The sequence below is a fragment of the Lygodium microphyllum genome, chromosome 29 (genome assembly GCF_053477565.2).
Source record: "Lygodium microphyllum isolate KBCC chromosome 29, Lygodium_microphyllum_v1.1.10, whole genome shotgun sequence".
Taxonomy (NCBI): domain Eukaryota; kingdom Viridiplantae; phylum Streptophyta; class Polypodiopsida; order Schizaeales; family Lygodiaceae; genus Lygodium; species Lygodium microphyllum.
In genome coordinates, this window is record NC_141163.1 from 20,518,397 (window position 1) to 20,587,097 (window position 68,701).

Genomic DNA, 68,701 nt, shown 5'->3' on the forward strand with positions numbered 1-68,701 from the left:
TCCTATCGAAATGATTCACAAAATTTAAGAAAGGTGATAGGGTAGTGATCTTACTAGGATCCAAGTGACAAGGGCAAGCAAGTCAGCCGATAGAAGAACCTGCCAAAGTGAAGGAGGTCAATCTAGCTAAGGAAGGGGAAATTCCCCGACCTGCATGTCAATTATAAGAAGTTTAACCCTGCTGCTACAGAGAGAGACAATTATCTGTTGTCATACACTGAGCATATTCTCAAGAGAGTAGCTAGTAAAGAGGCCTACAATTTCTCGGATGGCTTCTCAGGGTACAATTAGGTGCAAGTACATCCTGATGATAGTCATAAGACCACATTCACTACCGAGGGGGGTGTCTTCGCCTACATAGTCATGCCCTTTGGGCTAACAAATACACTAGCCACGTTTCAACGGCTCATGTATGCTATATTCAAGGACATGCTAAGGCAAGAGTTAGAATTGTTCGTTGATGACCTATGGGTGCACTCAAGTTGTAAGGAACGCCTAGACAAACTCCAAGCGGTCTTTGAATGGTGCAGATTATATTGTCTCTCATTTAACCCCTTGAAGTGCCAATTTTGGGTGAAGCATGGGTGTATCCTAGAGCACCTAGTGTCTAGGAATGACATTGCTACCAACTTCTCAAAAGGTAGGGTTATTGTCGACCTACCACCACCAACCAATTACAAGGGAGTTTAGTGCTTCCTAGGCCATACGGGATACTACCGGCAATTCATGTTGAACTATGCATTAATTGCTAGACCTCTATACAAATTTCTAATAATATTTGAATGGACTGAGGAATGCCAATGCACATAACCATTGCACCAATCCTAAGAGCCCGAAACTAGACCATAACATTCCACGTTCACATTGATGCCTCAAAGTTTGCCGTGGGAGCTATGCTATGCCAGCTTGGTGAACACAATCTAGACTATACAGTGAGCTTTGCTAGCAGACAACTCACAGATGTGGAGTTGAACTACTCCATGACAAAGAGAGAGGGGCTAGCCATGGTGTTTATTGTAAACAAATTTTAGCACTATCTTCTAGCTACACCTTTTACCTTTTTTGTTGACCATCATGCCTTGTTTTATCTCGTTAACAAACTCGGTGCTACTGGATGCATTGCTTGGACGGTTACTTAGACTATTAGAATTTGACTTCTCTATGGTTGTATGCAAAGGAAAGAAATACTACATGGCTAATCACATGTCTCGCATACCCACACAAGAGAAGTTGTTGGACAAGGCATCATGGATGATTTTCTAAATACGCATATGTTTAACCTATCTAGCAAGAGGGATTTGTTTAGAGCCAATTTGACGCCATATTGGACAGATAACATAGTCCAAGTGCTCGAACACAAACTACCTGAATGAGCTATCAAGAAGGCTTGACTTAGGCAACTCATCCTCAAGTTACAACCCTATTAGTTGATAGCATGCTAGCTCTATATGCTAGGACAAGATACATTTCTGCGTAGATGTGTATGCGAACATGAGATACACGACGTGCTTGTTGCAGAAGGACACAGTACAATTGTTGGAGGACACTTCAACGGAGACATGATAGCCCACAAGGTGCTACAATCTCAACTACGATGACCTAATCTTTTCCGAGATGCCGCACAATTTGTAAGCACTACAATGAGTGCCAACGGACTGAGGTACCTATCCACAAGGACCAAATGGAGCTAATCCCAAACATAGTAAGACAACCTTTCAAGAAGTGGGGAATGTAAAATATTACACGGCGTAGCGAACAGAATCTGAGAAAGAGATAGAGAGTACACAATAGAAAAGAGGAGAATCAGTAAATTCTTTAACTCCAAACAACTGATACAAAGATGGCTCTGTCCACCCGTGCACTTCCACTGTGTGAAGCTTAGATGGCGATCTAGACAGAAGATAGGTGAAGAGCTTAAGGTTAGCTGGAACAACAACTCTGACTCGGTGAAAGATGAGTGATAGATGGCTGCGAAGGGGTTTAGCTTTTATAGCCCGCGAAGGTCATTAGATCGGCCTGCTGACCGGACCTACCATATGAGCCTCCACTAGTCGGCCAGGGAATATTCCCTTTAGGCCGGGGGCGCTGCCCCCGAACCCTCGCCAGGGGGCCGCTGGCCCCCCTGGGACCCCCCAGCCAAGGGCCGCTTCCGCAGCCCCCGGACCCCACAATAGGGGCTCCTTTTAACTCCCTTACCCCGCAACTCAATGCAGTGCACCTCGAGTTGCTACCATCTTAACCACTCCGTCTAACCCAAAGATTAGACCCACAACCGTCACCTTTTTGCCATCGGGTCACATAGACCTCATCCGATATACAAGTCAGGATCAACCAATGTTCGGGCTCACATTTGGCTTCTCCTCATAATGGGGGCCTTACAACTTTGAGCACCATGGATCATTGGTAGCACCTAATGAGGGTGGGGCATTGATCATATCTAACACCCCCCCTCAATGTCCACCCATAGGTGAACTATCTCCTCGGTCCAATGCCGAGTCTCTGAAGATGAACTTGAAGCAGATCCTTTGTAAGTGCTTTGGTGAAGATATCTGCTCCATTCTCCTCTGTTGGACAATAGACCAGTTCCACTATCCCATCCTCCATCAAATCACGCACATAGTGATACTAGATCTCTATATGTTTGGTGTGTGCATGAAACACTGGATTTTTGGCAATGGCGATGCAACTCTGATTGTCACATCTCAGCACAGTTGGTTCTTCATCCTGCACTCCCATATGCCATAGAATCCTTCTCAACCATACTGCTTCACATGCAGCAAAACAAGCTGCCTTGTACTCTGCTTCGGTAGAAGACAATGCCACTATTGGTTGCTTCTTACTAATCCAAGAGAAAATTCCTAAACCCAAAGAGAAACAATAACCAAAAACTGACTTCCTGGAATCAATGTCTCCTGCCCAATCTGAGTCACAGTTCCCCACAAGAGAAGTTCCGAAACTGTATGTGATACCATAGTCAAGAGTTTCCTTCAAGTATCTAAGCACCTGCATCCCAGCCTTCCAATGACTCTCATGAGGTTTGTTTGAGAACCTGCTCAAAACACCAACAGCAAAACTTATATTTGGTCTGGTGTTACACAAGTAGATCAGACTGTCGACCAACCCCCTATACCTCCCAATGTCTGCTAGTGCTGATGTATCCTCAACGGATAACTTTGCATTCACCTCCATAGGTGTAACTATCTCCTTGCACTCGCTCATGCCAAATGCCTTCAAGATCTCCCATGAATACTTCTTCTGAGAGATGAAGATCTTTCCTGGCTCTTTCCAAACCTCAATCCCCAAACAATAGTGCAGCAAGCCCAAGTCTGTCATTTCAAACTCAGAACTCAAAGCCTTTCGAGTTTGGTTGATCATATCTTCATAGTCACCTGTAATAAGAAGGTCGTCCACATATAGGACAATCACTACAGACTTTTTACCATCCCTGTAAACATACAAGTTAGCATTTGAGGCACATCTTTTGAAGTTTAGGTTTAAAAAGAACTTATCTATCCGCTGGTACCATGCTCTGGGGGCTTGTTTCAGCCCATATAATGCCTTCTTCAGCTTACACACTTTGTTCTCAGAATGGGGGGCCTCAAACCCTGGTGGCTGAGCCACGTACACCTCCTCCTTGAGGTCACCATTTAAGAACGCTGACTTAACATCCATTTGGTACACTGGCCACTTCTTATGGGCAGCCACTGCAAGTATTGTGCGAATAGTGGTCATTCTGGCAGTTGGGGCAAATGACTCTTGAAAATCAAACCCTTCAACTTGTGAAAATCCTTGAGCAACCAGTCTAGCTTTGTACTTTTCTAAGGTACCATCAGCCTTGTACTTTACCTTCCAGATCCACTTGGTGCCAATAACCTTCCGCTTTGCTGGTCGATCCACTAGCTCCCAAGTGTCATTCTTCATTATGCTGTCATACTCCGCCTGCATAGCAGCCTTCCATGATCGATCTGCCAGTGCTTCTTCTAAGTCAGTTGGCTCCTTTACTTCTCTCATAATCTCAACCATCAAGGCCATATTGACTATGTGAGCAGAAGCCCTCCTTTGCTCCTCTATTCTCTTAGACCTCCTTGGTCCATCTGCCTTCTCCTCAACAGATGCAGGCATAGGATTATTGTGGTCATAGAGCTGCTTCACCCAGCGCGGCAATGGCTTTTCCGGTGGGGTGATGTCAAGTTGGTGAACTTTTTCCTCATCATCTGAAGATGATGCTTCCTCCTCCTTAAGGATAGGGATAGCTCTTGGGACAGGTTCATAGTGGACTACTTCTTCGCTTGATGATAAAGTGGAAGAACTTGCCTTCTCCTCCTCCACTGTATGCGGCTCCTCCTTGAACACCACATCACGGCTCGCGATGATCTTCTTTGCCTCTTGGTCATATAATTTGTAAGCCTTCTGCTCATCACTATAACCTAAGAAGATACATTTTCTGCTTTTTGGTTGTAACTTGTTTCTCTTCTCATCTGGAACATGTGCATAACATTCACATCCAAAAATTCTGAAATGTGAGACAGATGGTTTCTTACTGGTGTAAGCCTCATGAGGTGCTTTTCCCTTGAGAGCCTTTGTATAGCTCCGATTTAGAATGTAGACTGCAGTATTAACAGCTTCAGCCCAAAAATGGTTAGGCAATCCCTTGCCCTTTAGCATGCATCTTGCCATCTCCACAATGGTGCGATTCCTGCGTTCCACAACACCGTTCTGCTGAGGTGCGTGAGGCGTCGTCAATTGACACGTGATCCCTTTGCCCTTGCAAAAGCCTTCAAACTCCTTTGAGTTGAACTCACCACCACCATCTGTTCTAAATTTCTTCACACTTTTCCCTGTTTCATTCTCAACAAGTATTAGCCATTCTTTAAACTTACCAAAAGCTTGAGCCTTATCACGAAGGAAGTACACCCACATCTTCCAACTGTAGTCGTCGACAATCAATATAAAATAAGAAGATCCCCCCAAGGCCTGTGTAGGCATCTTACCACACAAGTCAGCATGCACCAACTCTAGAGGAGCCTATGCTCTATTCTTGCTTTCTTGTGGAAATGCCTTTCTCTATTGCTTGCCCATCATACAAGCTTCACATGGTTCCTTCAATTCAGTTATTGTAGGTAGGTGAGCAACCATACCTTGCTTTTGCATCTCCTTCAATACTGCAAATCCGATGTGTCCAAACCTTTCATGCCAAAGCTTACTTGTGCCCACTCCAGCGGTGGCTGTAAGAGCACTTAGCTCATACAGGTTGTTCCTTCTTTCTCATTTGCCAACAATTGTGCCAGCACTATCAAGAATTTATGCACCTGTCTTCTTGAACCTCACTTCATGACCAAGATCAGTTATGGCAGCAAACTGATAAGAGATTTCTCCTGATTTCGGGAACATACAACATATTTGAAAGCTTTTTTACTTTACCATTTGTAGCAACAAAAGAAATAGTACCTATGCCCGCAGCAGGGCATTTAGCATCATTTCCAACCGTCACAGTGATGGATTCTTGTAGAGGCTGCATAGAACTGTATAGACCTTTCTTGTTGGTCATGTGACGGGAGGCCCCACTATCCAACACCCATGAGTCAGTGGTAGATTCTTCTTGCACAGAGGAGCACACTTCCTCAATGGTCGCCATGAATAATTCCAACTCTACTTCAACCATATTGGCTGTCTCTTTCCCTTTACTTTTAAGGATACCATTCTTTTCATCTGCTTTCTTGACACGACAATCTGCAATTGCATGTCCTTTCTTCTTGCAGTAGAAGCACTCTCCTTGAAACTTCTTCTTGCCACCCTTCTTCTTTTTGTCACCGTCATTTTTGGTGGAGGAAACACCTTTGCCTTTTGCATTGGCAGAGAATGCAGCATCTCCATTGTTGCTTCCTTCTCGGGCTTTCAGCCTCAACTCCTCCTCCATTAATAATGCACAAAACTCCTCAAAAGTCAAAGCTTGAGGTCTCACCTGAATATTAAGGGTAGTTACTAGTCCATCAAACTTTTGTGGACAAATCCGAAGACACCTCCGAGCTAGCTCTTCGCTAGTCTTTTGTATCCCAGTGCCAGCCATCTGGTCGTGCAGATTCTTAATCCGAGTGATGAATGCTTCAACCGTCTCTCCTTCAGCAAACTTCTCCGCTGCTAGTTGATTCTCCAAGTTTTGAATCCTTGTTCGGTTTCGTGTTTCATACTGACTCCTTAGTACATTCCAAGCCTCTGACGCTTTGGTTGTATGATGAATCAAAGTCAAAACACTGTCAAAACAGCTTGTAACTAAGGCACACAATGCATCTGCATTCCTTCGTTTCCAAGCTCGTAGAAGATATGCATTTGGAGGAATCATCACACTAGGATTTGATGGGTCGGGGGTAGGCTATGGTTCTGCGTCAGTCCCCAGCACAGTCTCCAGAAGCTCATAAGAATCAAGGATAGTTGTAATTTTGAACTTCCACAAGGTGTAGCTTGTACCATCTAGCTTGCCTTCGCTGAAGATTGGTGGACGAATCCTCAGTGTTTGAATAGCCGGTACAGCAGCTCCACCTCCTGCACCACTTCTTGATGCGCCCGAACCGCTTCCGGAAGTCGACATAGTTTCTCTTTACTATTGAAGCCTTTGCCTCTTGCACACTCTCCGATCTCTAGAGCCCCCTGGGCTCTGATACCATGCAAAATATTACATGGCGCAGCGAACAGAATCTGAGAAAGAGATAGAGAGTACACAACAAAAAAGAGGAGAATCAGTAAATTCTTTAACTCCAAACATGTAGATATTGGTGTCTTAAAATAAGCAAAGGTGTACTTCAGTTCAAGGTTGAGAGCCTTAATACTTTTGTTAGGATTGGAATACTAGAGCTTACATCAATAGTTGTAACAAAGATAAAAACTTGCAATGTCTTTGTGACTAAGGTTGTAAGCAACTTAACGTTTGATTCCAAATGCTAGTGACACTGACAACTACCCTTGATTGCTACAATGGCTTCATGACCAAGGTTGTTGATGCCAAGAGGCATATTCGACGGTGGATTCCGTAAGGTTTTGTGGTGCAATCCGTAAAACTATATTTATTTACCGAGGCTCGTACACAAAAAGTGGATTCTTTATGCGAAAAGTTGACGAGGGCACCCACAACGGTCACCTTTTTGCCATCCGGTCACATAGACCTCATCTGATATACAAGTCAGGACTCAACCAATGTCCGGCTCACATTTGGCTTCTCCTCATAATGGGGGCCTTACAACTTTGAGCACCATGGATCATTGGTAGCACCTAATGAGGGTGGGGCATTGATCATATCTAACAGGGAATTGACTTCATTGGGCCGATCAGCCCTACAACACAATACTCACAAGCTAGGTACATTATAGTTTCCACGGATTATCTCACAAAATGGGTGGAAGCACAAGCCACTAGAAAAAACGACACTAGAACCACTACTAAGTTCCTTTGGGAGCAGATGATCTCACGATTTGGCTGCCCCATTGAACTAGTTAGTGATCAATGCACACACTTTATTAATGAAGTGATTGCTCACCTCTTGTTGACCTTTCTGATCATCCATCAAAAATCCTCACCCTACTATCCTCAAGCGAATGGCCAAGCTCAATCTACTAATAAGAACTTAGTGAATGTCCTGACCAAAGTAGTCTCTGCCTCGCACAGTGGGATAACAAACTAATGGTAGCCTTATGGGCCTATTGAACGGACTATAAAATGGCGATGAGACAGACTGTCTTCAAGTTAACTTATGGGACTAAATCCATTCTACCTGTAGAGTTCTTTGTCCCGAGCCTGAGAATAGCCATCCAAGAGAGATGGGACAGAAAGGAGGCATGGATGGAATGCTTGATCGAGCTAGAACATTTATCAGAGACTTGACTCCTTGCCACCCATGCACTAATTTGCAAAAAGACACAACACAAGAGCTAGTTTGACAAGCACGTCAAGCAGCAAGAATTCAAGCAGGTTGACTTATTGTTGTTGTACTTAGTAAACGGCCATAAATAGAAGATGAAGCTTAGGGGATTAGGGAATTTCTAAGTCCACACTATCAACTGAACCGGTAATGTAGAGCTCGAGACCCTACATGGAGAGGGCACAAGCTTCTTCAATGATGAGGAGGATGAAGAGGCAATAGCACACTTGCTTACTTGTGCATAACGATCACTACCCAACAAACACATAACTTTAATGCATTGATCGATGAGGGAGATAATTTTAATATCTTAACTCATGATCAGTGGACTCAAATTGGCCAGCCACAACTACAACCCACTAATGCTAAACTTAGCACATTTGAGGACCAATCATATGCACTTTCAAAAAAGTGCAAAGTCATTGCCTCTATCAAGTCTGAAAGCATGCCCATAATTTTCTCTGTGTTGCCTAATACAAAAGATGCTGGTAAGGAATCGTTGTTAGGATGCTCATTTTAAAAGCAAGCACATTGTAATATCAACTACGAGTCTTAGCATATTCACCTTTCTATCAGCAATGTATGAATAGTCACAGCTTTTAGCAAGGGCAGCACAGCTCCATCAAAGCTCGCAAAGCCACCGGTAGAGAAACCCACCACCAAGCCTAAGGAGGGGGGTCGTGACTTGTCACAACCCGCCAAATCACACCATCGTGGCAGCAAACCACCAAGATCAAAGCTAAGACCCCTGAACCACAGTTCAATTGGGTGCCTAAACATCAAGGATTTATGCCTAGAAGAATACAAACATGACCTTACAAGCCTAGAAACTCATACTCGAAACCTAGGAGGCAAAGAAAAAACTATAGGCTATTATGAGGGCAATGCCTAGATATGGGTGCCTAAAGCCAAGATGGCCAGTGGCACTACTTAAATGCCACTCTCAAACTGGACCACACAAAGCCCCATGATAGATCAAGCACTAAAACCACAAAATACTCAAGCTGGAAGCCCTTAGAGCCCAACACCATTAAGCCTGCATAGCCTCAATGAGTCTATCGACCAAAACTACAACTTGATGACTCCAAACCGACTCAAGCTAGCCTTGCTAGTGCCCCTAAAGCCTCACAAACATTTGGCAACACAATGTCAAAATCGCAAACCATGTTTAGGGCACAAAAGGCTAAACCACACACTCAGGAGTAGTCTCAACCCACTGACATCAGCTACTAAATTGACAAGCCCAGTCAAACCCCAACCTCTGGTAGGCCTTAAACCCTCCTATGAACAACGATCGATTCTTACTTTAGCCTCAGACTTAGCTGAAAATATGGGGGATAACTTGATTTTTTTCCTTCAGCACTTGGACACCACATTTACCACACTTACTAAAATCTATGACTAATTAGCCCTAGGTCTTTTAGACCAGCCTTTACCAACGAAGGTTTACACACTGCCTTGTTCATGGGAAGAATCAGAATTTGTCTTTGTTAAGGCTCCCCAGGCAGCTGAGTAACTGATTGCCACCAAGATTTCTTTGCAAACAAGCAAGCAAGCAATGCCTCATTACATCTTACGACAAGGGCACGGTCCTTGCCATCGACCAAGAAATTGAGGAGTTGAAACTGCGCTGACAATGACTCCTCTTTCTTGCAAAAATGGTATGCTCTATGACTTCAATGGGAGCAAAAGCGCTACCAAATCATGATCAACGATGAGCAGAGACGTTCCATCAACTTACATAGCTATAGGGAATTGACCACCATTCGCAACCAGTGCCCCAATGCACATTATGACTCACCCCTACTTAGATTGCAGCTTGACAGAGAAGGAGCTACACATTGCTAGCATAATAGACTCCGGCGATTTTCTATTGGATGTCCTTTCCTACATCACTCATGTAGGCATCCAATTTTTTGACATGGACCACTATGCTAATATGGACTACAACCCAAACTTCTACACTTGGATCATGCAAAAGTGAAGCATCGTGAGCATGCATTGAACACCCTTAACCCTTCAAATCCTAGGAAGGATTCTTCTCATCTCCCAAGGGGGGAGGGGGTAAAGTGTGGAACATAAAAACAGACTTGCAAAAAAGAATGGATAAAAAACAACTTGGGATTAAGAAAAAGTGTCATAAAATTGGTTGGAATGCATGGACTACTTGTTGCAGGAAAAGTCTCTTTCTATACTTAAGCATTTCAATTTTCCATAAGCACACAACCACTTTCTACATGTCTTTCCGTAAGAAATTTTTTTAAAGAATACTAATGGTGAGCTGTGGCTTCATGACATGCACCTACAATGGCAGGACAGGAAAAAACCAACAAATTGCCATTCTCAAAGGAAGAGTAGGCAAAGTATAACCTCTCAAAGGAGATGAGGGCCTACAACCAATTCAAGTTCAGGCACATCCTGAATTTGGAGGATGGGTCATGGAGGAGTAGGCCATACGGTGAATCGTGAACCAATGCAAGTTGCAAAAGTATGTGGAAAAGGTTGGCTAGGCCGTCAACTATGAAAAGTATGCAGAGTTCCTCTCTGGACCTTCATCAAGAACCGCAGCACTGTAACAATGCAATAAGGAGAAGACTCTCGCCAAGTGGAAGTTGACCCCAGAGTTGGTGGAGAGGGTGTTGGGCATGACCAACAAGGTGAAAAGATGGCCAAAAAGGGATGTATATAGCATGCTTGGAATGGAAAAAATCCTGGTCCACACTAACAATGGCATCAACTTGGCAAATATCCTTGATCCAAGGTCCCATTGCAACTAAGTCTCTAGATGAAAAGAACCTGAACGGCTTTGTGCGGAAGACCATTGAAACTTCAACAAAGGCACTAGCCACAGGAGGAAGACCTACATGTGGAGAGTCCCTGGTCTCCAGGGCAAGAAAGACATCATCATCCAAGGCCTTGACCATAGGATTTGGTGGAGCCTTGATAGCCATTATCAGGGAGGCATTGGGGGAAGCCCAAGATAGAGAAGAAGTCGATGAAACACTGGACAAGTCACCACCTCACCGAAAGCAAGAGCAATCCAGTGAGAGAATGGTGAGTGACGAAGAAGAAGAGCAAGAAGCACAATCTAGCCATCGAGGGGCCAATAAGTCAAAGAAAAAGCCTCCACAGGAGAAGGCCGAAGAGGAGAGCAAGAAGAAAGAGAAAGTAAACCTACAAAGAGCCCAAAGAGAGTCCAAAGACGTTGAAGAGAAAAGAAAGAGAAATGAAAAGGAGGAGTAAAAGAGGATAAAAGAGGAATCCAAGAGGGCTAAAGAGGAGAGAAAGAGGAAAGTAAAAAAAGAAGCCAAGGAGCTCAAGAGGAGAGAAGAAGAAGACATTGCCTTGGTCATTTGCATATCGGTGGAGTAGCCCTCCAAAGAAGAGGAGCTAGCTACCATGAGTCCCCCGTGAAGAAGAACACCTAAGGACGAGCTCCCAGGTACCCAAAAGCATGTTTCCCCTAGTGGCAGAGGGCAAAGGCAAGGGCCTAATTGACCCCATCCTACCTATCCTAGTGCCCACCACCCCAATCTCTACACCCACCCAAGGCACTTCTACCACAGTGGATGCCAGCAACCTTGTGGCCTGGGTGCAGTTTCTAGTCAATAAAGAGATAACTCCAGGTGCAAGTTGAGGGACCCCAGTGACTGGAGAAAAAAGACCAGCAGCCTAGCAGATGTGGAATCCAAACAAGATCCCAAGAGACAGAAGACAGAAGCATCCACAATGGCTACTCCTACAGCACTAGCATTGTCTACCAATTATGATGATTATGTTAAAGAACTCCTTTCACATCTGGAAAGAGCAAAGGAGGAAAAGAAGGCGGTCGTTGTTGCTGAGCTAGAAGCCGAAAAGGATACATTAGTGGCCTTTCACCTCGAGAAAAACGACCAAGTGGCCTTGTGTCAAAAAGAGATAAGTGAGGAGCTCAAGGCCAAGGAAGGAGAAGAAGACAAATGGCAAGCAAGGCTCACTAAAGAGACACAAAACCTCATGAGCCTACAACAACATTATGAAGAGCTAGTATGCTATATAAAGACCCACAAGGGGAGAGGGAAAAAATCCAAGATGCTACGGAGCAACTAGTAGCAACAGAACAAGAGCGGAGCCGAAGGCACCAAAAGCACACAGAAAATTTAGAGAAAAGGGTAGCCTTAGAGCTAGAAGAGCAGAAACAATTAGAAAGATAAATTGAGGAACAAGAGTGGAGGATAATTATCCTAGCTCAAAGGCAGGGTGAAGGCTTGGAAGAGATGAACAAGAGAGCAGATGATTGGGTGGGCATAAGCAAACGAAGAGTCAAAGACCTAGCACACCGTCTAGCTCGTGCAAAAGGTGACAGGGTGTTGGCAGAGAGCAAAGCAAAGGCTGCACAAGTAAGCTTAGAAGCCCAACAACGCACCTTCCTCAATGCTATCATGGACATCACTCAACTAGAGGAGGCGGAGGCCATTGAGTCATTAAAAAGAAAGTTCGGAGTTGCCTATGGGGCTCTGAGATAAGGGCAGCATATGCCACCACATGCAGCAAGAGTCAACCTAAGCCTATAGGATCAGAGGAACCTTTTGCTAAGGGCAGGCTTGACCGTACAAGAATTGGATGTCCTAGGATTCATTGAAGGAGCTCTGTAGGAACATAGAGAAGAGAAAGGAGCAAGATCAAGTTATGAGAGGGGACAACAAGATGATGAGCTAGTCCCACCGCCTCCCTCTCCAATGCCTGAAGTGCAACAAAAGGTGGACACCACTGTTGAGAGAAAAGTAAAGCTCAAAAAGAAGAGAAGGAGAATGCTAGAATAGGCACGGAAAAGGTTGCAAGCTCAACCGGCAATGGTTTTGGTAGCGCTAATCCAACCAAAAGAAGATTGCTTCCCAACGAACTGGAATGCAGAACTCATAGTCTAGAGCAACAAGAGAATGGCTGCAAATCATTCGACTTTAATTTATGATTCCCCACCACATTGAGTAGAGTGTTATCAATCAAGGTGGTGGAAGAGGTGATCAATGTCAAAAGGAGGTTGGGGGATAGATGGACCTCTAAGAGAGAAAAGAATCCTACCATTTGGGGAACATAGGCATCTGATTAGTAAGAGAACAAGGTCCTAAAAGTGCTAGAATAGTAAAAGGCTATGAGTGCCAGTCGTGATGAAGGAGGAGGATCTCGGATGTTAACATGGATGCTTGGATGTCATTTTGCAACACCTTGCCCTTCAAGAGAAATAACCCTACCTACATGCCATATCCTAGAAGGGTCAAGATGGACTACAATCCAAACATCCACGGCAAATATGATTTTTCAAAAATATACAACATGAATGCCACCAAGCTGGAGGATGGACCTTTGACGAGAATGACTTATATGCTTCTATTGATCATTTCCTTAGCGAGTTCTCCTCTTTCCCAAACCCTACCTTCCTCACTACTTGTAATTATCTTAGACTCCTTAGGGTACTACTAAAGCAAGATCCTACCCCGCCAAAGTACCGCCTCCTGCTGCTCTTTTTTTATCTTAATACTGGCATAGATAGTTGCGCCATGTCTAGATTGATGATGCGAGCTACTCTCTTACCATACTTTTGCATGGCCCTCTTATAGGACATGAATGATAGCCCCTTCACTCAATGTAACCACCCCTTCCTATCCACCACTCCTCTTAATTCTCGAATAGGCCTAAAAGGATGCATCCAAAGTAGACAATTTCTTAGCAAATCCATTAAGCCTCCAGCTTCTCCCTTGCACGACCATGACGACAACGATTAATTCTTCATGATAATCCACAAAAAAAGGGGAGAAATGAAATGAAATGAAATGACAAATGAAAAAAGAAAGGAGAAAAAGAGAAGAAGATAATAGAGAAAGCAATTAAATCACCCTACTACATGTAGGCTGCCCATAGTCACTGCACTTAGGGGTCCTCAAGTTAGGTGTGTCTGGTGGCATCGATCAATCGGCTCCACCCTAACCCCCTAGCCCTTTTTTGATTCCCTACTTCACACTTAGGGAACATCAAGGGCAGTACATACCTAGAAAGGACACCCTCGCCTATGGTTCTCTCTCCCTAAGTTGCACCCACCGCATCTCCCTTATGCACAAACTAGGTCCTCAATTGTGGGACAACACCTAGGCTTCGACCCAACTCCTAGTTCCACTAGCACAAGCACAATGCACTGCACGCTAAGGTAGACATACCCCTACAGGTAATGCACCTTATATTCTTTTCACATAAAAACAAATGCTGCAAACCACCAACTTCAGAGACCCTAGCGTCCACTCAATTCACTCTCAGCCTCCACCATCTCAATCATTTAATCAACTTCTTCCCAAGACCAATCCCCGTAAGGCCCCATCATCAACACCTCCCACAATCACCCTTCAGATCACTGAACCCTCATCAACCTAGAGCCATAAGTGCCATGGGACTAGCACTCATCGTCTAAGAGGGGGATAATGTTAACCCCAATAAAAGATGGGAAAAAGAAAATTCAAAATTATGAAATAATGTGAAAAAAGGCAGTCATGCCAGGAATAAAAGAGGAAATGCCAAAAGTGCAAGGGTAACTGCAAAGGTCAAGTCAAAGGCAAAGGCGCATTTTATAATGCAAATGTGCCACTAAAATCTTGTAAAAGAGCACCAGGCTCTCTCTTTTGTGAATTGTAAAACATCGACGAGCATAGGTGAAGGGATAAGGTTACTAGAAGGGAATAGGCAAATATAACCTTGGCAAGATGCCTAGTCATGTAAAAAGGGGATGGGCACCCAAGGGATTGATGGCTTGTATATAAACTCGAAAAGTGAATGAGAAGCTCATTCTTTGGTGTGTGGCTAAAGTGGTCTCTTATTCTTCTTCTCTTCTTCTCTCCTTCTTGCTTGCTTGTGTGTGCTTGAGAGAGGGAGTGTGAGAGTGTGAAGGAGTGAGTGAGGGTGAGGAAATGTGGTGGACAAGCTCTCCATCATCTCCTCTCTTCCTCTTCTCTTCTCTTGTCTCACATGTGGCTATGGAGGATGGAGCTCAAAGGAGGAGGTTTGAGGTTGCTTGAGCTTGCATCTTGAATCATGGAGTTATTGGCTTGTTTGAAGGAGGAGACTACTCATTCGGGCATCAAGATAAGCTCACTACACCCCCATAGCATCGAAGGCGCATCGACTAGGTGAAAAATAGCCATTTGTGCTCACTTGAAACACTTGAAGCAATAAGTGGTCCGTGGATCTTGGTGGATGAGCATGAGCTCCCACTTCAGTGCTTCATGCAAACATAAAATATGGCATTATTTATTAGAGCTACATCACTCTAGTTATGTACACACAGTTAGGTAGAACTTATTTGTACAAATTCAATCTCTGCAAGCATTCAATGGAGCCAAACTGCCTCCATAATTGTGGAACAAACGGCATGGTACTCAGCCTCTACAAAAGAAAATGCCATAGTAAACTACTTCTTATTGCTCCATGAGATGGCTCTCAATCCAAGAAAGAAAGCATAACTTGCAGTGGATCATCTCAAATCCACATCACCTACCCAATTTGAGTCACTCCATCCAAAAATAGTGACTCCCTCTATGCACATAATCCCTTAGAATCAAATCCCCCTATAGATAGTGCAAAATGTGTAAGTAGGCTCTCGAGTAAGTCTAAGTAGAAGTCTTCATAAAAAAAGACAACAATACCACTACAAAGGAAATATTTGACCAAGTATAAATAAGCAAGATCAATGAACCAACAAGGAACTTATAATGGGTAGCATCTAGAAGGGATCTCCGAGCATCAAAAGCTCTTATATTGGGATATGAATATGCCCTATTTATTGATCTCCAAGCCAAGTGTAGGATGCCTACATCTATTATGTCAAGCATCTATTGTCTCACAAGATCTCATGAGTCCAATAAGCCTCCTACGAGACACTCCCTATGATAATCATCATCTATATATAAGATAATGAGCACACACATGTCAGTCTCAATCTTATAATAAAAGTTGGGATCATCGTCTGATTGATGGAATCCATTTTGTAAGAAGAATCAATCAATCCTTTAGTAGCAAGCCCAAGGAGCTTGCTTCAAGCCATTCAAGCCATACAGAGCCTTCTACAACTTGTAAACATGGTCCTCCTTTCCATGCACAAGAAAACTAGGAGGCTATGAGATATAAATCTCCTTCTCCATGAGGTCATTCAAAAAGGCAAACTTTATGTCAATCTAGAAGTCTAGCCAATAGTAATAAGCTGTAGGAGCCAAGATAGCTTGAACAATAGATATCTAAGCAATAGATACAAAATTCTCTGAGTAATCCAATCCTACTCTCTGGGCAAATCTCTTGGCAACAAGCCATGTGTTATGCTTGTCCACGAATCCATCTACAAGAGATACTTGGTCTTTATAGACCCACTTCATACTAATCACCTTTTGCTTCTTTGGACACCAAGTTTTCCTCAATAGAATCAAGCTCCACCTGTATAGCATGACACCAAATAACCTATGCAAGAGCCTCAACAACTATAGAAAGCTCACAATCTTGAAGAATCTATGGTATAAAAGCATAGTTCATGCAGAGTGAACTATCCCATTGGACCTACAATGTGGTTGATATATGTGGACCCGTAGGAGATAGCACGAAGCAAAAAAAAAAAGGCCTACATAAGATGTCCATACTACTACGAATTGCTGATAGGCTCATCTTGTTACAAAACAGATAGAGTAGTGTCTAGTATCTATAATGTACATTTCTTTGATAGGGACTCCCTCTTACTAGGTGAAGGTAAATCACCCTCATCCGAAGAGGAAGACCCCTTTTGATGGTGGCTAACACCCCCAAAACTTAAAGAGAGGAGAAAGGAGTAGGAACGCTCAATGTAATAGTAGAAAAAAAAGAAGTCATCAAATCAAAAAGGGAATTAAGTGGAGAGAGAGAGAAGGGGAAATTTTCACTGGCAAAGAAGTAGAGAAAATAGGCTTCCTGGAAGAAAGGGAAGGGGCTAATGATAGGGGATTCAGCTGAAGAAAAAATCCACTTGCAAAACAACCATCAATAGAATCATGAAAGATCAAAGTTTCATCAAATAAAATATCCTTGATCACCTCAACCTTTCTTTTCTTCAGGTCATAGAGGTGATGGCTCTTTATGGCCATGCTATACGAAGATAAGCTTCTTTGACTTGGAGTCAAGTTTGCTCCTTCTCTTCTTCTAGTTCATATGGACAAAGACATCATACCAAAAGAAAGTGAAAAAATAGAAGGCCTATTTTCAAAGAATGTCTCATAGAGAGATATCCAACCATACGAAGGCAAGAGACCAATTGTGGATGACAATCATAGTAGCCATCACCTCATCTCAAAGAAAATGAGGAAAATCCATATGCTTCAACATCAATCGAACCATTGTGAGCATGGTCCAATTAACACGCACAACCACACCATTCTTGAATGGTATGACATTGTTTGGATGGGAATACTCTATCTAAATGTTGTTATCCTTGCAAAAAATTTTAAAAAATGTTAAAACAAAATGTTAGAACCAAACCCGCCGCCATAGTCTACTCAAATGCATCAAACCTTAAGTAACGTTTTCATTTTCGCAAACATCTTTCAATCGCCAAAGTTGTCTTTCTTTTATATTCTAGAAAATAAGGCCACACATAATGACTGAAGTATCTATATTTAGAGCATAGAGTTAAAGATTTAAGATGTGTGTAAACCTTTAGCCTTAGTTTATTTTTATTTTTTTAGAATATACTTAGATTCAATCCACCTACAACAAACACTTTATATTTAAAAATATTTCACCTAAATGTGGAAATATTTAGTCTTAGTTTATTTAATTTTTTATGATATACATATATTCAATCCATCTACAAAACAAGCACTTTATATTTAAAACTATTTCACATAAATATGTTTTTTGTATCGAGACTACTACTAACAATCCCAGAATGTGATGTGTAACTCCCAAGTTTTAAAAACATAGAATTATTTCATACCCATATAGTCTATGTTACACCTAATCAATTTAGAATCAATTTAACCAAAGTATTAAAATATATGCTTTACCGATCAACTATATTTAACCAAGACTTCCTTAAAATTACTTAATGTTTTTAACATTAGATAACTTTGTTGAAGTTAGATGGCTCATCCATGAATCTTTAGATAACTTGGATAAAAGTCAACTTGCAATCTCAATCCACAATAGATTAGATATTAACTCTTAAACTTCTACAATGAACTTAAGTAGTAATATGGATGCTTCAACTATCAAAGTTGAACATCCAATAGATCTCTACAAAATACAACACATGCATAAGCCTTTCAAGTTTTTACATTTGTCGTGTTAAACACTAGAAACTTAAAAGTATCAATATAAAACGTGTTTGAGAATCTATCAATTATATTCTTTTATTTATATATGTATATATATAAGAAAGTACCTCAGCTCACCCATATCCTTCATCTCAACCTTCTTATTCAATAAATCCTTAACTTCAGCAATCCCACTGTCAATGTCACCTATGATAATCAAGTCATCCACATAGATTACTATGATGACCAAGCCTGCATCTAACTTTCTCACATAAAGTGAGTGGTCAACATTAGAAACATAAAAGCCAATATTGACAAGATACTCTTTGATCTTGTCAGACCATGCTCTAAGTACTTGCAATAGCCCATAGAGTGTTTTCTTTAACGTGCATGTGTGTGTGTGTGTGTGTGTGTGTGTGTGTGTGTGTGTGTGTGTGTGTGTGTGTGTGTGTGTGTGTGTGTGTGTGTGTGTGTGTGTGTGTACTCATAAAATTGCATGAGTCTAAGTGGACGGTTTTTTTCTTCAATCGACCACACAAGCCTCAGAATATGAGTCTACATAGCTTATAAAATTTAGCACTTTCATATGGGTCATGCAAACCATAGCTTGTTTACAATGAAGATAGAGAATGGTTATGTTTCTTGGTGATTTATGTAAATGATTTGAGATTGCAATGATCATATATTTGACTTGCAATCTATTGTGAAAAGTCAACTTGCAATCTCATAATGATCACATAAAAGTCAACTTGCAATCTCTCACTTGAATGGCACGATTGGGCACACCACCTGCAACTAGTCAATCAAGACCTAGTTGTAGGCTCCAAGAAATGGCTATCACATGGCACAACCCTCTCGACCAGCCCAATTGGTAAGCTTTGCACTTGGCAATCCCCTAGTGTGTCTATGACCCAGCTACATCATCATCAAGACCAACCACTTCACTTATTTAACCCTAGCTACACTTACACTAGTGCATATCGAATCTAAGGGTGCATCCACATGGCCATCCAACTGTAATCACACACTCATACTCCTAGGTCCCACTCACATGTTCACATGCTCTTAGCACACACTCATGTACATAGGAACAGACTCCCATAGATACTCAAGCATACACTTTAGTGATTATGCTCATGCACAAAATACCCATGATACACACATACAAGGACACTCACTCTTAGCCACTCACACTCATTTAAGCTTGATTCACTTGCACATTCATGTTGCATACATATTATCCCTCAACATTTTAATGTAGGAGCTTATAGCCCACACAACTAGGAATCTGTATAAGGCCGTACACTCAAGTCACATAGGCACGGTCTCTAAGACCAATCATTCCTAAAATTTTGGATGGATTGGTATTGACTAACTATTAGACCTAAACATAGCCACTCAAAGAGAACAAGAAAAATCGCAAAGTGAGATCAACAATATCAAGAAGTCCCTTTTAAATATAGGAGCGATAGGATTATCTAATGATTCCTTATTCAATTTATCACCTCAACAAAGTCTTGATCAGTCGCCCATGCTCCAAGTAAGAATGCACACAACCTGTACCCTACTACAGGGACGAGGCAAAATTCCAAGGCTATGAAATCAAACCAAAATCTTCCCCAACTCCAATATGATGAAGAGTTGGAGAATGGGTGAAGATCCTCTCAATTCCCATATACAATTGGAGTAAGCATGCAAGGTCAACAACCCCTTCATAGAAAAAAGATAATACATGCCCTTTGGCTTTGCTAGCATGAAAGGGTAAATAAGTGGATAAGAGACCTTGACACCACCCAAATTTCCTCCTTGGCAACCCTCACAAAACTCATCATGAAGTGATTTTCCAAAAACAAACAAGGAGCCAATCTTGTTTCCCAACTATTGGATACAAAACAACAAGAGGAGGAAGATTCAACATCAAGGTATGAAAGTTTTATGGACTCCGATGAGGAACTCATTAATTATTAGAGTGCAAAGGATTTTGAATCAAAGTCTACGCATTCAACTAATACAATTAACTATGAGGATGAATCCATAAGAAGACAATTAGGAAAACCATGTATAGAGGAACTTACATGGGCCAAACTTACATTAACTACAAGGAGTAATCCACAAGAAGATGACTAGGAAAACCATGTATGGAGGAAATTACATGGGCCAAAATAGAGGTTGTACTTGCCCAATTCAAAAAGATTGCAACACCTAGCATGGATATCAACTCTTTAGTGACCCCTTTGCCTTCAAGCCTTAGATTCTATTCCACTCCTAGGCATTCCAATAATAATTCCATTGAAAAATATGTGCTCACACAACACTATGGCATTCCAATAATAAGTCCATTGAAAAATATGTGCTCACACAACACTATGTCCCATGCCGATTTAGCTTAACCTTAGCTTGAGGATAATATGATGAGGATTTTTTGTGGATTATCAAGAAGGTGGATAACAAGTGAGCAATCACTTCATTGATGAAATGTGTGCCTTGGTCACTATAACAACCAACTCTATGGGACAACCAAACCGTGAGATTACTTACTCCCAAAGAAACTTGGCCATGGTCCTAGCATCATTTTTGCAAGTTGCTTGAGCTTCCGTCCACTTGGTGAGATAGTTTGTAGAAACAATAATGTACTTGGCTTGTGAGCACTATACCATAACAGGGTTGATTGGACCAATGAAGTCAATTTTCCATTTCTCAAATGGTTGGCATGCGATCAATGGGATCAACTCCATTTTATCCTTACAAATAGGGAATTTTGTCTGTTGGAACTCATCATAGTGCTTCACCAACTTAGCTCCATCGCAGAATAGCATAGGCCACCATAATTAACAGTGGTGCACCTTGCCTACCATGGTATCTCCATTGGAATATTCTCCAACAATGCTGCCATGTGCTTCTGTGAGCACATCATGCATTTCATGTTCACAGATACATCTCCTTAAAAGTTCATCACGTCCTAATTGACATAATTGATCAACAATCAACTAATAGGGTTGGATCTTCAAAATTAGTCTCTTTAACCTATCTTTTTCTATGGGTCATTCAAGCAATCAATTCTCTAGGATGTGGACTATAACATCTGCCCAAATACAATGTAACGTTTGCTCTAAACAAGTCTCATTTGACACTGGACATTCTAAAAAGATGTGCATCTAGTAGGTCATCAATGATGCCCTGTGCAACTGCTTCACCTATGGGTATGTGGGACGTACGATCTACCACATAGTGCCATTTTCCTTTGCATACTACCATAGAGAAGTCAAATTCCAAAAGAAGAAGTAACCAATCAGGCAATGTGACTTGTTGTGCACGGTTTGTTCACAAGATAAAGCAATGCTTAATGATACACAAAGAAGGTAAAGGGTATCGCTAGAAGATAATGTCTAAAATTATTTATAGCATAAACACCATTGTTAACCCTTTCCTCTCTAAAATGGAATAATTCATTTCCATGTCAATGAGTTGTCTGCTAGCAAAGCTCATTGGATAATCAAGGTTATACTCACTAGGTTAGCATAACACTACCCCCATAGGAAACTTTGATGCATCAGTTGAGTCTACAACTTACCTATATTCATCCTTATCATCCGAGAATGGAAAATCAATGGTTGTCAACACATGCACCCAGTTGTGCTCATCCTCAAGAAAAGTAATGTACTTAGTTAGAGGTCCATAATCACTTCAACAACTCAATGCACTATTTACTGTTGCACCTAGGTTTCTAACTTATTCAATAAGCATCAAGGAAGACTCACAGTATACCTGAAACACACAAATGTGATGACACCATGGATTGTTTTTGCTATTGCCCTCTTGACCTATGGCTCTCTCTCTCAATCTCTCACAACTCAAATGAGCTATTCCCCCCCCCCCCCCCCCTTTCTTTCTTTTTAATGCTCTCTCTCTTTCTTCCCTTAGTATCTATTTGCCTTCCCAAGTATTCAAAATCTTTTTTCATTTCTTTCCCTATTACCCTATTTCCTAGTTGTTACAGAGACTTATCTTTTCCCTCTTTTTTTCTTATTTCCCAAACCTTAATGCATCCTACTAATGTAAGACCACATATCACTTATCTAAATCTTCCAATACCTAAATAATCAAGCAAAGGAGATCAAACACCCTTTGACTCCCTTGCTTCCTACCTAAACCAAGCACTATTTAAGAGACAAACTCCTACTCCATTGCTTGATTTGGAGTGCACAAGCAATCATGCTTGAATCCGTTGGTCCCGGCAATGGAAGCAAAATGTCAGTGCCCTCACAAGTACACTGCCAAGATCCGCGAACCGCTTATTGCTTCAAGCATTTCAAGCCAAGAGCTATGGCTACCTTTCACATGGTCATGCACACTCTCTCACACACATGTAGTGAGCTTACCTTTGAATCCGATTGAGTTGCCTCCTCCCACAAATCTGCCGGTAGCTTCACAATCCAAAATGCACTTTCAAGCAAGCTCCAAGCTTCAAGCTCCATAGCCATGTGCACGAGAAAAGAGAAGAGAAGAAGGGAAAGATGAAGAGAGGAGAAGAAGAGCTTCTCCATGGTCCCTCATTCTCTCACACACACTCTCTCCCTCTCTCATACACAAGAATGAAGCAAGAAGTAAGAAACAAGAAGAGAGCAAGTTTGGCCACACACCAAGAATGAGCTTCTCCATTTACTTTTTGACTTTTATACATGCCCTACCTCCTCCTTGGGTAGCCATCCCCTTTTTTTCCCAGTCTTTGTCCGTTCCTCCACTCTTTTTTCTCCTCCTTTCCTATTAGCATGCCTTTTATTCTTTACAACTTGCACGGAAGAGAGCTCAGCACTCTTTTACAAAATAAATTACAATGTGTGTGGTGCTCTTTTTGCAAAATATTAAGATGCGTTTATTCTTATCTGCCTCCCTCTCTCTTACATTTAGATTTTTTTCATGTGCTTTGTGTCTTCAAATTTTCCATAGTGCACCTTTGTCCTCCGTCTTCCTCTTACCTTGGGATTGTCTTCCACTTCTGATTTTTTGGATTTTCCATCTTGGTCTCCCGTGTTAATAGGGAGAGTTAAAGTGTAAAAGTGAGAGTGCAAGTGAAGGACTTGGATATTGAATCTTCTCCCTTGTCTTTCATTCTACTCTTCTTTCCCTTCTTCTTATGTAGCTTGGAGGGTGAGAAATATAGTATTCAGTTGATGTTCCCACATCTCCTTCTTTTCTATATTTCATACTCTCATTGCAACACTTTTGTAGATTGGATTAATCATGGAGGAGTGGTATGAGTGGATAGAAGGAGCGCCACTTGAATTGTGAGGCACAATCAAACCTTCGAAGCATTCAAACTTATAATGTGTGAAGGTGAGAAGATGATCTCACTACGAACTCTTAGTAATTTGCTTTCTTTCTTGCTTGGAATAGTGAGAAGATAGTAACTTTGAGATTGGATTGTGAGCCAACCATGTGAGAGGTGATTGAGTCAAAGAGCATTAAAATTCTTGAAAAATAAGAGTTCACCCAATATCCCAAGTATTGTGTACATAGCCCCAATGCTTACCTATCAAAATAACCTAATCATCTACATAAACTTAATTGCAACACTTTGCAAAGTGGATCAATCATGGTGGAGTAGCAAGAGTGGATAGAAGGAGCATTTCTTGAATTTTGAGGTTACAATCAAACCTTCAAAAGCATTCATACTATAATGTGTGAAGGCAAGAAGGTGTTCTTACTAACTACGAACTCTTGGTTATCTACTTTGCTGCAAAAATAGTGAGAAGAGAGTGAGTAACTTTGAGATTAGATTGTAAGCCAACCATGTGAGATGTGGTTGAGTCAAAGAGCATTAAAACTCTTGAAAAAAATAAAACTTCATCCAATATCCCAAGTATTTTGTGCCTATTAGCCCAACAAAACCATTCAAAATAACCCAGTCATCTAATATAAACTTAATTGCAACACTTTGTAGATTAGATCAATCACGATGGAGTAGGGGGAGTGGATACATGGGGGATTGCTTGAATTGTGAGGCCACAATCAAACCTTTGAAGGCATTTGAACTATAATGTTCAAAGGCGAGAAGGTGAGCTTACTACGAACTCTTGGTTGTTTACTTTCCTTCTTACTTGGAATAGTTGGAAGAAAGTGAGTAGCTTTGAGATTAGACTATGAGCCAACCATATAAGATGTGGTTGAGTCAAAGAGCATTAAAACTCTTCAAAAATTAAGTTTTCATCTAATATTCCAAGCACTGTGTGCATCATCCAACACTTACCCTATCAAAATAACCAAGTCATCTAACATAAACTTAATCAATTATCCTTGTCTCACAAGTTACTCACGAGAATATTAAGGATACATGTACTAATGTGAAGTGGTTTTTTACAAACTATCAACTCAAGGGTTGATCTACAAGTCATTTAAGACATCATTTCATAAATATTTTCTCACTAAGACACTTCAAGATCTTTGTCCTCATAAATATTTTCTCACTAAGACACTTCAAGATCTATGTCCTCATAAGTCAATGGCTTCTTTTGACTGTAATAAATAGCTTTCTCAAGCACTTCGAGGGATCCCCAACATCTAGTCCTAAAAAGAGGGTTTCTCATAACAATAGCCACCCTTTCTTTCAGTATTATCTCCTTCACTTGCCAAAAGGCCCATAATGTCTCAGGCACCCTCCCAACTTTTGTGTAAAAATCCCAATGCTTATCTATCAAAATAACTAAGTCATCTAACATAAACTTCATCAATTACCCTTGTCTCACAGGTTACTCACAAGAATATTAAGGATATATGTACTAATTTGATAAGTGCTTTATAAGCTCTCAACTCAAGTGTTGATCTACAAGTCATTTAAGCCATCGTTTCATAATATTTTCTCTATAAAACACTTTAAGCTCTATGCCCTCATAATTCAATGGCTTCTTTTGGGTGTGGCAAATAAATTTCTTGGGCACTTTGGAGTATCCCCAATATCTAGTCCTGAAAAGAGGGTTTCTTGGAACAATAACCACCCTTTCTTTTAGTATTATCTCCTCCACTTGTCGATATACCCATAATGTCTCGGGCTCGAGTTTATTATCAATGTAAAGTAACCAATCCTTATATGAATCATATAGATCATACAAGCCAAGTATCTTGGACTTTTCTGCCCAATGGACTCTCCATAGCTCATATTGGGGATGGTAGGTGCATCCTATATAAATTTTCAAGTGTATCTAATTGTATGGCCAAACATCAATACCATTCACCTTGAGGATGTAAAAAAGCTCAAGGAACAAACATCTTCTCCATAGACTCAAATATAGCATCTCAATATGAATAGTTATTCGAGCTTTGGGCTACTTGGTATATTAGAGGGATGATCTCTAACCCCACACTTTTGGCTATGAAGACAAGGGGTATTCCAAGGTAGCGAGGTGGAAAAACATTGGTAGAAGGACATCAGCAATTCATGATAAAGAGTGGGGCTGGACGTTTAAAAATGATAGCAACATGTTTCAAGGTACTCTTCCTTGCCTTCGAAGTAGCTTATGCTCTTTCAAGGTATTCTTGTTATGTTTGAAGGCAACCATATTAGCCATGGATGACAATTTCTTTGATCATAGATGGAAGTTGTGTAAGAGCTAACCTTTCAACAAGGTTTTGAATACTACTTGTATGTGATTTTTTCATGTATGAGTCAATTTTCGCAATACCCTTTCTCTTGGAAAACCAAACTCAATGAATGTATAACCTATAGTATCTCTCTCTTACACATATCAAACTTTGTCTTCCTACACCATTTGAAACTATTTGGACCAAAAGTACTTGGATAAATGGTGAGCTCGTTATCTTCTCCATTTGAGTGCCTACGATGCACATAATCTAGTTATGCACTTTCGAACAATATTGTTTGAGAAGTATGTGTTGGGCTCGTCTGAGGAGCATTTGTTGGGCCTATTGCAGTGGTTAGTGTACTCATGCTTATTTTGTGGTGATGTTGGTATCTCATGGTTCATGTGCTCAAAGCTTATTGAGAGCCCATTGGGAATCTACTTTAGGCATTGTACTATGGTATAAAATGTTGTGAGGTTTTTTTCTCTTTATCCCAAGGAGTTGCTATTATGTGGCTGGGCTTATGATGTGTTAATTTCTCTTACATGACACATGGCCCTAGTGCTATGGAGCTTTGGCATTATATTTCAAAGGGTTGATATCTTTGGAGGGTTATACCATATATTGCTCTTGGTGATTAATTAAATAAGAAGATATTCAAAGTAATTTGTAGATTCACTTTTTCTATGTGATTGATTTATATTATAATAATTGTCAAAACCTCCAAAATTTTGGACTACGATGCCCCTTTGGATGGCTAGGTGTGGTAATGGGGTTAGCTTCTTGGTTTTCCTTGCACTTATTTGAGCTTTATACCAATCCACCACACTACCTTTTGCTATAGTCCAAAAAGCCAAATTGGTGTGCAAGTTATTTGACATGGGAGCACCTGGAGTGCTCATTTGGAGCATTCTAGCATTGTGCAAGAGGATGTTTGGTAGGGTACAAATTCCTAAGGGTCCTTTAGCTCATATTCACTCCACCATCAAAGTAAGCAAGGATGTCCTTTTTCACTGACACACTTTGGATCGTGCAGTGATGAGATTTTTTATTATATCTCCAAGGGAGTGGCTAGAGCCTAGCTAATAGGTACCTAGATGCCCCTCTTGTTATGTGTGTATACAATTCTCCACAAAGGCTACAAAGGCATCTAGAGCTAGTATATTTATGTGCACATGATAGTAGCCCTTCAATCAAACTTGGTAAAACAAAGTTTATGGTTTTTAAACACATCATAGTGGATCAAGAGATTAGCATGAATGTTTGCATATGTGCAAGAGGAAATGGAGTATGTAGATTCTTATACATATCTCGTTTTTTTTTTTCACAAGGCTTAGTTTCTCTATGAGGGAGACAATCGAGATGAGATTGATGCAAGAATATACAATACCAATTGGTTTGGAGACGATGTGTTGAAAAGTATAGTTTTAGGAGCTCCACACTAAGCCATGAATATTTGATGCATTGGTCACATCCACACTCCTTTATGGAGTGCAAATTTGGGACCTAGGCGTGATCACCACAATATATTAGGTCATCCACATGACAGATGGAGATGGATGGAGAGGCCCTCCATATTCATTATTTCTGGGATGATCAAATATAAGGCTTCAATCTAACTAGCCCTTGAGTCTTCACAACAGCATCCAATGAGGTTATTGCTCAAGCTAGAGCTAGGCCCCCCATGTTCTTTTCTACATGGGACAAGATTGAGGCTATGCAATAGCATTCACTTGATGGGGGCTTTCTTGGAATCATATGTATCATCAAGGCCTCCCCATGCCATGGCTAGGTACCTCTATCACCTATGATGGTCTCAGTTTGGATTTTTAACTGTTAGCATTATTTTATTTACAGTTTCTTTCCCAAGTACTTGTCATTATACAACAAGTTGTAGCTTATGGTCTTAGGTCATTTCTTGCAGTCGTTAATAAATCTCTCTCTTTGTTTTGTGAAGATAATTGAATTAGATAGTGAATATTTACATCAGACCAACAGGTCAACATTCTCTTTGTATCTCTTACTTTGTATTACATCAAATCATCAGGTCAGCATACTCTGTCTCTCTCACTCTTTGTGAAACTAATATTTACATGAGGCCTCGGGCTCTCAAAACCACCTCTTACATGAATAGTACTAACAAATCACACAAAAGGAACAGCTAGAGTAGAGCGAACAATCGCCAGCTAAGGAGCAACAATATCGGAAAGAGCCAGGTCCACTGACATCATAGAGGAGATTCGCCATAACACTATTCCACGCACACGGGCCACATGCCCATGGATGCCCGATGCCGAATCAAAAAAAAAAAAGCAAAGCTGTCCATCTAGGGAAATAAAATAGGCAAGAACAATTTGAACTCAAAGAGGGCATAGAGGACATATTTCCCATAATCCATGAATGAATTGATAAGCGATGTTGGGTCACCAAGAACCACACACGGGAAATGAAATTCCAGATTTGTGGCGCAACAGGGCAGGAGATAGAGGTGAAGCAGTGTCTCATCACACATAGTACAGAAAACACACCGCCTAGCAGAGATCTTTCTGGCATGAAGCACTTCTCCCTTTGGAAGACCCCCCAATGAGCAGCTGCCACATGAACACTTTTCCCTAATATGAGACCTTAGACTTCCAAAGCGAGATAAATCTTTCCCGCCACTTCTTTTTATTGTCCCTACAATGTCATAACCTACTCACTTTCCCCATGACCCATCTCTTGGCTTCCACCATCTAATGATATATATGATTAGCTGACTTTTTTCCAAAATCATCAAGAAGCACAAACATCCAATGACGCCAAGGATCCAAAGGCTGTAACACATGCAAAGGAAAGAACCTCTGAAGATTGTCATATATGGACGACCAAATGTCCCTATATCCATGAGGCACCCTAAAGTACTGATGAATACGCCTAAAGGAATAAAGACGGGGCTACCCATGAATTACACCATCACGGACTGTCTTCAACCCCAACCTAGCCATTCGATTGAACTTGTCTCATTGCAAATCTTTTAGTGGCCAATCCAACAACCTTGAGGAAGCCAGTATTTCTCCTCGTAGCGAATTTTTCTCTTTAAGAATATTCGAGGGACGCCAAACTACAAAACAAAGCATCTCCTGTCAAGAAGCTATCAAATGAGAAAGGAGAAAAGATTGGGAGACCTTTAAAGGCCTTGGAGAATTAAGTGCATGCCACCAAGAAACATGAATAACCATGCTACCATGAGAGATGCCAATCTTTTCTATGAAGAATTTGGCAATGTTTGACCAAGGATGACACTGAGTGCATAGACTCTGTAACAGGGATAGTCTCAAAGCGGCCATATGCAAACTGATATCTAGGAAAGCTGCACCCCCCATCCTTTTCGGAGTGATCACATGCTGCTAGGAGATCCATACCTACCCCAAACGATTGCCTTTCTTTTTCTAGAGTATAAATCTGATAGGTTGAACTAATTCCAAAATGGATTTCTTAGTCCAAAGAATCAACGGCAAAAAGAATGAGATCATATTGATCATAATACATTGAGCTACTTTTAGTCTAACATGTAGTGGCCAACTCCGGGATTTCCAATACATGAACCTGTTATGAATTCGAGAGGCCATCCAATCCAGCAAGGCTCAGGGAGTAGCCTCCACACAAATAGGATATCCCAAGTGCCTGGTTATATTACCCCTCGTGATCACAATTCCATTCCAGCCCAAGGCCTGCAGATCATTCTCCGTACAAGAGAGAAGGTTGGATTTCTAAGTATTAATGTGAAGACCCGATGCCAAAGCAAAAATATTCCAAGCCACCATTGCCCGATTAACATTAATACGATCCGCCTTAAGGAACATAAAACAATCATCTGCCAAAGATTGACCCACAAGCTGGTCACCACCAGGAAGAGTTAAGCCAAGTATCTCACCTTGAGCTACCAACTTATCCAGTAATGAGAGCATGGGGTGAGTTACCAAAGGAAACAGCAAAGGGCTAACAAGACAGCATTGCCGAAGGGACCAAGATAAGGCAATTTCCTCCGTAATCCCTCCATTAAGAGCAATACGGACCACAGCACCCTAGCTAGTAGTATCAACTAGAGAAATCATATAGGGCCCAAAACCCATTGTGGACATTAATTGCCGTAAGAAAGGCCAACTGACATGATCAAAGGCCTTCTCAATATCCAGCTGAAGCATAACAACCTACTGGCTAGAAGCTTTGGCATAGTCAATTCCGAGCTGAACATTCAAAATGTTATGCATTATATTCTGACCTGTAAAACCGTATTGACGTGGATGAATGAGGTGCGGAAAAACTTTCTACAATCTGTTGGCAATAATTTTGGAAAATTTATATAACGATCCCATGACAGAAATGAGTCTCCATTGTTTCAAAGAGGTCGCAGAGGGAACCTTAGGCAACAACTTGATGACAGCAATCTTCCAATCCGTAGGCATCATACCAGAGTTCCACACTTGCTACCACAAGCAAGTTAATGGGTCCTTAAGCAATTGCACATGGGCTGAAAACAACTCATTAGGAACCCCATCTGAGCTTTCGACTTTTCCTTCAAGGCAAGTGAGACAGCACTTCTTCCACTTCATCTTCAGAAATATCAGCCTCCATTAGATTCACCCATTCTAGTTTGACCTGATTACTAACTAGGTCACAAATATATGTTCAAGCAGAGAGAACAGCATCGGAAAGAATCTCTTGCGGACCCAACAAGGCCCCATAAAGGTCAACAGTCATCAGAATAATAAATCTCTCTCTCTCTCTCTCTCTCTCTCTCTCTCTCTCCACGCACATGCACACATTCTTCCATTTTATAACCACCTGGAGCTCTTCCCATCCTAATCAGAACCTCATCTCGTTCAATTTACACATCACCAACAGCAGCTGCTAAGGCAGTGCCCTACAAGTAAGGAAAGTGTTTGTCTACATACATAGAAGAAGGTTGAAAGCTTTTAATAGTGGTGAACATCGAAATAGTCCCCAAAAATAATCTGATCCCCTCATAACACAGACTTCACATTGATAGACGTCACATAGAAGGCAGATGCACTTAGAAACAGGCAGAGACTTAAGTATGTACAAAGCCTTTACAGATGCAAAACAAAGAAATTCAAGACTGGGATTAACTTGAAAAGAACAGTAAATCTTCTTAAAGATGATTACCCTGGAAAGAACAGTAATCTTTTTAAAGACATGATGTCATGCTGGGATTAACTTGAAAAGAACAGTAAATCTTCTCAAAGATGATTACCCTGGAAAGAACAGTAATCTTTTTAAAGACATGTCAGTTCGATGAAAGGCAAATGAAAATCATCTCTACGAGTCCCCTCATATAACTGCATCAGGAGATGCTGTATCGCCTTAACAGATTACAGAGTAAATAATGCTAGAATGGGGGTTCTATGAACATAGCACCTTTGAAAAGGTCACATTGCTCTAGTGGCATTGTCACAAGGAACTAGCTTTTCCTTGATAATTAAATCCAAAACTCTTCGAGATGACCAGCAAAACATGGATTAGAAGCCGCAACTGCTGTACTGGATTTGTCCAGGCTCTGAAATTATCATCTGTTAATATGCTAGATTGTTAACACCAGTGCACAGGTTAAATTTCCTGTGCTAGTAAACAAACACATTCCATATCTCTGTTGAGGAAAGCTGTCAGGATGGAATCCAAACTCTCAGTTGATAAGAAGTGATGCTGTAGACATATCCGAATAACTGGCTTCTGCTAGACAAAGACCGCATGCTGGAGCTGGAGGAGCTGTAGCTCGTCTGCACATTGTGGACATTATCCGCAAAAGGCTGTCAGCTGGTGCTCTAGCTGCTGCCTCTCGTATGGATGTTGCAACAAGGACTCTCACCATCTACAAAACCAAGTGCATCCTCTTCAGTTCAGCACAAAAAACACCTCATAATGCCCTTCAAACTAAATGGACCACCCTTCTTCACCCTTTCTCTAAAACACAGGAATAGAAATGTCCAATCAGTTTTGGTGTCACTCTAGTAACCCTGATATGAAAAGGATGAGAATATAACTGTTGGTATAGGACTGCAAAAAGGGTTTGAGCTAAGTAGACTTCATACCTTGCGCAAAAATCTGTTAGCAATCAGCTCCACACACATCACTTTGGTTCTCACCTTTGAGATCTTTGTGCTCCAAGCACATAAGATTGATCAGTAAACAAGGATTTACCACAACACTTTAGAAATCACTAGAGCAATTTTCTTGTAAACAGCTTACAGTGTCCAAGACAGGCAATTCAGCAGTAGCGGCTCGGGCATGATAAATTGTGCACTCGGTTGGAGGCCCTCTGTAGGGTACAGACAGAAAATTTAAGGAATGAGAAAGGGGTCAAATGCCACAAAACTGCACAAGAGCTTATATTTACCTGCTTCTTGCTATTTTGGTGTCACGAGCAAAAACACTGTATGAAAGCTTTTGCCCTTCCAGATGTGAAAGAAGGTTATTCACAGCCACAACACTGAAAGCCGAAGGCTTTTGTTGACTATTTAAATCTTTGGTATTTACTCCAATTTTTTCTCGAAGGTCAGTACTTTCACCATATAATCTTGCACAACAATGTTGATGTGCTAGAGTATCTGCAAACTCTCCATCTTGTAGTGGAAGAATGTATACATAACGTCTCCATTGAGCAGAGAAATTAGGGTGAAAGCTGCGAGGAACCTGCTACAAACAAAACAGTTACAGTTAAGTGAAGGAAAAAATGGCCATAAACATTCCAAGAAATAATTTGTCAGATTATGAAAAATAGTGCTGTCCTTCATTTCAAAGATCTCTTGGGCAACCAACCACCCTTCAATAAATACCCATGGACCTCGGATAGTTCACCCCACCATAAAGGCCAACCATTTGTACATTTCATTAGGTACCTTCTATATAGACAACAATTTGGCTTTACACTATGATCTGGATGGTGTACCTTAGCCTGCTCTTGATGTTAGTGATTCACTGCACCTCAGTTCAGCTACTTTCATTACTCGGCTAAGGAACCTCAAAGAAGGCAACTTCCCATGAAGTTTAGTTGCGATGTGTATACAAGACATACCTCATCCACACTAACTGCTCTCAATGCTCCTGGAGCTACTTTGTTGAGAAGGGTCGTTATTTCTTCTGTATCTATATCAGTTCGCCACGTGTCTGCCCCAAAGTGCAAGGTATCATCACACGCATCAAAAGAAAGGATTACAAAGTGGAGCAAGAATTATCATGTCTGGAAGAACTAGAAGCACAGCAGTTGGTTTAAGCATTATATAGTCGAAGCTAAATTATGTATAAGGACAAACTGACCGATGCAGAAATGCACAAGATAAACAAATAAAACAAAAAACATTTTAGAACAAATATCAGATTGAGAACACATACAATGAATCAATTTCCTGAGATAACAAAATATAAAATAGGCATGGATGTAACCTTACAAAAAGAGCAAACTTGACCGATTGCATGAACACCCTTGTCAGTTCGACCTGCAACAGAAACTACTGTGTCTACTGAAGAACTGTCAGTATCGGCAGAATCTACCCTCTTTCCATCTATAAGCGTTCCCAATGCTTGCTCAATTACACTATCAACAAGTTGAAAATGATTTAGATATGGAATCAAAGGCTTAAAGAGCTACAGAGTGCTTTGCCAGCAATTCAGCATACCCTTGAACTGTAATCAAACCTGGCTGCTTTTGCCAGCCAATAAAAGCGCTCCCATCATATGCCAAAACAATTTTGTAGGTTTTCCTTTCCCACTTTCCTCCTCTAAGTTCTTTCTGAGAATACTCTGACCCAAATGATGCAGGCTTCTGAATTATTTGTTCTTTGCAAACCTGCAAGCTTGTTGAAAATAAGATGGCTTCACATGAACAATCTTCACACTAAAAACAAATCAGCATGATTCAAAGGCAAGTATGATGGCTCATCACATACAACTACCTCTACAACTCTAGCAATTTCACTTACTTTTGATTCTCCCAAAAAAGTCAAATCTGAAAGGGATAATGTACCCGCTGCAAGATACGAGTAAAATTTCAAGACATCTTCCCAAGGTCTGTTCTCTAGGCTTTGAAAAGATTCCCTGTACATAGAAATACAGGAACCACTAAATACAACTTTCAAGATGAGCACTTCACATAAAGCTCACTTTGAAATTCAAATGATATACATATACGAACAACACAAAAATCTATGATTCATTTGTTAAGCAGGACAGTCATTGAGAGAGCTATAAAAGAGGCCAGAGTTTCTGTAAGGCCTACCAGTTGTTTTGTTAAACAAATATGTTTGTGCATGAGTGTCTTGAGGTCTCACCTCTTTCCTCACCTTGTCTTGGTCAAAATGTTCTAGCTTGGGCCTTAAGTGCCATTAGTTGTGCATCTAGAGGCACTTTGTACTTCCGTTGGTGCTTAAGCAAGATGCATGTCACAATGAGAGATTCTGGCAAAGCCTGTGCACGTGGCCATGCTTATGCGCCTTTATCTATAGGGAAGAGGAAGAAGTTGGAGTCGTCTTCATACTCTTATACAAACTTTGTGGGAAAGCCTCGAGGATATCCCACGTGCTATCATGGTGGGAAGACCTCACACCTCGAGAAGCAACGCTGGAGGAAATACCCTTACCTTCGTATGTAGGAGCAAAGGGTGGATCTACATAGGAGCCTCATCTACCTCTACTTCATCATCCGGTATTACCACCAAGTTCGTGTTTCTACACATTCATCACGTGGAGGAGCCTTCTTTGCCTGTCTCCCTATTTGAGCAGCCTTGGCTCATTGACAATGGTGCATCGAGTCATATGACTCCATGAGGTGATTTGTTGCATGATCTCTATCTATCCGAGAGTATCATCACAACTAGTGACATCTCTTCAATGCCCATTAGTGGTGTTGGCACCTTGCCTCTATTGTCTCACCGTCCATCAAGCTCCATTTCAAAGGCCCTCAACATTCTACACTTGCCCTTTCCTCTTCTCTCAATTTCAGGACTTACTAGACTCGGGACTTGTGTTGTCCTTACCAAGCAAGCTGTCTTTGTTGAAGATTCTTCTACAAGAGCCACTCTTGTGACAAATTAGCAGGAGAGGGGGCTATATATGCTCCATTCCCCTTCCATTGTGCACGGCCTTCAGAGGCCAATTTCTATAAATGCACCTATTCCTGACTGTGCAACATTTATCCCACACATTCCATCATATCCCCCACCATCTCCTCTGGTGGTTTCCTCAAACCTCCCATTCCTTTCAAAGGGTGACAATATTGGTGATGTGGTTGTGGATTCCCTAGCCCTTTTGTGTTTCAAAGGGAACTTTCCAAGATTGTGAGGAGTTTCTTCAGGGCTTCCAATCTACTTTGGGCCTTTTATTTATGCAGCAACCTCTTTTATTCATCATTGAGCCCCATCCCCTACAACTTGGCCCTTGGTCCCTGTTGTTTCAATGCAACTAATAGCGATCCATTTGAGGCCTCTCTATTTCCTTTGGCCTTTGGTGGCCTTCCATTTTCTTAGATTTTTTATCTAGAGAGGAGGTCTTGTTCCTCAGCTGGGATTCTTTGTCAATGAACTTCGTCGGCATTGGCACTCTTCCTACCACCCTCAGATCCACCTCTCCTTTGGCATTCTGCCACATCCAAGATTTGAGAGGGGACGTTAGCAGCCATGTGTCTTGTATGGTTATCTCCCGTCTCTGAGCCTCAAGGCGAGGACATTAAGAGCTCTAACATTGACTTTGTCTAACATTTTATGTGCTTTAGGCACTTTAGATGGAGGTCACATTGGGCACTTTAGGCTTGGGTGGCCACATTTTGGGCTCGGCGACTCTATTACCAATTGGGAACCCAATTTGCCTATATATGTAGCCGGTCTGCTCTCTCAGTCTCATTATACGTCATTGATGCTTCGTGATCAGCCAACCCTCCTTATTGTCCCATCCCCCTGAGACCGTCTGGCACCCATACTAATGCATAGAGCTATTGTTGAGCTAACAATGCATTAGCTTCACTTAAACAGTCCCAAAACATGCTTAATTAAGGAAGAAACCTTGTTTATTTAAAAGAAATTCGTTCCTAGAGAGTGTCTATAGCACAAATGTCAAAGCAAAACAAAGTAAAAGCAAAGCTAAAAGAAAGTAAACGAGTGTACAAATGAGTGAATACAGCAGAAGACAAAAGAAGGAAAGCCTAAGGACAAAGTAGTCTAGGCCCGACTCATTAGCCTAAAAAACTGAGAATGCTAAGTAGTAAGTAGTATGAGGCTAGTATAGTGTATATTGAGGGTGCTAGCCCAAGTGTATGGTCACCATCGTGCACGGCCATTAACAAGGCTTTGCCAATGAAACTCGTGTCAAGGTAGGGAAATGGTCCTAGGTGGGGAGGCAAGAGGAGACATAGGAATGGATGCATAGAGTGCAATGGGGAGGGATTAGCAAACTAGTCACTTCATCCTTCAGGAGTATTTAAGACCATGGTTGTTGAAGCTATTTGTATGCCACATGTCCACCGACGGCTATGCTACAAGGAGTAATGCGACAACAACAAGGGGCGTAACTCCAGTTGACTATCCAAGCGGAGTGGAGGCAATCATAGCCTGCCATGGTTTCTTAGCTGGGAGACCTTGGGCCTTAGTATGACACTCCTCGTCTACATGGCCTGATCTCTAGCAATGTGTAAAATCTATTCTTTTGAGGGAGTTGTTGCCAAATGGGTTTCATTTCTTTGTTTCTATCTAAGAAAGGAGTGGCACTCTTGTTTTGCATTGCCTTTGCATATTGAGAGTTCTTGCCACCTCCATTCTTTCCTTGCGAAGAACGGGAAACCAAAACCCTCTCTAAATAAGAATGTGGGGAGGACTTCTCATGGACTTGATCACGCAACACAAGAACTGGCATTCAAACTCATAGAAGATTGGCAAGCGTGGCAACGAGATGATGTGTTGGATGAAGTGAAAATACTTTTTAGAAAGCTTCTTTAGAAAGAATGTAACTTGATCATCATCTAACTTTAATGAGCCAGTAGTGGTAAACTCAAAGCACTACGGACGATGGCAAAGCCCATGACAATGACAGAGTATGCAGCCAGCAGTCCTTGGAGAAGATGGAGAAGAATGCTGCAATCTGTGAGAACACCTACAGAAGACAGAAAAGGATAATCTACCTAAACCATCCAATGGCTAGAAATAGCCATTAATGTTGAAATCTGACTGACCACGACTGACCGACTGCTACCAGATGTCTGACTACAAAAAATGCAGTCTGACTGCCAATCTAGGCAAAAAAAACAATGAGGTGGCAGCTGCTGACCAAAACCACAGCAGTTGGAGCTGATCACAATCAGACAGGGCTGATCCAGGGGATGAACTACACACAAAACTGAATGACAAATACAATCAGAGCTCCTCTATCTTTGTCAGACTCTTGACAAAGCTCACAACCAACAGATGAGAGACTAACAGAGCAAAAATGGCAATCTAACACCCCCTCTCAGGATCTTGGGAAGGTCTAAATGTCAGAGTGCAGCGATGCGGAAGCATAGGACATAGACTGAGAGAGAGTGAACACAGAGAGGAGAGAGAGAGAGAGAAAAGAAGACAGTGTAAACACAAAAAATCTGCAGTGTAGTATGCTGTATAAGAGTGCAGAAATATACACAGGGGCAAAGGAAATATCTGCGTATGTTTCCGACTTTATGACCTCGATCTCCGTCAGCCTGAGCACAGTCTGTCTCAGCCAACAAATCTCAAGATCAGAATCTGAAGTGAATAGATCAACAATGTGCTGGAGGACTGCTATATAAAGCAGAAAGAATAGGCATAAAAAGACCAGGTCGGCTGCATTGCATTAAATGCAGCCGGCATTAAATGCAGCCGACTGCAATAAAATAGTGCCAAATAACTGTCCAACTGCACTGCCCAACTACAGGCTGCCACATGGCACCTGCGCAGACTGCTGACGTGGCACTGTACTGCCTGCTGCTGACATGTCCTCTGCCGTATGCTACTATACACTGTTGAATCAAACCCTAACTGTGCAGAAACCCTAACACAACCTATCCAGGGAATGACTAACCTCTAACACTAAAGACCCAACAACTTCATGTGATGAGGCATAGAAGCCTTGGGCAAAGGCTTCATGAAGAGATCCGCTACATTGTCCTCTATGGGAACTGCTAACTCGGAATCCACGATCCGCTCCCAAACATAATAGTATTGAACCTTGATGTGCTTCATGCAAGAATGAAACACACGATTCTTTGCTAGGGCTAAGGCACTTTGGTTGTCCATACACAACTATGTGGGTCCTCTCTATGGAAAGCCAATCTCTGGCAACATCCGATGGAGCCAAACTACCTTCACAGCTGTAGAACAAAGTGTTCAATACTATGCCTCTGGACAAGATAAGGCCACGGTAGGCTGCTTCTTACTACATGAGATAGCTCTTAATCCAAGGGAGAGAGCATAACTTGTAGTGGATCATCTCAAATCCACATCACCTACCCAATTTGAGTTTAGTCCCTCCACCAACAAAGGTCCCCCTCCATACATGATCCTGTAGGATCAAGTCCCCTGTAAGTAGCGCAACACGCGCAAAGCAACTCACCAATGAGCCTAATAGGAATCTTCATGAAAGAAAATAAAAATGCCACCCTAAAAGAGATTTTTGGCCTAGTATGGATAAGCCAGATTAGTGATCCAACAAGACACATATACTCAGTAGTATCAAGAAGGGGGTCTCTAGTAGAAACTAACTTGGACTCAAGGTCCATGGGGCACGAAATAGATAGACTAATACTTTGCCATACCAAACTCCAAAAGAAGCTCAAAGATATACCTATACTGAGAGATGAAGATGCATTGTGCCATCTAATAGATCTCCAAACCAAGGAAGTGAAGGATGCCAAGGTCCATTATGTCGAAATCCTACCGCAAGATCTTAGGAGTCTGATCAAGCTCCTATGAGTCACTCCCTATGATAATCAAGTCATCCACATACAAGAAGACTATAACACGCCTATCACCCAACAACCTTGTAATAAAGGTTAGGGTAATGATTTGATCGATGAAAGCCACTTTGTAAGAAGAATCAATCAATCCTCTGGTACCAAGTCCTAGGAGCTTGCTTTGGGCCATAGAGAGCCTTCCGTAAGTGGTAGACATGATCCTCCTTCCCCTACATATGAAAACCAAGAGGCTGCAAAACATATATCTCCTCCTCTAGGACACCGTTCAAAAAGCTAGACTTGACATCCATCTGAAAGACGCGTCAACAATGATGGGTTGCAAGTTCGCAAGAGCCAAGATAGCTCGAATAGTAGATATCCAAGCCATAGGTGCGAAAGTCTCTGAATAATCCAACCATGCTCTCTATGCAAATCCCTTGGCAACAAGCCTAGCTTTCTGTTTGTCCAAGGATCCATCAGCAAGGTTCTTAGTCTTAACGACCCACTTCACACCAATCACCTTCTACTTCTATGGACGCGGAACCAATTCCCAAGTCCGATTCCACTTGATAGAATCGAGTTTCTCCTCCATTGCATAAATATATCATACACAAGAGCCTCATCAATTGTAGTAGGCTTATGATCCTAAAGAATCTGAGACATAAGAGCCTCCCAAGTCCCTTTCCTAGACAAATACATTATAGGCATTGGAGGCCTCTCGGTCTCCCTCACAGCAAGATGAGTCTATCACCATTCTAGGGTGGTATCGATGGCTCATGGAGAAGAGATAATCAAAAAGGTGTCCTATCGACTAGAGTCTTATCTGTTGAGCTTAAAATGCACTACAAACTAATTAGCTTCTTAAAACAGCCCTATTCAACCCCTAGCAACTACTGCTAAGCTGTCGCCCAACCTCCCACTACTATCATTGATCAGCTCCCATCTGGCATCATCTTCAACCGATGCTTTGCAATCTGTTACACTCATTGGAGCATATCTACAAGTATGCAAAAATATTTAATAATACTTTGACTCCAAGTAGCAGTATCCACTTTTCTATCGAGCTAGCTCCGTGTTTAAGCCAAAGAAATCTCCTACTCTAATAACAACTCATCACCCATTTTCAAAGTTGTGTAAGAAGAAAAATGATAAGTGTACAGTCACTCGTAGCAAGAATCGCTCAAATGGTTATAGCGCCATCAAACAACACACTTTCGTGGTGATCGAGAGTGTTCCTAAAACAAGAATGTGAAGTCTACTTCCAAGACTTCAATAAACGTTATTGAAGCTCCATGTATTTATTCTAAAATTTTATCGAAAGGTTGTTTTGTTAATGCCTGTAGTTGCAATGGTTGCTCTGTTAATAAAATTGTATTTGATCCACATGATCTTTTAAAGGACACTGGGCGTATTATAGCCAAGAAGTTACAGTCTGTTCCATAACAACTGTACTCACAATTTTCTTTCTTCTCGATTGGTGTAGAAATTACAACTCCACACGATACCCGCTGACCAAGCTTACCATGTTCATTGTGCGAAGGGCCCTACTGTGGACCGCTAGGATCATATGGTACCGAGTTTGGATCTTTCGATCCACTAGTATCATCAACTTATGGACTTCCTCAATTTAACACTTTATTATCTATATGTAAATTTGAGTATGATAAAAATTTATTTCTCTCATAATATTTCATTTGAGGATTGCATGTTATATAGCTTGTTTCATATTACTTTGTTATCTCCTTATCTATTCCTCTATACGTGGCCAGACCTTATTTTTTAAACAACAAAGAACCCATTCAATTAATTACTTTCATACCTCTTGTTAATTTGAGTAGTAAAACATTGTATTAAAATATCACTCTTATAAAAACCCTCCTGGGGAAAATTTCTGCCTCCACTTCCTCCTTTAACCCTTCCTTCTCAACAACATTATCCTTGGACCTTACCAAGCACTTTGGTCTTTCCAATCTTAGTAGTATGCCTTAAGTAGATGCACAGTCTTCTCCTTGAATTTCACTCATAACTACAACACTTTGACTTCGCATCAGAGCAGTGGGCACACTTAACTAACCACTATGTGGGTCGCGATAGGACCCATCATATAAACCTCAACCATGAGCTTCAAACTTTCAGAATCATTAACTGGGATGATCTTAAGATCAAGTTTACTAAATATCGGCGACGTCTTGCTAAATTCCCTACCATGGGGACTCCCAAGTCCTTTGACAACTAGGTCATTTTTAACAAGCTACCAAGGAAATACCATCATTTTGTGTACCAAGTGATCTCACAACCCACTATGTCCACATTTTACAAAGTTGGGTGTCAACTATTATGTTACACTCTACTATTCAATCAATTTCATTGCATGTTATCTATAAAGGGAACTTGTTGCTTCTTCTTAGAAGGAGCAACAAGGGAAAGGCAAGAAACTTCAAAATTCCACTTAAAACTCAAATCAAAATCAAAGCCAAGCTAGTGAGTCATAAGGAACTTCCAATCAATGCTCAAATCCGGGTGGCAAAATCTACCTAAGAAAAATATATATTCTCAACATTGTCACAAGGCTAGCTATTTTGATAATCAAAGCAGTCAGAAACACCAGAAACATTTGGAAACAAAATGTTAGGACCGTCTTTCGCAAGTTTCTTTCAAGAGGGGGTAAAATAAGAAACGCGGGTTTTTTTATATAGATATTTTCAATAGTTTTGACTAGGGAAAGAGATTCTAAACCTCTATGGAACTCTCTCTTAAACAAAGAATGGCCAATTGAGCTTAAGTGATAATAGAGTCAATTGAGAATAATACCTTACATATCCATGATCCATTATTAACTTGTCACTTATGTCAAAGTTAGTCTAGCTATACTATGGTTTAGAACTCAAACATTATGCTTCATATATATCATACAAAGAAAATTGAAATAAACATGTAAATAGTCTATCTACAATAGAGACTGAGTCAAGTTGCAACATCATGATTCTCATTTCAAAACAGACTGTCAAAATGTCGAAATCAAGAATGAATCATAATATATCATAAATAACTCATAAATGAGACTAAAGTCGTTTAAAAATCAACTTTCAAGACAAGAATAGAAACTAGAAGTTCAATAACTAAACAAAATCACAAAAAATCAATCTCTCATCCAAAACCTTGAGCCATCACGAGTCATTACACATCATCATTATCATGTTTAATATTGCCCAATTGTTTTTATGAAAAAAACCATGTTTTGGGTTCCAACTCACCTTAAAAAAACCTTATTTTTTACTCTCCAAAACGTTTCTTACTTTAAGAAATGTTTCATAAGTTTCAAACTGAAAGAAGCGTGTTTCTTAGCTACTATGTTGACAAATGAGTATCAATCAAAGGCAAGAGGCACACAAGTAAAATTCAAGAATCGAATCCTTGCCCTCAGTTGAGTAAACCCCCGATAAGAAAGGCAAGGTAGTAGCAACTAAAATCGTGAACAATAGCAAGGCCAAACCCACACTACAATCTACCACTAATCAACCATCACAATCAACATCATTCTCAACTCCAAAGGGCATATCTCACTATCTACAGAAGCCCACATTGTCTCTTTAAAGCCATTTGAGGATGCGAGCCTTGTACATATTAGTGAGTTATCTTCTAACAAGGTGACTACAAAGGCCCACTCTCCTCAACTTAGCACCTCTTTGCCTACTTGAATTGTAGATATGGAGCCACATATCACGTGACCCCCATCCAAGACATTTTTCTTATTGAAGCCTCTTCAACAATGTCGGTGATGATGGACAGTAACTTAGCTTGAGAGACTGAACACGACACTAGAGTGAGTGTGTGTGGTCACAACTCGACACTTGATTGATTACAAGAGTGAGGTACAAAGTACCAAGTACAATCCTTAGACTTTAGGGTTGTGTAAGTAACTTAAAGTGTGTTCACACACAAATATGTATATGCGGTAAGTGACCGAAATGTGTAACATAAATACACATATGAAAAATAATGTGACTGGGAAAAAAAACCTCTTATATAGAGCAAAAAGTAACCCAATGTTCTATGTGTGGATCACTGACACTCCTATGTGAGCATAGGTGTGAGTAAAACCCAACAAACACCCCTAGAGTGATAAGTGATCAGCATACAAGTATCATCCACCAAAGGATCAAATTTAAAGCAGTGTGAAATGCTTCAAATTTGTCGCAAATAGCTTTGGTAAAGATGTTTATCACATTGTTGTTGGTAGGACAGTAAACAAGGTTGATATCCCTTGCATGTAGCCTCTCTCTAACAAAGTGATAATGTATCTCAATGTGTTTCGTGCGTGCATCAAACAATGGGTTCTGTGCCATTGCAATGGCACTCTAACTATCAGTAAACAAAGGAGTAGGCTCTATAACAGATACATCAAAATCAGCCAATAAGCATCTCAGTCATATACATTCAACTATCGTAGTGAAAGTTGCCTTGTATTCAATTTCATAAGACAATGTGACAACAATGGATTGTTTCTTGCTAAGCCAAGAAATCCAAGAAGAGGCAAGAAAAAAACAATTTCCACTTGTAGAGTAACGAGAATCAAAATCTCTAGCCCAATAGCATGTAACTGCAATGGCCCCCCTCGCATAAAGCAATCCAAGAGTCCTATTGCCTTGCAAGTAACGAAAAACATGCTTTACAACTTGCCATTGTGACATGCATGGGCTATGCATATATTTTCTTAAGGCCAAAACTGCAAAGTGAATATATGGCCTTGTTTTGCATAAATAAATAAGGCACCCAACTGTTGGAGCACATGTATGAATGTCAAACATATCCTTGTCATCATGCAACAACAGCTTAAGTCCAATCTCCATCTATGTACTTACTAGCTTGCAATCCTAGAAGCCAAATCTCTCAAGGAGTTTAACAATATATCTGGACTATGACAATCCAATGCATCTAGTATCATGAATAAATTGAATGCCTAAATGGTAATGCAAAGGCTCCAAATCTAACATGTCAAAAGTTTGCTGTAATTTTTTCTTAAATGTTGAAATTTGAGTAGCATGTGGCCCTATGAGCAAAAGATCATAGACATAAAGACAAATGACCAGTAAGGATCTCCTCTCTTTGCATACATAAAGAGTAGACTTTAATGGGCTGTTGATGAACCCTTGATTGAATAGAAAGGCATCAATTTTGGTATAGCAAGCTCATGAAGCTTGTTTCAAACCATACAAAACCTTCTTTAACTTGCATACAAAGTGTTTAGATTCTTTAACTGCAAAACCCATGGGCTACTAAACATATACTTCTTCTTGAAGTTCCCTATGTAAAAATGCACAATCCAACCATAATGGGTAGCCAATGCAACCATGCATCTGATAGTGGTCCTGCGAGATGTAGGAGCAAATGTCTCCTCATAATCAATGCCCTTCTTTTGCGCATAGCCTTTTACCACAAGTCCAACCTTGTACTTATCAATGGATCCATCTACTTTTCGCTTCAGCTTATAGATCCATTTAGTACCAATGACTTTCTTTCCAATAGGCAATGTAACTAAATCCCATGTTGAATTCTTCATGCTAGAATCATATTCAGCTTGCATTGCTGCCATCCTATGCACACTATATTGTGCATCATCAAAAGAACCGGGCTCATCATCATCAAGTGTATTTGTTGCCATAACAAATTCCATAGCATTAGCATGATCATGCAAACTTGTTTGTCTTCGAGTACGACTAGCAAGAGGAGCATCCAAATGACTATCTTGTAGAGTTTGCAAGTACCATCTAGGTATGTGTCTAGCCTCTTGACTGTGTATATGCTCTTGATGAACCAAATGTTCAACATCTTGCTAAATATTTAGATCAGCCATAGGTTGAATTTCTACATTATTTTATGGAGCAACTAGCTGAACATTTTGTTCATTTAATGAAGCTTCAACAGTATCATCAAAAGAAATAGGCACTAGCCCTTCAAAAACATCTTTTGCAACTTGATATGTGTCATAACCAGTTAGAGATAATTTTGATTTTTCATCAAAATTCACATCTCTACTAACAAAAACTTTCTTGGAAACAGGATCATATAGTCTATATCCTCTGCTCTCACTACTATACCCCACAAATATGCACTTACCAGTCTTATTATACTTTGGGAATATGAGTATATGCAAAATACCCAAAAGTACGAAAGTGACCAATTGAAGGTTTACAGCTGTTCCAAGAGTCAAAAGGTGTTATATTCTTCAATGCCTTAGTAGGACACCTATTCAAAACGTAACTAGTACACATAATTACTTCCATCCAAAACCCATGTGGCAATTTTTTAGCTTTTAGCATACATCTGGCCATCTCCATGAGTGACCAATTATTCCTTTCTACAACTCCATTCTACTGTGGAGTATATGCAATAGTATATTGATGTGCAATGCCTTTTTGCTTTAAAAATTTATTCAACGAGAAAGACATATATTCCCCCTCTCGGTCCAAACAGAGAGTCTTAATCTAACAACTAGATTCATTTTCCACAAGTATAGTAAAAGCCAAAAATGCATCATACACTTCTAAATTTTTAACCAATAAATAAACCCAACAAAAATGTGTAATATCATCAATGAAAGTGACAAGGTAATAACATCCACCCAATGACTTTATCTGCATGGATCCACATACATCTGAATGCACAATCTGCAATCTAGCCATAACTTTAAAGGCAACATCACGAGGAAAAGAAAACTGATGCATTTTTTCCAAAATGCATCCCTCGCAAACGTGCTCAAGAGGTCTCTCCAAGATAGATAAGCCTTCCAATATCTGAGTACCCCCTGCATAAGCATCAAACTACTATAATTCACATCCCCATATAAGCATGCCATAACTTTGCCTATGACATAATAGGAGTAAGAGTGGATGCTAAATAAACTAATTGATCAACCAAGTGAGCATCTAACTCATAAAGTCCATGACATAATGTGCCAGTGAGTACCAAAGTCAAGAATTCCTTATCCCTAACCATGTATTTATCATCATCAGAAGTGACTTGCATTCCACATTTTGCTAAAGAAGAAATAAATAATAAACTCTTCTTTATCCTTGGCACATATAAAGCATCTTGTAAGTGGAGAGTGGAGCCATCGATGGTTTTCAAAACAATCTCTCCAACTCCTCTAACAAGATAAGATGCATTGTTGGCACATTACATTGATTTGCCAACAAGAGTTACAACAACATAAGTAAACAAATCCCTGCAGAATGTAATGTGCTTAGAACCACCACTATCAAAGAATCAAGTGCTAGCATCCTCTATAGAACTTAATGCTCTATCTGCCTAAGAAGAATCATAACTGCAAGTATAAAACAATAGTCATAATGACAAATGACACAGACTCTATAGCAGCAGCAGTAAAAGGTACATCTGAAACTGCTATCCCAAACTCCTTTTTCTCCTTGGTAATACGTTTCTTGCATTCTATGATATAACGACCTAGCTTTTTACAATAATGACACTTGCCCTTCTTGGCTTGTGTACCCCCCTGCTTCTTGTTGTTCTATAAAGTTTCAAAACTTCCAAAACTCTCCAAAGCATTCTTAGACTAATTGCCCTTAGAAAAGTAAGTGGTTGCCTAGAAACCCACATTGTAAGATTCAATGCCATATAAAAGACCAAATAGTAAGATGGCAATGAGTTCAAAGTCATAGAAATCGTCCGAGCATCAGAATAATACTCATCTATGTTCATCAACTCCTCGCATAAGTCCTGAAATTTATTAAGGTGATTATACATAGCATCACCTTCTTCCATCTTCACATTTTCAAGCTCCTTCTTCAAAAAAAAAATGCAAGTATCATTTTTCCCAACAAACATATGCTCAAGTGCAAGCCATGCTACTCGTGTAGCAGCAGTAAAACGGATATGCGAGATTATTGACCACTGAACTTCTAATGCAACAAGTGACAATGCTTGGGGCATCCCTAGTGTCCCAAGCCTCTTGTACAACTGTTTTTTGGGTGGTGGCTAAGTGGCAGGTTGCATTTGACTACGACCTCCTTGTGGAGGAGTTACAGGAGCCAAATCACCAAAATATACTTCTTCCCCACTGACATAATCCCAAAGATTTTTTGCAACAAGCACATTCTTCATCATGAATGACCACAAAGATTAGTTGTTGCTATCCAATCTATCCTCGTTTGATACATAAGTGAAGACATCACTTTGTCCTTGATTTGCCATGATAAATATCACTCTTCCGAATGCACAAGAGCGATAACAAAAGCTGGCCTGAACTGGAAATCTGCAAATCTCCAAAAATTACAGCAAATACCAAGCTCTAATCAGCTAAATCATGTCCCATTTGACCACTACCACCTCAATGTGCTGAAATTTTTCAGATTTCAGCAAGCAATGCACTGCCCAATGCAATAAGACTGCTCAGCAGCACTAAAAACACGAAAGCCCCAAAATTTGACCATCCAATGTGCATAATTTCAGTCAAATTCAGAGTGAAACCACAATACATGTGCCAATGTCTATCAAAGACACAAAAGCCCCAAATTTGTGACCCAAATGCCTGCAAATTTCTGCAATTTGTGCACTGAAGCAGTTGTTGAAGCAGAAATTGACCTTTCCCTGCAAAAGCCCTTTGCTTTGGCTCTGAAATTCTGAATAAAATAATAGAATATACTTGTGGCAGCTGATGACGTTGTAGTCTGGGACTGTTCAGATCTAGAGGCGATGACTGCAGAGCCAGAAAGATAATGACATGGCAGTCAACTGCAGACTGCAGAGACTGCGCAGGAACCATGGTGAAGTGGCAAGGCAGAGTTGGTGAAAGGGTTGGTGGAGTAGCTGGCGGAGCTGTCCAGAACAGGTAGGCAGAGCTAGCGCAAATCTGGTGGCAGAGCTGCTGCAAAGCTGGTAGGCGTGGCTGGAGCTGAGCTGGTGGGCAGGGACTGCAGGGCAGTGGCGGCCAAGTTGGCTGCAAGGCAGCAGCTGAGGTGGCTTTGATACCAATTGTTGGTGCTGATGGACAGCAGCTCAGCTTGAGAGAGTGAACATGAGAGTAGAGAGAGTGTGTGGTCACGGCTTGATGCTTGATTGATTGCAAAAGTGAGGTACAAAGTACAAAGTACAACCTTTAGACTTTAGCGTTGTGTGACTTAAAGTGCATTCACACACAGATGTGTGTAATGTGCAGTAAGCGACCAAAATGTGTAACATAAATACACAGTTGAAAAATAATGTGACTGGGGAAAAAAACCTCTTATGGAGAGTAAAAAGGTGCCCCAGTGTCCTACGTGCGGATCACAAACACTCCTCTGTGAGCATAGACGTATGTAAAACCCAACAATCAAAGCATGTCTAGGTCAAGAACAACTCCTCGATCAAGATTCGAGCTCAAAGTCCTATTGCTACAAACCAAGGTCCTAATCTCACTACACTAGACAATGTGTACTATGTCCCCCCCACCTTAGAGTGAACCTTTTATCCATTCAGCACCTTTGCCAATTGGGCTGTGCAGTTTTCTTCACAGCAACCATAGTCGAGGTCTTAGACTCTCTCACCGGTTTAGCAATTGCTCGTGGCAAAGTATAGCCTAGTGGCCTTTACAAGATGACTCGCTTTCTTTCTCAACCAACAACACAGGGATCAAAGTTCCATAGTTTCTAGGTTTTAGCCACCACACGAGAGCCTATGAACAATGAGCATCTATGGTATTATCACTTAGGGCATCCCGAGTATAACTCCCTTTATGACTTGTCATGCCATCAAATGGTTGAGGGCCTTTTCTGTCTAAAACCTTCCAAAGATGTTTGCAAAGCCTGTCAACTCAGGAAATAGCACCGCACTCCATTTCCTTAGCAAACCACACATAGAGCAAAGGCACCCCTATGGTTGATCCATATTGATTTTTACAATCTAGTGAAATGGGTTCAAGTCATGATAATTCTTCACACTCTACAAGTTCATAAAGCATTAGGGAAGATCCAATTCCTAATCTTAGAATGGGCATGCAACATGGGCAGCACGCTGAAAATGTGGGTTTTGACAAGAAGCAGATGGCCTCAAAATGCTAATGGCCAACGAAAGGAATGTCAGAGAGAGAACTAGGGAGAGAGAAAGAGGAGAGAGAAGACTGTAGAAGAGAGAGAAGAGTGACGAGGAGAGAGAGACTAGATTTAGAGAGAGAAAGACAGGAAAGAGGGAGAAGCCATAGAAGCTGTGAGCAAGATGGGAGAGAAAGACTGTAATTGTATTAATGTGTCAAAAAGATCTGTAAAATTACATATCCTCTCCTTTTATACCAATATCAGTGTGACATGGCATAATACCAATGTTATTTACACTAAATCCTTATTCCCAGCTTCTTACAATCCATCCCTTCCCAAAAGTTTTTGCCCTTAAAAACAAACCTGGAAATAACTAGAAAAAGATGGATAGAACAGAGTACTACTCTGTTTTTACAGCTTTACAAATGAAAAATGAATGAAGTATGACCAACTACATGAGCTGAAATTGAAGAACGGAAGTAAGCCCCAGCTATATACATGATTTGGAGTACTTCAGAAGCATATGGAGCCATAAAGTCTTCAACTAATAATCTCAAAACAAAGTAGACAGCTTGCTGTGTAAACAGACCCTGCTGGACCAAATCTGCCATAACTTCTAGTAGAAGTGTCCGAATGGGACGTACCATATATCAAAACGAAGCTCTTGAAGAGTACTTTAAGCCCATGTAGATAGCTTAATTCTGAAAATTAGGCACGATAAAGCTGTTCTAAAACAGCGTGCTGTCCAGAACCAGTCTGCATCATTACTAGCTCCAGAGTCCATAAGCAATAGGCTTCAGCCACCAATGTATCTCTCAAGAAAGGAAACTCATCCAATATAGAATCAGGTCTCCAAGAAGCTTCTTCAGGTGTTAAACCTCTCCATTTGATCAAATATTCCACAATAGAACGTGATCGAAGCTTCTTTTCACGCTGACCTATAGCAGTCTCTGGGATATACTGAATAAGACCGTCTTCATCAATAGGTGGCAGTTCATCAACTACATCCACTGGATCACCATAATAGGGCTTGAGCTGACTAACATGGAAGACATTATGAATCTTTGTAGAAGAGAGAAGCTCTAGTCTGTATGCTAAATCTCCAATTCGCTTAAGGATCCGGTAAGAGCCATAAAACCTGTAGGCAAGCTTATTACTAGATCCATCTTTTAATGTAGAGTACTTGGATTTGGGTACCTTCAACAAAACCAGCTCTCCTTCTTGGAACTCTAAGGGCCTCATCTTCTCATCAGCATACATCTTCATTTGATCTTGAGCCTTCCTTAGATTCACCTTACATTGCTGAAGAAGGGTCTGCATTCTTTCCAACTCTTCCTTCCCATGGGGATTGATCTTTTCATTAAAGATGACTGTGGGTAAGGGCACCTTGTAACCATACAAAGCCTCAAAGGGTGAAACTCCTATGCTCGCATGAGTAGAATTGTTATAAGCAAACTCAGCCAAGTGTAACCAAGAATCCCATGAGGTTTGGACATCATAGCAAAAATGGCGAAGATAAGTCTCCAACCATTTATTAACTCTTTCTATCTATCCATCAGTTTGAGGATGATAAGCCATAGATGGAGCCAATTTAGTGCCCATAGATGTAAACACCACCTGCCAAAAGTTACTCATAAACTTTGAGTCTCTATCATGGACAATCACCTGCGCTAATCCATGTAGTCTAAAAATTTGCTCCATAAACTGGCTGGCCACTTGAGAAGCAGTAAACTGAATCTTGGTTGGAATAAAATGGGCTACCTTGGTGAGTCTGTCTACCACCACATAAATACTATTCCATCCCTTCTTGGTAGTAGGTAAGCCAATAATGAAATCCATAGTAATATGAGTCCATTTACCAGTAGGAATAGACAATGGCTGTAACAAATCTCCTGGCTTATGGGTGTTGTCCTTATTCTGCTGACAAGGCATACACTTCATAACAAAGTCCTTGACATCTTTCCACAATCCTTTCCAATAAAAGCTTTTACTAATCCTGTCATAGGTCTTGAAAACTCCTAAATGTCCAGCTAGAGGCGAAGAATGTAGCTCCTCCATAATTTTCCGCTTAAAAGAAGAAGTAGAGGGAATAACAATCTTGCTTTTCAACCAAATAAGACCATTTTTAAGCTGGTAATGCGAGTTTTCTTCCATAGGACCTTGCTGTAATTTCTGAAAAATTTGAGTGAATTCCTCATCTAGAAGATAGGCCTCCTGTAATTTTTCAATCCAGTCATTATGCAATTCTGTCATAGCTGAAACTTTGCAGGCCCACATACGAGAAAGAGAATCAGCCACTATATTATCTTTGCCCCTTGTATGAGTAATGTCAAAATCATAATTTTGTAATGTAGCTACCGAACGACATTGCTTTGGAGTAAGATTGGACTGAGTAAGGAAATACTTAAGTACCCTGTGATCACTATGTACTCTGAATCGGCTGTCATATAAGTAATGGTGCCACTTTTTGATTGCATGCAAAATAGCCAATATCTCCTGGTCATAAACATTCATGGCCTTTTTTTTTATCTATAAGCTTACGACTCTCAAATGCAATTACTCCATGCTCCTGAAGCAAAACAGCCCCAATGCCACGGCCACTAGCATCACACTGTATAGTAAATTCTTTGGAGAAGTCCGGGCATACTAAGATAGGAGCAGAGGTAAGGAGTTCCTTTAATTGGTTGAAACTGCTATCTGCAAAAGCATCCCAAAAGAAAGCCTCCTTCTTCAATCTATCAATCAAAGGAGCTGCAATTGCCGCATAATGCTTAATAAATCGGCGATAGAATGAAGATAAACCAAGGAATCCTCTAAGAGAGGTAGTAATAGTAGGCGTTGGCCAATCTTTTATACATTGCACCTTCTTGGGATCAACTTGTATTCCTTTTTCACTGACAATATGTCCCAAGTATTCCACTTCAGTCTACATGAAAGAACACTTCTTCTCCTTAGCAAAAAGCCTATGATATCTCAATACATCAAAAACCCTCCTCATATGTGCCAAGTGATCCTGTAAAGTCTTGTTGTAGATCAAAATGTCGTCAAAGAACACCAAGACAAACTGAAAGAGGAAAGGTTGTAAAATCTTATTCATCAGGCTTTGGAAGGTAGCTGGAGCGTTTGTAAGCCCAAATGGCATCACTAAGAAATGATAGAGCCCACGATCAATCCTGAAAGCAGTCTTGACTTCATCACCCTCTCGCATGCGAATCTAATGATACCCTGACCTCAAATCAATCTTCGTAAAAAATCGAGCCCCCTTAAGGTCATCAAGCAAATCATCGATCCTGGGTATAGGATACCTGTTCTTCATTGTGGTTTTATTGAGATCCCTATAGTCAATGCACATTCTGAAAGATCCATCTTTCTTTTTGACTAACAAGACTGGGGATGCATAAGGTAAAGAACTTGGTTCAATGAATCCCATTTCAAGAAGTTCCTTGATTTGCTTGGCTACTTCCTCTCGTTCACACTTTGATAATCTGTAAGGTGGCTTATTGATTGTCTTTGAGTTGGGCTCCAAATCAATGGGGTGATCCACTGCTCTCTTAGGAGGCAATGAAGTAGGTACCTCAAACAGATCTCTATACTCCTCAAGAAGAGTTGTCAAGGCTGGATGGTTTGCTGAATTATTGGGTTGATCCTGTAATTCTTTATTCAGATGCAAAACAAATATTTGTGAGCGCTTCTTGTACTCTTTTTTGAGTTGTTGAATGGTGATAAGCTGAAAATCTGATCTACTAGGAATTCCTTGTAAATGGATAAGCTGTCCCCATTGGAGATAAACTCCATATATAACTGTGAGAAATCCATAGTGATCCTGCCTAGTGTCATCAACCAATCACAACCAAGTACAATATCTATAGGCCCCATTTCCAGAGTGATCAGGTTTACCTTGGCTTCAAAATTTTCAGTCAACTGTAAAGAAACCTGTGGGCATATCTGTGTACCGATTTCCTCTTCACCATTAGCCACTTGAACTCTAATGGGCTGCTGTAAATCTGTGGAAACACAATTTAGCTTGTCCATGATGGACTTATTCACAAAACTATGGGTACTACCACTGTCTATCAGGATGAACACTGGCTTTCCACATATGCTTCCCTTCATACGGAGTGTATTAGGGCTCTTAGATCCTGTCCCAGCATCCATAGAGATAGAACAATTAGTGACAGCAAGCGGCTCATCACAAGTCCCACCTGGATCAAACGGAACACTTCCACCTGGATCAAAAGGAAAAGAGTCGGCTGGATCATAAAAATACTCCTGCCCAACTTCCTCCTCAAGATCTTTATTTTCAGCCTTAAGTGCCATTGCATTAGCTTCATCTATGTCATCTTCAAAATCCTCAAAAACCAACATACTCTGAAGCTTGGGTTTGACATTTTTCTATACACACTTTGAGGCATGATCAGGTGTATACTTTTCCCCACACTTGAAACATAAGCCTTTGTCCTTTCTTTCTTTATAAAGATCCATAGGAATAGATTTAGGATTTGTATTGGCTGAGATGGACTTAGGCTTGCTGTCCCCCTGTTTGAAATCAACTCTTGGACTGTTTGTTGTCCTGAAATTACTTTGAGGTCTAGAAGCATTGAATGGAGGATAAGTTGGTACCCGTAAGCTCCCATTTGGCACATGATTACTGCCATAAGTGTTACAACTTGCCCCTGCTTTAAAACAGTCCTTGGATGTCCAAAACCAAGCTAAAATGAAGATTCTTTTCTATACTTTCTTCCATAGCGCTCCGCAAGCTCAATAGCCTTAAAGAGTGAAGTAGGATTTTGTGCCATAACATCAGCTGATAAAGATGGCTCCAAACCATACATAAACTTATGAAGCTTAGCCTCATCACTGATGCTTTCCACATACATGGTCAAGTTGAGGAATTGGTTAGTGTACTCTCTTACACTTAGGCCCCTTTGTTCCAAACCATACCATCTCCGTGCTAATTTCTCTTTCTCAAGAGAACAAATACTTCAACCATAAGTGCCTTGAAAGCTTCCTAATTCTCTACAAGTATGTTTTTTTTTTAATATACCTCCACCAAGTATAGGCAAATCCCTCCAAATGCAAGGAAGCAAAGTGAATCTTCATGTCATTAGTTTTAGGGAATATGTCAAAGTAGGACTCCATCTTAGAGGTCCACTCCTCTAAATCAGATGGTGAAGATGACTGACCATTAAATTTGGCTAGAACAATTTTGTCCTTAAGTTCTCTTTCATGAAAGGGTTACCGTCCCAAAATTGGATGATCATGATTACCATGTACGGAACCTCCAAATTGAGACGGAAATCTTCCAACAGGTGGCTGAGAATCACTATGCAATCTTCCTGTTGGTAGAGCACCCCTAGAATTTTGAGTATTCAGTCCAAAAACTTAAGGATTGGCTCCATTCAAACTGCCCAAATAGTCATCATGCCTCTGTGAAGCCTCTCCTACTTCATACTGACTATTTGGAATGCCTCTTCTTCCAATAATCCCATATCTATGACCATTTTGGTTAGATGGCTGAAGTGGAACTGAAAGGCCACTGTTTGAACAAGCTTTCTCGTTAGCTTCTCTTGATCCCATTTGCAATTGCATCAATTGAGAAAATTGTGCCATAAGTTGAGCATTAGATTCCACCAACTTATCAATAGAAGCCTTGGTTTGAGTCGTTGAATCCACCAACTTATCAATGGAAGACTTCGTTTGATCAGTAGATAAAACCATTTGCTCCATTCTTAACAAGATGGCTTCATGTCGTTCCCTATGTCTTTATTCATGGACACACAAAGTATTATTAAGTATACTGACTTCTCCTTATTGTTGAAGCTCTTCAGGGCTCTCTTGAAGTGTATTATCCAGCATGGAATCCCTGATTTGCTGAGCATAATCATCCTGGACCTTATTTTTACCTTTATGTCCTGCCATAATAGTGCAGTCCTACAGTACCCCCTGTCAGAAAAACGGCTATAACTTTTGCTAGAGAACTCCGATTTCAGAATTTTTTAGTTCAAATCGAAGCTAAGAATGCCCTCTTCGAGATGAGCTATAGCACACTATAACAGGTTTAGGACAGAAAATTCTGTAGCTAGATTTCTGAGTCTGAACTGTCCAATCCTGCACCCTGTCTAGACCTGTAAGTACCCTGTTTTGACCCTGTAGTGAAAAATAGTAAATCCAAATGGTTACCAAACCCTATAAAAGGGTGTATAGGACCTGTGGGTACCCTATTGTACTTGCACCTGTACTTTAGTAATGAACGTGTACCTATAACCACCTGTAAGTGTCCTGTAAATTTCTTGTTTTACCCTGCTTTGGACCTATAGATACTTGAGCCTTTGGAAAGTCTTCAATCTTCAATTCTCCACTCGTTGTACCTGTGTGAGGGATAAAAAGGCATGACATGCTCCCTACACGGGCTCCGAATCACCAGGAGGTGGGCAAAGTTCCCCCCGGGTCAGTTGGTTGCACCCCTTCGGGATCTTTGATAGTGAGGGAGGGTCACCTCTCTTTTGTCCCACTATCTCCCCCGGCATCCACCTTTTTCCTCGGTGGGTATATCAACATGGCAGAGGCTAGAATCAATCAACATAAGATGCATTTCTGAAATATTCATTCACCCTTTCATGAGATGCAATTGAATGGAATCTTGAAAGTTTGGATAGGAGAAGGGTCTTACCAATGCAATTCAGTGACTCACTGATTGCTAGTACTTACCCTTTTACAATATTTCAGCTTGGGTAAAAGAAATTCAGCCAAAACAAATCAAGGTTATGCATCAAGCTGATCAAATGATATCTATGATGAAGTAATGATTGAATCAAGATGAAATTCAATGGAATAGGTTGAAATCAATGAGAATTAACACTAATCTCTCATCTATTGATCAATTCAGTGAATTAATTGATCAATAATTTCCCATCAACAAGTGGAAAAGCAATAGCAAATGGATTATTGAGAGATTTCAGAGATTAGTAAAAGGAATACCTCAATTAAGCTTGAAGAATATGGTGGATGTCAGCTTCAATCCCATTGATGTAAAAGTTCTTCATAATCCATCATAAATCCGTCATAAAGCTTGAAATCTCCATAGAATCAATCCATACAAACTCCAATATGATAAAATCCATGAAGAATCAATGCCCCGACCTTGCTTGAACACTTGAATATCAAAGATTCAAGCCTCTTGAAGAAAAGCCCCAAAATAATCCTTCCATTTGAACTCCAATATCATGCACGGGCTGAAATCTCCTCAATGTCTTCAATCTTGGAGTCTATCCGACTTGTACATAGCATTAGAGAAGCCTTGGAGGTCGGGGAAGTCCAAAATTTGAAGAAATTTGAGCTTCCAGATCTGTGGCTATGGCTGCCCTGCTGTGTTTTAGGGTTTTGAGCAGAGAAATGGCTGATCAGAGTTCTTCTCCAACTGAAGATTGCTGTAGACAAGTATTGATGAAGCCTTTCAAAGCATTTGATCAATGGACTGAAGATCTAGAGCAGATTGAGCAGGGAATAAGAGCAGGAAAATCAGCGCATTTTTCGGCGCATTTTTCCGGCTGTTCTCTAATTCATGACCTGCATCATCCCTCAACCATGGTACTCCTCCTGAAGCTCATGCAACAAGGAACCTTTGCCCTATGCTTTGGCAGTGAGAAATGATCAGTAGAGAAATGTATTTGAGGATTTCTTGGCAGCCACCATGGAAGCTTCAGCCAAAAGCTTGAAAGAGAGAGAAGAGAAGCTCTCTTTTGAAAAGTAACTGTAGTTTAATCTCTAACTAAGCCCGGTTAACCATCCTTTACCCTAGTTACCTCCATTTTTGCATGAAGTTTAATGATGACCTGCCATTTAAGCCATCCTCCTCCATGTCTGACCTTGGATATCTCCAGATGTAGTCTCTTACTAACTGCAGATGATCTGTAGCACTCCACTAGTCACTGTCTTGTACAATTTTTGTCTAAAATTGATTTTGATAGAGAAAAATAAGATTGAAAATAGAAGAAAAGAATGGATCAAAGACCAATGCTCTGATACCACTTGTCAGAGAGAGAACTAGGGAGAGAGAAAGAGGAGAGAGAAGACTGCAAAAGAGAGAGAAAGACTGCAAGAAGAGAGAGAAGAAGAGTGACGAGGAGAGAGAAATACTAGATTTAGAGAGAGAAAGACAGGAAAGAGGAAAAAGCCATAGAAGCTGTGAGCAAGATGGGAGAGAAAGACTGTAATTGTATTAATGTGTCAAAAAGATCTGTAAAATTACATGTCCTCTCCTTTTATACCAATGTCAGTGTAACATGGCATAATACCAATGTTATTTACACTAAATCCTTATTCCCAGCTTCTTACAAGGAAGAAGAGAATAATGATCGATTTAAGGTACAATTGAGGATAGCAGTTGAGCTCTTTGCAAAGTTAGTAGAGAATCCTAAATTTGTGGAATTCTTGAATGCTCCTACAAAGGATAGCAAGGGCAAGAAGAAGTCCTCATCTTCTAGAGTTCTAGGACAGCATGAGGTTCTGAAAGAAGAACAACCACTTCAACCACAAGATACACGCAATGTTGGCATGACCAAAAGCATACGATGTCAATAGGGCAAGTACCAGAAATGCAAAGCCAACTTGGTGGTGCCAATCCTATGAGTTTTGACAGCAAGGTATGCATGCTAATGTGGGACACTTGGGATACTTTGGTAATGGATCTATTTTCCATGCAACGGTTGGTTAAGGACTGTCTATGGGTATGTATGACCCAAATCCTTTTAGTAAGCAACAAGAAATGCATGGAATGCAAGGCCTAATGTATCCATGTATAGCAAGTGGAATGCAAAATCCCATGCATAGCAATGTTGGCCTGATGCCTAGGCACAAAGTGGCATGTTTGATAATGCATTTACTAACCTTAGTCTGTTTAGGGCTCATGGTATTAATGTTAGCCATGCAAATGCTTTGAAATTTGAAGAGTGCTAGTCATGAGGGAAATTCAACCAATGTACCATTTTTGGTAGCAATGTGAAAGTTCCAAGGATCAGTATGGTCCACAGAAGATCTAGAACCTAATGAAGTTTTCGAGACAAGTGAAGTTAGAGATAACATTTCCATGTGCTACATGGTGAAATTTCAAGATTGTTATATCTATGGAAGGACGCAAATGCATGGAGGAGGGTGACTTGGCAGATCATCCTCAGTGATGCACTTTACCTTGGTGTGTTTCAATTAGAGCTAACTTTCGATGAGCTCATTCAAATTCAAAAAAGCATTGAGGATCCATAGCATTGCCTAATGCTTAAGGGGAAGGTTGTACCTCCACTTCCAAAGTGATAGACAACTCCATTATGTAGTGGATCTTGGATGTATTGACATCCACGGTACTATATGCTAGCTAACAATATTTCTACCATTGGGATCATTATTCAATGTACTAGTCACTATGAATTAATTTGTAGATGTGTATAGTTTGCACCTCAGCTCTGAAACTGTACATTTGCAAGGTTTCCGACATGTATGGAGCACATGGAATGTACATTTGGATATGATGTACATTTGCAAGTCATCTATGAGACGTGGATGATATGCAATGTACATTTGCAGGCCACGCAAGAGAAGTACATTTGCCTAAGATACATGTGGTTTGTAGCAGCTGATGTATGCATTCTTATGCCATTCCCCATTCCCCGTCCCTAGTAGCTATGCCTTCAACTCACCACCAATCTTAGTCATCCAATCGTGGAGGCTAGTGGCTTCTTTCTACATTCTACTCCTTTCTATACACCCTTATTCCCTTGAGCACATCGAATTGTGTTATTGTGTGGTTGTACATTTTGTGCTTTATTTTGTTTTCCCTAGCATTTCCTTACAACATCCTAGTAGCAAGAGTAGTGTTTGAAGTACTGCAATGCCATCATGGAGAAAGAGAACAACCCTTCATGGCTGATCATTTGTCATGTTTCATGCACAAAGAAGTCAAGCCGCTACAGTTTATAAGATGATTTTCTAGATGTGAATCTATTTCTTGGTTACCCAAATGCTAATATCTTTGAGGTTGGCATAACATTGTATTAGGCTCAAGAGTTGTGGAAGTACTGAAGTAGGGTGGACCAAAAATTTGATAGAAAAGTCAGGGTATGACGGATGTCAATCAGGATTTCACCCTACCAGCTTGTAGTTGGACAATTGTGTCAAGAAAGGGAAAGAGGGTGTTCGTCTGTGAGCAGAAATACCTATCTGTTCGTCATGAAGCTCACACAAGCATAGCCAAAAGGAACTTCAATTCGATTGTCACCACTTGCAATATTATGTAGATCAGTGCTTTGTTTCCTATCCAAAACAGTCAGCAAGCTGTAGTCAATGTAACATCAATGGTATCAGCATCAAACAAGGGAAAACAGCATCGGCAATGCCTAGTTTACAGCGCTGCAAGCATTTTATGCACCAACTTGCAAAGCTTGGAAAGTATGTTTGGCTTAGAGAAGTTTGTCTCAACAGTCACCTCAGCCTAGCACGATTGATGCTCATATTTGGCTGGCTCGAATTTGGATGGAAGCAGAAGCACTCAACTCTAAATGCACAAGATTTAGTTCATTACACAAAACCACTCAGCAACAAATTTCGTGCCTTCTCCAACATTCCACTGTATTGCAAGTGTTAACCTAGCACTGCACTCTAAATTCACAAGATCTGGTTCATAACACAGAAGCACTCGACTCTGAATTCACAATATCTAGTACATTAACCATCCAGCCGCCTGCCTATTTCAAAAACTCTTGCTCAGTGCATTCATTTTCTTGTGGCCATCGCCCCATAGAGCAATCGTTTACGAATAAAGCACTAGTTGGATTGTAGTGTGACTTACATCACAAGTTGAATACTGTAATACCATACAACAACGGTTGAAATGCGGACAGATGAGACCTGCGAAACCATCTACCCTCAAATTCCATGCTCCCGTTGATTGACGACATCGTTTTTAATTCGTTTTACTATAACTCACTTGGCGTTCCATCGGCGAGGGTCGCAGCCATCGTGATGGAGATAATAATGGCCTTGCGTTTCTCTTCCATTGCTTCTGTCCTCCATCGCTTCTTCCGCCTCCGCATCCCTCGTCATACTGTCCCAAATCTCCGCAGCTGACACCCCGGACACATGAGGCTTTCCGTCCAACAACCGATAGGAAGCTTACCTATCGGACCCTAGAGGATTCATTGGCACGTCCGCCGGGAAAGTACCGAATACATCAGGATTTACAGGCACATGTACTCATAAGGTTCTCTTAGCCAAGGTGACCGGAAATTTGCCTACCGGGAAATTACCGCATACAATAGGATTTATGGGCTAAATCCTATCAAACCTTACCATAATTACTGACACATGTTCATCTCCAAATCCCTCACGCACACTAATCCACATCTTTTATGACCTTAAGGAATTCAAACCTCGACCTCGACATAAGGTCTACCTTTAAGGCCTTATGTGCCTAGACTACACACGCGCTAACTAACACATAAAACAAGCAAATGCTCATACACACACACAAGCAAACATGCAAGCACACAGCCTAGGTACTAGGTAGGTCACACATACGACAAAGGACCCCCCACACATGATCAAGCAGCAAAAAAAAAGGAAAAGAAAAACACACATTACATACTATAAAAATGCATGCAAACCATACAAGCAATCGACTCTTGTTTTCTCTTAAACATACCTTAAAGGAAGTTGAGCATGGCAAGTTGCCATGCATCTGCATTACAAAAGAACTGGTCTCAAATAACATAGCATATTTCACTCTTCATTCACTTCATCTTCCCTGCTATCACCATTGACCTCCACTTCATCTTCCTCTTCACTTTCCTCCACAACCTCATCAAGTACTACAACTTTAGAGTATCTAATACAAAAGTCCCTAAATAGTGCTCCTCGCAATCGAGTTCCATGGCTCGTTCAATCTCTACATCCATGCATTGGCTCCCTATCATTTGGATGTGGGTCTATACAATCATCCAGTTCTACCTCTCCACTATTTATAACAAAATTATGCAACGGCAATACAAGGTGGCAAGGAGGAGTGAGCATTGTCTTCCCTAACAATACGCCACCTATTTTTCAATATACCAACTACAACCACCCTTCCCTTGCTTACATGTCAATCACAAGCAAAATTCTCACTTGCATACAACCCTTCCTTTGCATTGAATGCTTTTAATACAAATGATTCGGCCTTATAGGCTGAATCTACAACTATATAAGGTCGAATATCCTCACCCTGAACTTGGATTACTAACTCTTGCAATATCTCCTTCCTAACTAGCTTATTACAAGGCAGACTCCTTGAAATGTGTTGTGTCATACACACCTCTGGGCACATTGCATACAGCACTCCAAAATGTCTTTTTGGCATCAATTATGCCTTGCAACAAGACACTTGCAAAACAATGTTTGCAAACATAATGGGAAGGGGTGTCATATTCATCGCGAAGTTGACAAAGCCAACATGGGACCCATCTACCACACCACACGTATCCAGCAATGATGTCAATAATTCAAACTTTGTGATAATCCTATGTAAATGGTCCTTTGATGGAGTTGTAAGGCCATGTCTCATTAACATTCTTTTGGAACAAAGTATGTCTACACTAGCCTCCATGTATTTCCTAATAGTGCTACATCCCAAAGCAAATATTTTTTGCAATGACTCTCACAAAGTGTCCATGAGCTAAGTGCCACAAGATGCATGCAATGCAATCACTAGAAATGGGAGTTTGTACACACCATATAGTCTCTGCGGAATGTAAAAAAGGCTCTATTTGGATTTTCAATTGATTAAAGTTTTTGTAGGATATGTGATAAAATGTTTGGTACTTATGCTAGTTTTCTAACATGGCTTCATGCCATAAGCCTAGATATAGTCACTACCAAAGTGTCAATTGCCTAGGGAAAACCCACCGCAAATGAGGCTCGTGCTCGAGAGAGTCTATACTATCTATTTCAAGGATAATAATCATCATAAACATAACACAAAATCTGAAGCACGGTTTCATTCATCCCGCATGTCCCATTTCATCATCTTTTTATTGAAGAAGTTGGAGGCTTTTAAGTACAACCAATTTGCTCCATCGTCCGTCCCATAAAATTGCAATTTATAAGACATAGCAAAATCACCCAATTGGCCATCATGGCTCTCTCTCTCTCTCTCTCTCTCTCTCTCTCTCTCTCTCTCTCTCTCTCTCTCTCTCTCTCTCTCTCTCTCTCTCTCTCTCTCTCTCTCTCTCTCTCTCTCTCTCTCTCTCTCTCTCTCTCTCTCTCTCTCTCTCTCTCATTATTAATCACATGCCTAGAAACCATAGTTGAAATCATATAAGAAAATTGCTATCATTTTTTTAACAAGGCAAAAATTACCTACTCATTATTGAGATGGAGTTCCTCATAGCAACTCCGTTGCGTGAAGTTGTACATTTGTAAGAATTTCTAGTCTCTTAGTTTCCTCTTCCTATTTCATCTTGAACATCTCTTTCTCGAACACAATCTGTTTGTCTTCCATTGACTCCATTGTGCAGCACATCGATCAAATCACTCAACCACTACACGTGAGAAAGCAAGCTTTGGGTTCTCCTTCTTTTTTTTGTTTGGATCTTCCACATTTTGTCCCTTTAACCCAAGTTCTTCATTGTATTCCTCCTTTCCTTTGGCTTGTGGTGTGCTCTCCAGGACTATATCGTCGTAACCCAAATCCTCATAAGGAGGTGTTTGCCCCACATCAGTGTTTATAGCCCTTGGGATTCCAACCATTTTGGGTGTAGATCCAAAAATGGTGTCCATGAAGGCAAAAAATGGCCAACAAGATGGCACTAACCTTGTTTATCCAGCTTGTTTTTTCACTTTTTTGTATTGTTTTGTAACATGCCCGCCTAATGGTTGTCCAGGCACGTTTTTAGCGGCCATCAAGAACCAAATCTTAGCGTTCCTACCCGGCTTTCCAATGGAATGATCCGCGATTTGTTGCCTAGGGTTTCCCGAGTCTGCCTTCTTGTAACTGAACATTTATGGCCGAACCCACTAGGATCAATCTCAAATCTGAGTTCCTAGTTGCCAAGGTCTCCTAAGAGCATTCTAGCGTCGAATCCTAGACACCCTACTTTATGTAGAGACACCCAAGCCAAAGCAGACCCACGCCGCACTTGGTTCAAAGAGAATGGGAAATGAGAGGGATGTGCCGCTCAACCTCTCTGCCCGTAGGGCATAGTCCCATTGTGGTCCCCTAAAACTGCATGAATCGGGTTCTAACTTACTATTACATAAAGATTGTACGATCGTAGAACTTTGTGAGAAGTCTCCTAGCCTTCTGGGACCACCCTTTCGTAGGATGGACCCGTTGGGGGTTCCGCCCACCCGCTTCCCTCAATAGGCGTTCTTTAGTTATCTAATTAAATCCTATCACATTTATGTATGACATTTAAAATCAACTTCTTTAATTAAACCTTTTAGGGAACTTACAACACTAACACGAAAGCAATTCAGACAGGTTCTTTCGAAGCAAACTTTATATTAGCATCTTAACTTAGAGACAAATCTTGTCCAAAAAGGACGGCTCCTGCAATCTGTGAGGATGCATCTTATTTTCTCCAAGTTTCCGCCCTTGTACTAGTAATAAGGCCTCGAGAATCTATCCCGAGTCATGTAGATTATTTGAATAGGACAGTAGACATGGAATTCACAGTCAGAGCCCCCCTGGCATCCAAGCATCCTCCTACGTACAAACTAATCCACGGAGACACCTCTCATAGCAGGTTCGGTCCACATTCCCATCATGGTTATTTGGAACCCCCTTGGCTACCAGCGGGGGGTAGCTTGGCGCGCCCTCCATGAATTCAACCTGATTCATTAAATTTCTTTTGTGAGCTTGGGTCATACATTCCTTTCACATACAGTGATTCTAGATTTACAAGCACAAACAACAATGAAGACGAGTGCTCAGGACATCTTCTAAGGTGGAGTTCTCGTCTTTGAATCCTTAGCGTTACCCTTCTCGAGTCTTTCTTGCCTTGGCGTCAATTCCCATTATCTTCTAAGGGATAGAGAATACTCTCTTCCCAGCCTCACTCTTATGTAATATAAGCGAGAAATTATGCTATTGGATTTATATTCGATAGTTTTCGGATGGTAGCTTCCCTAAGTTGCTAACCTTTGGTTCTTATCTTAAGGTCCTGGTTTAAGATGATTCAAACTAGGATTTCAATTGGTCAGTTGGTAACCATTTTCCCACCTTAGAATTTTAGCAGGGTTCTAAGTTTACCCTAGGGTTTCCTTCCCTCAAGATAGCAGGAAAATTTGTTCATTCCTCTCACCAGTCAGGCATAACTAAGCCCATTTACAATCCTTAAATAGTTGCGAGCATCAAATGTAACATGGTGAATGATCGTTCTGCTTCTTGTGGATACAACATTCGAGTTTTCTTGTGTTAGCTTTGAGAAGTATCATATTTTGAAAATGATATACCCAAGAGTGTTTTGGACTCATCACACAGATTATTGGGATAGAGACCAAAGAGCATGTTGACTCTAGGTCAAAATATGGTCGTAATGACAATTTGACCTATTTACAATTAAATCCTACATAAGTCGAATTAAATTCTAGCCTCACTTATCATGTAGGATTTCATTTACCAAATTGGCCCTTGCAGTTAGGCTTAGCATTTCACATGTGCATCTTAAATCTACATTTTTAGATGCATCCCTATTATGTGGTGCAATTGAAGCTGTCCATGATGCCATGCAAATCTAGATGTAAGTCTTTCGTGAGTTGATGATACGATGCGGGATTCCCATTCATGAAAATTCCTTCTAGTGCATTTATGCAATTCATAAGGTGTGACCTAAGTATTTAAGTGTGAGTGTACATGAGTTCATTGTAAATGTGAGTTAATTTACTCCAATGGTCTGTAGGATGCAATTGACCTATACGGAATATTTATGTACACCAGCAATCTATGATGCTTTTGCAAAATTTTGAACCTAAAACTTGGCTTAATTACTGCAACAACACGTAGATGCTTAATTTATTCGTGGCAATTGATGGTTATTAAGCCTTTTCAACTACCTTTCAAGTTATGCAAGTTGCGCTATGCGAAGTATGACTTCTTCCTACTACTGATGTCCATGCTTAAATGTTTAGTTCAAAGTACTAGTCACGGTACCGGTACTTAGTTTTGGAGGGTCGAGTTAGAGTTTATGCCTAATAACCCGTTCGTGTTGGTGGTGGCATCTTTCCCCGATCCTCATTCCGTAGTCACGGCCTTTCTGGTTGCTTGCAAGCTTGGAATGTGACCTTCACTCCTCTCAAAGGACTCCCTTGTGTCGAAGTTCCCTACGCCTCGTCTTCACTTTCATGATCTCCTTATGAACTAGAGGTAGTCGATGGAGAGATATCGGGAAGTGGCGATGAGGAGAGAGGGTACTCGAGCCTTTGCCCAAGGAATGAATTGTATTTGAGGCTTATGCTTCTTTATGGATAAATAAGAATTTTATGTTCATTTGATTTGCCGCATAGTATTGATGAAAAAATAATGTGCACATTGAAATAAGTTGTGAAGAGTTGTGTAAATGCAATCTTAACGTGAAGGTTTTAATTGAAAACCAGATACAACCCCAAGCGCAAAACCATAGTCTTGTTTCCGCACCATGCCTAGTAGAGGCACAAGAGAAGAAGTTTCCTCTCAAACAAATTAAACCACCAGAATTCAACGAAAAAGGAAAGATTGTTAAAGCTGATGCCGAATAATGGATTGAATCCATGAAAGATTACTTCAGTGTAGAAGGAACAACACATGTAAACCAAGCCATGATTGCCAAGCTCAAGCTTACCGGCGAAGCTACGCTCTGGTGAAAGCAATGGTGTAAAGACTAAGTAGTCACTAAAAGCACAATAACTTGGGATTAACTAAAGGAAGCAATGCATGGAAGGTACATGCCACCTGCATACAAAACTCAGAAGATGAATGAGTTCTTCAAGTTGAAACAATTGGGCCTGTCCCTAGAGGCGTACTACTCGAGATTTGTCTCCTTGTTACCAACAATGAGTATTCCCCAACAAGTCTCGAAGTTCTGTGATCGGCTGAACCCACCAATGAACACTCAGTTGGAATCAATGAGTCCTTTGAATTTGCAAGATGCATTGATAAGAGCGGGACCTATTACCCAAGAAGTTCAGTCGAAACCCAGAAATAATAGACCCTGGATCATAAAAACCAGAATCCAGGAATGTTGAAAGCTCAATTCAAAAGGGCACAAGGACAAAGTCAAGTCCAATGGAAGAAGCCGAGGGAAAATGCAATCAGTGACTTTGGCCCCACTCAAAGAAGTGATCAAAGCCTGTGATGTTTTCACTGTAATGAACCTAGACACTTCAAAAGGGAATGTCCCAAACTTTGTGGAGATCGTCGCCAAGGAAAATTCAATGGCCAAGCCAGAGCTACCCATGGCCGTGATTATGCAGCAATGGGAAGGGCAAAAACCTCCAATATCTCCACTAAAGGAATCAACGAAGAAGAAGACCCGTCCATGGAAGCTGAGATCGAGAGGGCATCCATTCATGCTGCTCTCCATAAAAAGGGGCCGAACTGCCAATATTCGGTGATCCAAACACCATCGGATTACCAAGGTAAGAAATTCAAAACCCTGATTGACTGTGGTAGCACTCATTCTTTCATTTCACCAACTTGTGCAAGAAGGTTAGGAATAGCCATTGTAGCTGCACCCTATCGAACTAGCAAATGGGTGAGAAATCACTTACATTAGACTAACTGCTAAGGTGGAATTCCTACTCGAAAACGAGCCCCCATCTGTTAAGTTCAAGGTAATGAATCTAGAAGTCCATGAATGCCTACTCGGGATGGATTGGCTAATCCCCAATGATGCGCACATTCATTGTGGGAAAGGACAACTCTCCTTTCATAATCCTAAAGGTGAGCATATTACAATACGAAGAGAAGCAGGTAAACCAAAGATCCAACTAGCTAAAGCAAAGTAAATAGCTCAAGGAATAAGAAAAGCATTACCCATCTATCTAATCAAGCTGAACAAGCCAGAGCGGGTAGAGGGCTCCATTGAGGAACCATCATGGCTAAAAGAGTATGCAGATGTGTTACCAGAAGAATTGACTGAATTACCACCACCTAAGGAATTGGATCATGAGATTAAGATAATACCAGGAGCTGCACCAGTTGCAAAAAGGCCCTACAAGATATCCATTCTTGAAGCTATTGAGTTAAAGGAACAACTTAAACAGCTATTGGACCAAGGGTACGTATGCCCTAGTAGTTCTCCTTGGGGGGCTCTAGTCTTGTTCCAAAAGAAGAAGGATGGTACACTTCGCCTTTGCATTGATTATAGAGGCCTGAACCAAGTAACCATAAAAAATAAATACCCAATTCCAAGGATAGATGAGTTACTCGATCGATTGCAAGGAACAAAAATCTTCTCCAAGATTAATTTGAGGTGAGGATACTACCAAATCTGTATCAAGGAAGAGGATATTCCTAATATGGTATTTAGCACCAGATATAGTCATTTTGAATTTCCAGTAATGTATTTTGGATTGACTAATGCCCCTGCTACCTTTAACAAGCTAATGCATGACATTTTTAGACCATATCTTGATGATTTAATGCTTGTCTTCTTTGATGATACCTTGGTTTATTCCAAGGAAGAGGGGAATCATGAATCCCAAGTTTGTATCATCCTTGAGACCATGAGAACTCATAAGCTTTATGTTAAGAAGAAAAAGTGCGCCTTCCTTAAGAGGCAAATCGAATATCTTAGATTTATTGCGTCAAATAAAGGAATCTTTGTAGACCCTACAAAGTTTAAGGATGTCCAAGAGTGGCCTCCACCAACTACTATTAAAGAAGTGTGTAGCTTTCATGAATTAATAGGTTGGTACAGGATCTTCATTAACGACTATGCCTTAATCGCAGCACCCCTCACAAAATTGCTAAAAAAGCAGGTTGCCATAGTATAGATGCCCACTAAACAATCAAGTTTTGATCAACTCAAGCATAGCTTAGTGATAGCACTGATTTTGAAACTCCCTAACTTGAGCAAGGAATTTGAAGTTGTCACGGATGCTAGTTCACTTGCACTAGGCTGTGCACTAATGCAAGAAGGTCATCCTATATCCTATTTCTCGAGGAAGCTAAAAACCCATGAAAGGAATTATGCTACCCATGATGTGGAGCTACTAGCAGTTATTCATGCTCTCAAACTTTGGTGACACTATTTTCTTGGTAACAAGTTCTCTTTGGTCATAGACCATAAGAGCCTTAAGTGGATCTTCACACAGAATGACCGCAATATGAGGCAACGTCGTTGGATTGAGGTTCTACAAGAATATGACTTTGAGATTAGGTATCGGCTTGGCAAAGAGAATGTAGTCACCAATGCCTTAAGTCGCAAAGCATTCCTCAACTCTCTCATTATGGAGGAACCCTTGATGGCGGAATCATTGGCAACCATGGTGTCAATGCCTAGCAACCCTATCCTTGAATTAGCCAAGGAGGAAGCTAGCCATGACCCAGAATATTTGAAGATGATGAAGAAGATATTGGAAAAGGACCAAAACCCTAGACTTAAGGTTGAGTATCAAGAATTCTCTGTCGATGGGGGACTTGTCTATTTTAGGACAAGGTTATGCATACCCTCAAGCAAGAAACTCAAACAAAGAATACTCTAGGAAGCACATGACTCCCCCTTTTCAAGCCATCCCGGATATGTCAAGACTCTCAACATGGTCAGAAAGAGCAACAATTGGGAAACGCTTAAGGGAGACGTGCTCAAATATGTCATGGAATGTTTATATTGCCAGTGCATTAAAGCAGAGCATGTCAAGATGCCTGGGAAGCTACAACCCCTTGATATCCCCCAAATGAAGTGGGAATTTATTAGCATGGACTTTGTTGTTGGATTACCTTCATTTCAAGG

At 40.8% G+C, this 68,701-nt stretch overlaps 1 protein-coding gene across 3 annotated transcripts; it reads right to left on the reverse strand.

Moving 5' to 3' along the window:
* Positions 1-31,026: 31,026 nt before the first annotated feature.
* On the reverse strand, positions 31,027-60,135 carry LOC148010435 (Pseudouridine synthase family protein). Of its 3 annotated transcripts, XM_087671301.1 has the most exons (10): positions 59,722-60,135; positions 59,584-59,642; positions 33,753-33,867; positions 33,450-33,619; positions 33,222-33,367; positions 32,849-32,940; positions 32,171-32,469; positions 32,023-32,092; positions 31,866-31,928; positions 31,027-31,645 (listed from the first exon to the last, which is right to left on the reverse strand). In XM_087671301.1, the coding sequence occupies exons 1-10, from the start codon at positions 59,731-59,733 to the stop codon at positions 31,460-31,462; spliced, it is 1,212 nt and encodes a 403-aa protein (XP_087527427.1). In that variant the 5' UTR covers positions 59,734-60,135; the 3' UTR covers positions 31,027-31,459. The 3 variants fall into 3 exon arrangements, with proteins under 3 accessions (XP_087527427.1, XP_087527425.1, XP_087527426.1); XM_087671299.1 differs by lacking the exon at positions 59,584-59,642 and having other exon boundaries at positions 59,722-60,131; XM_087671300.1 differs by lacking the exon at positions 59,584-59,642 and having other exon boundaries at positions 32,171-32,466; positions 59,722-60,127.
* Between the last annotated feature and the right edge of the window lie 8,566 nt (positions 60,136-68,701).

What these genes read in the sequence shown, in the direction of transcription:
- LOC148010435 (XM_087671299.1), bottom strand. Translation starts at nt 59,837, where the DNA reads ATGACGAGGGATGCGGAGGCGGAAGAAGCGATGGAGGACAGAAGCAAT. An exon ending in ACCAAAATAGCAAGAAGCAG is followed by an intron (nt 32,093 to 32,170) that starts GTAAATATAAGC and finishes TGTACCCTACAG; the next exon opens with AGGGCCTCCAACCGAGTGCA. An exon ending in AATTGCCTGTCTTGGACACT is followed by an intron (nt 31,929 to 32,022) that starts GTAAGCTGTTTA and finishes TGGAGCACAAAG; the next exon opens with ATCTCAAAGGTGAGAACCAA.